The sequence below is a fragment of the Gallinula chloropus genome (genome assembly GCF_964237585.1).
Source record: "Gallinula chloropus genome assembly, chromosome: 5".
NCBI classification, from domain to species: Eukaryota; Metazoa; Chordata; class Aves; order Gruiformes; family Rallidae; genus Gallinula; species Gallinula chloropus.
Genome location: NC_140090.1, coordinates 68,284,278 through 68,338,339, shown reverse-complemented (window position 1 = coordinate 68,338,339; position 54,062 = coordinate 68,284,278). Strand labels below are relative to the sequence as shown.

Sequence of the window (54,062 nt, the reverse complement as noted above, 5' to 3'; positions counted from 1 at the left end):
CGGGCTGGGCAAGCAGAAGAGTGTAGCCCTTCTAAATGGCAGGAAGCTTGGATTTGGACTTACTTCAGCTGGAAGACCTAGACCCAGAACTATCTAAGAGTCATAGGACCAGCCGTGCAACAATTTTTTTAGAGCTATTTAACTTGCCTTTTAGAGTCCTTAAATGTATATGACTTTTGGATCTGAATCTGTAGCTCTAGGTTAGTAGCTTTAAAATAGCTCCACGTAAGATCAAGATGGTGATGATCTCGACCATCTTGAAATATCCATGGGGTAGATGATTTTAAACCATATGGGGACACAAGACCTTCCTGTAGTTGGCAGTGTTGGGGTGATACCAGGTCCCTCACCTTACTGCATGTTTATCTGCTGACCTGGAGCCTGTTACTCTTGTAGGGTCACTGCTTTTGTCCTGAGGCCCTCTCCTTGGTCCTTGCTGCCATTAAAGAGCAGTGCTGCAGGCAGTGTCGTGCCTTTGAAGTGGAACAGGTTGATGCTTACGGGCTCTTTAGTTCTGTGCTGCCTTCCATCTGCCTTTGGGCATGGCTTAAATAGCTGGTAATTATTTATAAGCCGGGTCCTGAGTTATTTTAGAAGCTGCTGCTTCTCCCTGCATGCCCTGTTGTGGAAGTTGCGGCTGGCTGGAATGGCCCGCCACCCTCTCGCTGCGGTGACCTCCTCTCCTGGGTGTGTTGCAGGGAATTCAGGGGTGAGAGCTCTCAGCTCTGGCATGCGGTCCCTTGGGCTGCCTGCCAGGGCCTAAATTTGGTGACCTTTAGGATGTGGCAGAAGATGCATTTGTAAATCTTGGTTATAGTAACTGGGAGACAAGCAGAGCATGCTGGGGGGAGGAAGGAACATATTTTTTACAGCCAAGCTGTTTGCTGTCTGTTTGATTGTTATGACCAGCAAATAGTGGGTAAATAGACTAACAAATGCTGTCACAATCACAACTGCTGCTTCTTAATCAAATTTAAAACTGAAAAAATGGCAGAGATTTCCTCTAGGATAGCGAGCCCGCGTGTGACTGCCCAGAGCACTGTGACTTCTAACGCTGATTGAGACACTTGCTGTACTCCTTAGTCTGCTGAAATCATCTGGTTTCCCTTCTGTAAAATGAGGGCAGTCATTGTTTTAAAGGTGTCTAGAAATGGTTGCTGTATCATTACCCGTGTAGCTTGTGGGTGGTTTTGTTTCATTTAAGGAAGAGCAAACAAGCCAAGCCCTGCGGTCCAGCAGTTGCGTGGGTTGCACAAGAATGTGGCTTCATGTTATACCTAATTTGGTATAACTGTGGGATGTGTCTCCCACCTCGTTCTTCACACCAGCTCTAATGATAGTGTTGTGGCTGGTTGAGCTGGGTTCAGCCTCCTGACCAGTGGAGAACTACCCAGTTTTTTGGATGAGTATTTTTAATGGGTGAGGAATGGGACTGGTGAGTTGAAGTGACTTACCATGGGGCTCCTTCACCTTCCTACCTGGTGCCAGGGACACAGCAGGATGTGCATTTGGCCAGAGGAAGGGGCAATCAGGACTTGCCCCAGTGTGCTAACAACTGGGGATAAGATTATTGGGAAAGAATTGGGAAAGTTACCCCTGTTTCCTCACTGCGGGGCCTTTCTGATGAAAAGGAGTTTCCTGTGGTTTGGTTTTGACAGCCAGTACTTGTGAAGGAGTGCAGATGTTTGTGAAGATCTGCTAGTGAATGACACATTGGTAGTGTTACAGGTTTGCAGTGTGTTCTTGCTCTGCCTGAAGACTGTGGCCGACCTGCAGAGGACAAAAGATCGTCTTTCTACTTTCCTCCCAATTGTTTCTGCTAATTTAGCATCAGCTTGAAGCTTTGTCTTTGCTTAGGGATCAAATGGCCAGAGATAAGGCTCTTTATTTCTACCTTGTGTAAAAGTGGCAAGGTTGGTCCCTCTGGGGGTTGTAGGCTTTACACTGCCTAATTTATCTCACCCATAAAGGGTAGGTTTTCCATTACCTGTGGCTAATGCATATTAGTAACTCTGGTGAAAGATGCCCCTTTTCAGCAATAAAAACAAGGTCTCTGTTTCTAAATCCATTTTTTACCATGATGGACAGGAATGTCTCTGCAGTTCCAGCCACATAAAAAACCCCTCCTAGCTCGTCAGTTCTGACTCCCTATCTCATCAAACATGTCAGAGGAAACCATCTTGCTTGACCTGCAAACTCAGATTATTCCACCGGGTATTTTGCAAGACTTCCTGAGTGGCATTGCATCTCTTTGTACCAGGAAACAGACTGCTCTCTGGTTAAACAAACCTTGAACTTAAGCAAGCTTTTCTCTTCTGCCTCTTTCAGAAATAAGGCAGCATTTGAAGATGACGACCTCGTGGAGCGACCGACTCCAAAATGCAGCAGATCTCCCTGCAAATATGGATGGTCACGCTCTGAAAAAGTACCGCCGGGAAGCCTATCACCGGTAAGTCTGTGGTGGGTTAACCCTGGCCAGAGACCAGATCCCCACCAAAGCCGCTCTGTCACTGCCATCCTCAGCTGGACAGGGGAGACAAGATGTCACAGAAGGCTCACGGGTCAAGATAGGAGCAGGGAGAGATCATTCAGCAATTACTGTCACAGGCAAAACAGACTCAACTGGGAAAAAATTAATCTAATTTATTATTCAGTCAATGCAGAGTAGGATAATATGAAATAAAAACAAATCTTGAAACACCTCCCCCACCTCTCCCTTCTTCCCAGGCTCAATTTTATTCCCAAATTCTCTGCCTCCTCCCTAGGGAGTAACATAGGGAGAGGGAATGGGGGTTGCGGTCAGTTCATCATACATTGTTTCTGCTACTCCTTCCTCCTCTGACAGAGGACTCCTCACACTCTACCCCTGCTCCAGTGTAGGGTCTCTCCAAAGGGAGACAGTCCCTCCATTAACTTCTCCAATGTGTGTCCTGCAGAGGCTGCAGTTCTTCACACACTGCTCCAGTGTCAGTCCCTTCCACGAAATGCAGACCATCTGGACGCTTTAGAAGCTTTCAAGTCAAGAAATAATCAGTGGCTGAAGTGTTAGAGTAATTACAGCAGCACACAGTGTGAGGGCTAAGCCTTAGACACTGGAACGCACAAACACAAATAAAGCAGAAATCAAATGGGATCAGAAATTAGGTGTTTGAGAATTGTATTTAGGATAGCTAATTGTGTGCACGGCAGGATCACACAGAAGCACTAGACAAGATCTCAGCCTCCTTTTCTGTGGTATGTGTGCTTAAAACAGTCTTTGATGTAAAACAATTACAGTCTAAAGAAATTAAAGAGTATAGAATAAAAGAAATGTTACTTCTCCAATTTTGTAGTTTGGAAGTTGAAGTACAGACACTAGATTGTTTTCATGAGATCACATTGGAAGTTTGGTTGATGAAGAACTTAGCCCATAGCTGCCAAAGTTCAAGGTGTAGAGCATAAAAGATGGAGGCAGTCTATTTCCTTATCAGATGTCTGGCCTATTACGGAGTTAAAAACATCAGCATCTAGTAATTATCAGTATTTTGTTGGTGGGAGGTGTATCTTCAGAGTTTGGCTTGTTTAATTGAGAAGCCATGCATTATGCTGATCAGAGTATATTCAGCGGGAGTTGGGGAGATGAATGTCTGATATAGAAACAGAAAAAGAAGTCAAGTTTCCCAACCTCATGCTTTAATGCCATGTTGTGTTTGTGATTCATCCACAGTGGTATTTCTGAGGAAGTGTTTTGGAAGCGTTAGGTATCTTTTCATTCTCCAAATGGAATCTAATTTAGAGAAAAACGCCTTAGCATGGTGTGATAAGCCAGGCGGTACAGGTTGTGGTGATTAAGGCTAAGGAATGAATCCTGGGATGTGTTTCTGAAGCTAACCAACTTCCAGTGAATATGTTTGGGCTCCTGTCTTAAGTGGTGGCATTATTTGAGTCTCCTCTGTCAGCTGGTTTGTCAGATACAGAAACATCTAATGAATGTAGCTATCTATAGCACATAAAAGAGAGGGATTTAATACCATTCCCTGGCAAAAAATCTTCACCTCCTTGAATTCATGAACAGATTTACCATTGTGTCATCATTTTACCTAGAACTTCAGATTTAGACTGATGGAAATGAAGTCAGAGTAAGGCCTATTTTTTTTTTCTTCTAAATATTTCCTCAACATTTGTTATGGTTAGGTGCTGACAGTCTGCTAAGTGTTGTACAGGGCCCAAAGGAAGCAGTACTTGTCCTTAAGAGCTCACACATTCAAGTCCTTATCATGTTTACCCTTACTCATGCAAGAAATCTTTATTGTCAGAATTTCCTTATAGAAGATGAGAGGGCACTCAGACAAAGGAGAGTTTCCCACTTAAAGCTGGGATCTGGTAGTCCAAAATTAGTTTGTGGTACAGTTTCAGTGTCTCTTTTTGGAATCTAGAACTGTCTCACTCAAAACATATTGAACATAAATGTTGCTAGCACTCCAGATTTTCATGGAAAGCACAACATTGGAAATACATTGAAGGGAGGCACATTTTCTGTTTTGAAATTACTATGCTCTTTTTAAAGGAGAGAGAGAGAGAAAGAAGGAGGGAATAAAAGAGTGGATGGAACAGGATAGAGGAAATGTGAGAACCTGATGCCAAGACTATAGTACAAATCTGTGCTATTAATGGCTTTGGTGTACCAGTTTCATGGGAGTTATTTTGATAATCCAGTATTGTGAGAATCTGAAACAACCTCATTCCAGAGGCAGTGTTGTCAGATTTCTATTTCTGGGTTTTTTTGTGATCTTAGTGTTAACAGATGTGATGTTACTCAAAAGATAAGTGCAGACTTAACATGACAGAGTAGGACTGAAGTAATTTCCCTTTGTTGTTTTTATTATATTTTTTAGTATTTTATTAATTGTTCTCATGTAAAATGTGTGTGCTTGTCACAGCCATCACTTTGAGGATATAAATTGGTTTCAATGAGGTCCAAGTATGCTCTGACTCTTGGATATTGCTGAAGCACTGTGATGTTGTGAAAAAGAGAGGTATAAAAGACAAGGCATTCATTGTCAAGATTCTTTTCTTGCTCTTTTTCTTTCTTTTTCTTTCTGTCTTTTTTCTCCTTACCTTGGCAGTTAAATCAAAAAACAAACCAGGAATCTAAAGTGACTTAGAAACATAAACAATAAAAAAGAACATTGTGTTTAAAATCCCCACATGCTTCCCCCAGCCCCCTTAAAGCTGCTCCCCAGTGATTGTATGGGCCCAAGCTGCAAGGCTGGAGAAGCTCAGCAGCTGAGCCACATTGACTGTAACTGGTGCATTCTTTGGTACCCATGTTGGAAGTGCACTTGGGCTCGAAATTACTCATTGGGATTTTCTAAGTGCTGCTTGCAGTGCTTGTTTTTTTCAACAACTGTGAAATGTTACAAACTTGTTTCACTGTTTGTCTCCCTCATGCTCACTTAAATTCAGTGGAGATACAGGGGTGAATTGATTTAACTTTATGGTTGTCATGAACTACACCAGATTTAACAGTCTTGAATTGTAAATGTTGGAGCAGCATAAAATAAGGGGAGAACTTTCCAATCCAAGCAGAATAATTTACTTTAAAAAATAATGTTCTCATGGGCATGGAACTTTAAAAAAAACTTTCTAAAATAATTACCTCTGAAGATGCCACACTTATAGTCATATTTTATTGTGGTGGTTCATAGCAGGAATGTGTTTTCTCAGGTGTTGCACTTCTTACTGTATCATACTTGATGGATGGATGTTCAACATACAACACTGTTGGCAGGAATCCCAACTGAGACTGGTTTAACTGGTGTTATGCATACAGAGAGTATGACGACTATATCACAAAAATCTTTGGATACCATAGGCAGGAATGTTCAAAATGAAGTTTTTATAGTTGTTTTCTGCCCAAAATTTTTGTTTCATGTTTGGATCACTTTGTATAGCTGCCCTAAGAAATTATAGTATTGAGGTTCCTGACAAAGCAAAGCTTGAGGATATGAACATGTATGCTGTGCTCTAGAGTTCAAGGGCCATAAAACCAACATCAAAAATCAGGAAAAAGCTGTAGGGGAAGAGAAGTGATGGGGGTTTATCTTCATGGTATTTCTGATGCTGCAAGTAAGACTTTTGGTTAGCTAGTGTGTTACTATCAGCCACCAGCCTTGTCATGCAACATTGTTGGCGCCTGTTGGAGGTGAGGTCTAAAGAGGAATTAATATGCAAGCTGGCTGTTATTCATTCTCTAGCAGAGGTCACTGGTAAGAGGATACTGCATTACTCTGCTATTGGCAACATACATTTTAATTCGGAAATAAAATGGATGTGTAGCTGTTAGGTGGCTTTTCCTTAGTGTGTGTGGCTGTGAGGCCACCTCCCTCATGCTGCACTTGTTGACTTTTCCGGGTAGAGGATAATCACTAGGTCATTTGTTCTGGAGGAGTACTGTCATTTAATGTGATTGTAATTAGGCAAGAACTAGGTTGACTCTGAGCCACCAAATTGCCCTAGTGTCTATTTTTTAACTTGGAGTGAGCACTTCTAGGCACCCTCTGGATTATCTCACATAGCTCTTTAGGGTTTAAATAGCAACCACATCTAGTTAAAGCAAATAATGGAAAAAGTTGGTGTTCCATCCACTCTTGTTACTGACAGTTACCAAGATCCAGGAAACAGGTATTTACATTTACTTTTTTTCTGTGGTTTTGGCTTAAGAGGGCAGTAAGGCTGAGATGGCCTTTTTGTTAAACATACAGGCTTTGGGATGCTTTTACCATTTTGCATCAGAGTAGTTTGAGACTTTTCATCCTGAATGTGGGGTTTCTGTTGTTGTTTTTATTTTGTTTTCTCAGTCTGTTGTTTACTGGCTAGTGCAAAGGATGTGGCATTGTGATTCCCCATCTTAATTCTTCTGCTGACCGGGCACAGAGTATTGAATAAGTTGCTTCATAGTTTTGTGCTTCAGTTTGCTTTCACAGCATTTTATGGTGGTAATAACGAGTTAAGTGATTTAAGCTGTTAATATATTCTGAGATCCTGGATGGATAAAACAGCACACACTTTAATAATGGCAAAGCAAGATGATTACCAATTGGTTATTTTGATTTCTCAGGTTAAAGATGTATTTTAGATTGTTCAAATTTGTAAACTCTGGGCTATTTACTGCTACTCTTGTTTCTTTGCTTTATTGGTACTGGATCATCAGTGAGTGCAGATGGGAGGAAATATTATATAAACTAGGCTCTGATGCTTGAAACTGTTTATTGGGGTAGCTGTATAGAATATCATTTTAAAATGATCAGCTCACTGAGGTGGCAAACAAGACAAAAATCGTTATCAGTCTGAAAACGTTCTTTTCATCCTACGTGTTTGGATGGGCGATGCGTGGCGTTTCCCTGTGACTGTAGAAGAGGCAGCTCTGTAGGCACTGCTGGCTGTGGGCTGTCCTCATACGTCTGTGCACCCTCGTTGGACTGGCAGTGGCATGCGTGTAGCAGAGAGCAGCATGTGCCTCTCTATTTATTTTGCTTCAGTGCTTCAGCCATTGGAGAGAGGAGGGAGAGGGGAGTGTTAAGGCAGCAGAACGGGCGAGCTTATGAGAAAGCAGAACACTTGCCAAATTAATAATAAAGAAATTACTTTGCAAATGTCCCGTGATCCCATGCTTTAATAGTTTCACAGAGCAGACGGGTGTTATTTTGGGATGGAATCCATATGTGAGCTTCTTGGCACTTTGCTGTTGCCTGGGAAGAAAACCCAAACAATGGAAACAGAAACGGCCAGGGCTATCTCCTTCCATCTGATTCCTGATGAGTTTCAGAGGGAAGCGCTCACAGTCGAGTTTCTGGATACAGCCTCGTCAGACTTTTAAGTTCCAGTTGTAATCTGATTTTGCAGTTTTATGTCACGATAATTGTGCAAGAATGGTTAGTCTTGTGAAACTGTAGGGCGCTGTGTTGGAAATGTTACTGCAAGTAGCCAGGAAATTTTGATGCCCTGCTTCTGCCTCTCCTATCTGATGCTGTATCATCTGCCTGAAGTCATCTCCAGCCCAAACAGTGTCTCCAAATGCAATTACAAACATACTGACCTGTCAGAATATTCCTCTTTAGTTGAAGAAGGAATAAAAGGAAACTCTGAAAATTTAATATTGTAAAACAAACAAACAAAAACCCAAAAAACCCCAACCAAAATAGTATGATAAATAATAACATGTGGAACGGTCATTACCTGCCTAAAGAGGTGTCACTTGTTAAAAGAATTACATTGGTTTTAGTAACTTAAAGCAGTTTATTTCTTCCCCTAAGACAGGTACCAAAGCATCTAGCACCCAAAGACACAAAATTTTGCTATGTGTTAGTATCTTCTTAAGGTTGCTCACCTGATTAATGCCTGATAAGCAAGGTCAGCAAGGGATTCATCTTGGTTCACTGCTGTTGGTGGAAATCGCCTGTAACCAGAACTATAAAGTCTCGTAGTGAGACATGTCTTCCCCAGCACGTAACATCTGGGGCCTTGCTATTAATACTGAGAACATCCAGTTGCTGTAGGAGTAGTGGGGTTATTTTTTTCCCCTTTTTAAAGAGGCTGTGGGGAACTCAGAGATGGGAGGCTGTTAAAAGCTAATCCAGTTAGTTCCTTCTTTTTAACTTTTCTAGCTTATTAAAACGTGGAAGTTGTCCATAAAGTGAAGATTAACCAAAGTACTCAAGCTTTGAGGAAGCAGGAATCTGAGCCTTCTGGGTTGTTAGTCCCCGTTTTATGGCTGGCTCAAGCCCAGCTGTCCACCATAGTCTTCTTTAAACACATACGTAGGTCGTGGTTAGCCAGTTCCCCCTTTCCACTCAGCACCGTTGCAAGTTTTTTTGGTTTTATTTAATTTCCAGTGAAACATACTCTCCTGACAAAGACTGCTCCTTGCTGCAAGGTATTTCTAGACACATTTGGAAAATCATTATAGAAGTGCTGTGTTCCAGAACCTCGCCTCACATTGTTCGTTCTCCGTTGCTCGCCACGAGGAGTTGTGAGCCATGGGCCAAGTTCCTCCCTAGTTGTATAGTTCTGTGCGTTTTGTTTATTTTGCTGGTCACATTACAAGAATACTGTGCTTGCAGATTTCATCCAGGGCACAGAATGCTTTTGAGATCTTGCATAAATAGAAACATTCCTCCCTCTATTCATTCGCTTCTCTCCTGTGTTACTGGAGGAGAGTTGGGATTTATGTTCCTGCCTCGGAAATGATTGACAAGAACAGTAACAAAACCAAGATCAGTTCTCATGTAAAAATATAAAGGACTGTGAATTGCAGTGTTGATATCGGGGCTCTGTGACTCCCTTTGTGTGTGCTCAGCAGCTCCTTCTTCCTTGCAGTGCAACACATTTTTCTCTTATCCGCACAATTTGTAGAGCTCAAGAAGAAAATAAATACTGTCATCGAGAGCCTTCTGCTGTGGCCAAGCCACAGGGTTTCATCTTTGAGGGAGAACTCATTAGGGAGGAAGTGTGCCTCATGGTTTCTCTTAAACAGCTCCTCAGGTCCATTTTTCTGAAGATGTGGAGCTGTGCCAGGCTAAGGCACCCCAAGTCCAGGCTTCAGCCTCCTGCTCCCAGCTGTGCCCTGGGCTGGCTCAAGGTGCTGATGGGGCTGGTGTGGTCCCTCACCTGCTTCCCCACAAACACCAACATACTGGACTCCTCCAGCCACACTGCATAGAGAGTGCAAAGCTGAGGGAGATTCACAGGGATTTACTTCATAGAAGAAATATAAATCTTGGGGTTTCGTCAGGAAGGAAAGATGAAGACAAGAGAAGGGCAATGTGCTATTTAGGGATATGTTCTGGTGCGGACAGGTGTGGAGCTGGGTTTAGGCAGTACCCACCTCTGCCTCAGCACAAGGAACCTTGCTCTGCCTGCAGTTTGATTTGTCTTACTGCCCACAGCTGTTAAGTTTTTTAATCAGCTTAATTTTCAACTCTGGTGTTCCTAGTTAAAATCATTATTTTCTGAATGGAAAAAAAAAAACAAAATCAGGAGAAGGGAAAGCAATTTCTTCTGATTCTGGCAAGTGGGAAACTAATTCTAGATTAAAACTTCCTTGCCTAAGAATGTTAGGTGGTTTTAACTTTCCTGTTATTCTGACATTTACCTCGACCATTTGCAATCTGGAAGCTTCTTTGATTTTTGTTTATCTTAAAAAAAAAACTTACCATCTCATCCTTTCCTTTGGACACTAGAGGATCTTGTCCCTCAGGTGGCTAGGGTTCTTAGGGTCTTAGTCTTAGTTATTTATCATCATTAAAGCCACCTCTTGTCATTTCTCTATACCATGTTTTCTGTGGAGATGTCACTTTTTTGTAGCCAACAGACATGTTTGACCTGTATTCTTGAAATCAGGCTGAGCTGTCCTTTGATGAGGATCTAAGCACAGCTTTGAAACGGGCTATGTCTGCAGTTCTAAGAAGCACCTGGCTCTTCCCAGAAACTGCTGTGGTGATTTAATCTCCACTTTTACCTTTAATTTCTAAGATACAGCAGGTATTTACTACTTTGAGTAAAGCCTCTGAATTAAGATGGTCAGCTTCTGGGCATAAGTATTTGTAAGTACCTACTTAGCTACTTGTGTCTCGGGGGTGGGGGGGTGGGGGCACTGTGCACAAGAGATGTCTTCCTGTGTCAGGATTTAAAGTTGAGGGTCCTGAGTGTCTACAAAATAACCCAAGCTTTGGCTGGGCCTTCACAAGAGAAGTCAAATTGGTTCCCATTTTTATTTAGCCACTGTTTAGTCTGCCATTTAACCTGCCAAGGCATATCCAAGTTTAAATTGAATAAAGTCTGCATATTTCCTGTCCTGAACACATTGTGTAATAGCCTTCTTTAGCTTTTTAAAATATTTCCTCTGTTTCACTCCAGCACTGGTGGGTGAAGTAATTACCACATCAAATCTGTCGGTAGGATGCCGTGAAATCTGCCAGGTCCTGTGCACTGTTGGGGCATGATGAGATCCTGCCACATACGGTTTCTAGGTCATAGGCAATATTTACGAGTTGATGGAGAAAGATCTTCACCAGCTGTTACCAAGAGTGGGCTGCTATAGTAATTTTCATGTTTTAGTCATAAGACTTATTTTGGAACAAAAATATGCTAATAGATCTTGCTCGTTTCATTGCCTTTAGTAAACTCTTCCAGATTTTCAGTATCAAGGCGTGCTGTTTGGGTTATCTTTTCTTAAGTCCCAGGGTTCAGTTTGTAAATACTCCGAAGGCAAGCGATGACAAAAATGTCAGAGGCTTAGAGCTCTCTCCACAGTTTTTGGTCAGTTTGGTGTCGTCATCATCTAAACATAGGCAGGCTGGACTGGAGGAGATCTCTTGGGTCACAGCTCCCTTGTTTTCGCCTTTCACAAGCCCTGTCGTATTACCCTTTCTATAAGCGCATTCAGCTCCGTCCTAGTGCTTGTTTTTTGTCCTCATCTGGGAAACCGTTCCCGAATGCTGCAGTTCTGAAACGCTCTTCTGAGCTCCTTTAAATTTCCCTTCCTGTTCCTTTCCTGTTCAGAAGGACGGAAAACTATGCTCGGGGGGCTAAGCCTAGAGGCAAGGACAAAATTGGACTCTGCAGGTTGGACAAAAACTGTTGCTAATGTCTCCGGGAGGTACGTTACTCCTTCTTACAGCTCTCCACTTTCAGAAACAAACTGCACAACACGAGATCTGAAATCGTGTGCTGAATAGCTAATACATAGTGATTCCTGGCATCAGCAGCCACAGAACATAATTGTCTTCATTACACGAAGTATGAGATCGTGTTCGGTACTGTGTTTAGCATTTTGCGTTGGTCTCTTGTAAATCAGATGTATCTCGATGTTAAAAGACAGTCGAACTGCAGATTCGGCTGATTTGCTCCACCTACTCCAAAGCCAGCTATTTCAGGAGTGAATTTTAGTGATTTACAATCCCATCTCATATTTCCGAAAGGCATTGCTTTACCAGTTTCCAGGGTTTTTTTTTCCCATCACTTTGTCTTGTTTAGGTAAAACATAAATCTATCAGAAAAGAGCGTCATCTATAACCTCCGAGGCCCCTTAGTGACAAGCCCCATTGTCAAAGGCAGGCACTTTGCCAGGAAACTGTGACTCCCAGAGAGAGTGTGCAAGGTTAGGGGGAAAGTATACTATTGCCAGAGAAACTGTATTCCAAGTGGATTTGTGTGGAACAACAACGATATCCAGTGACTGGATAAATTAGCCACAGATGTGTTTTCTGTAACACTGTCCAAGAAGATATACAGTACTTTAAGGCTTGGTTCAGACATAATGATCTTCTGAAGTCAAATCAGATCCAAGCAAAATTGCATCGGTACTAGGGAAGCTTTAAAGGAATTGTGTAATATGATTCAGACAAGTAGATGAATCAGACTGCTGCGAACTAAACAAGGAGCACGTCGGTGAGAGATGAGGTAAGACGACTTGCATAGAAGTGTGATAGTTTGCTCTTAGCAGTTTGCTGCTAAAATCCGAGCTGCGGTGGATTGACACAGGCAGTGGAATGGACACGTTATGCCGGCCACCTGCCCAGAACGTGTGTGTGGAGGAGACTCTCCCAATGGTTTCTTCCAGCTTTTCCGAACGTAGGAGTGCTTGGGGTTGCACTTGCCGTCTCCATTGCTGTAGCGCTGTCCCTGCACAGCCGCTCCTACACGGCAGTGCTGCCCATTGCAGTTTTTAAGAGGATAATTACTCTGCTGAGAGCAATGCACTTATTAAATATTTTGAGAATTTTCACATACTGAAATCAGAGTGCAGGTGACTCCGGGACATTTCTCATACGGGAGCATTTCGTCTTTGCATCACAGCTCGAGCAGTACGTGGGATTTCTGTCCGAGATCAGTGTTGAGAAGCTCAGCTTCCATCCCACAGCCGAGCTCTGACTTTCATTCTTATTGTTCAGATAAGACAACTGGTGGAGAGAAGTCCTGTTGAATTGCAGATCTGCTGTATGGTTTAAAGTTCTGGGGAAATGTAAGCATCTTAGTTACTGTAGTTGTTGGAACAGTTAGCAAGAAAAGCTTTTGTTGTATTCTCTGACCTATTTCTTTACCATCTTACTAACTTGAACTAGATTGATTATGCTGTATTAAAATGTTGTCACCAAAAAGAGCCTGGAACTGTTCAGCTTAGATTCTCCTTGCACTAAGCATTAATAGTAAACGTGGAATTTAGAACAAGCAGTTTTATCAAAGATTTGCAAGGGAGTTATAAATAAAACATTTTAACAAAGGAAATAGCATGTTCTTGTGCATGAAACTTTATGTGAGTTGCTGTTTTTCAGAGTTTATGAAATGTTTTTAATGCTATTGGTATAAATGCAAAACCTGATCTGTTTAGGTTTGCTTTGAATTTCCAGAGAGAGTTCCAAAGAGGGCTCAAATGCTGCGAGTTTATTCACAGAAATGTCCTTTTCTTTTCTTTATTACCTCTTGTAATAATTTGTTTTAATCAAACAAACTGTATTGCTTCCCATCCTCTGCTTCCAGTTTCCTCTCACTTGAGCTCTGAATTCTGCTTCAGGAGATTTTGCACTTCTATTCTTAGGAATTTTTGCAGGTCACATGCAAAGCTCTGTGTGTGTGCATGCATGCGTGTATGTCTTTAGACAGCATACCAATAATTAGAATAACCCTGCAAAGTCATGGCTTTGCTTCAGGAGAACTCATGGCAAAAACTGAATCATGCCTCTGTTTTCAGGTATGTTTTCTGGTTTTGACCTGAGAGATCTGGCTTATCCTGACAGCTGGCAAAATGTGTTTGTTTTAAAATGTGATTACTTTGAAATGCTGGTACATCTGGCTTTATTTCTTCTCTCTTTACAGGGTCTTTGTAAACAGAAGTTTAGCCATGGAAAAGATAAAGTGCTTTGGTTTTGATATGGATTATACCCTTGCTGGTGAGTATCTTCTTAAATTTTTTTTTTTGTGATTGACTTGGTTTGGAGTATTGCCACTCATTGAGCAAAACCCTGTTACTTGTTGGGCTACTCTAGTCAGCAGGTACATCTTCTATTAGGAAATATATTGTTCACTATTCATTGCACTTTCATTTTAGGTATTTCCCTTAAATTTGTTATCTGCAAGCTGTATTTGGTCACAAGCCATATTGCTTATTATGGGCATCACAGGAACCAAAGCATAATGTCTAATAGCTTCCTTAGATTCCACTACATTCTGATGTTGTCCCTGGTGCAAGCGTAGCTTTGACTAACAAGGTGGTTTCTTTCATCCTTGGTGCATATGGTGGGCTACACCTTCAGACAGCAGGTTCTTCAATGTCTCAGGAGGGGCATTTTTTAATCGTTTTTCCTCTTTCCTACTGCTCAGTTGGCCACATCTGTGACTTATTTTGAGATGAGGCAAGGCAGGGAGAGTGTCTTGTGTCAGCTGAATAGGTTAATTTAGAAAGCTGCACCCATTCTTTATAGCAGATAGACTTTGGGCAGTTGCATGAGACCTTTTAGTTTCATAAAATTTTTTTGCATGACTTCTCCATCTGTCAAATACTCATCAGGCAAATTCTCTGTGACTTTTGATGAAGGGGGTGGGGGGAAGTTACCTTTTTCTGCATATTTTATGTAAGGAAGAGATAAAAAGCCCGCTTCTACTTTCCTAGGTTATAGTATCACAGAGGCTGTAACTGAGGATGTCATGTACAATCCTGCCATCTCTTTTATTACTATTTCCAAGGCTGTGGATAAAAAGTTCCTAGTATCCTTGATATTTCAATTTAGAATTGTTGTGAATATAAACAAAATGCGAGGTAGAGTGTCAGGGTCACCTAATAATAGGTTAATGCAGCATGTCAGCTATGGTCATCTAGTTACTGTGTCTACTGAGAAGGAAGGAGAGATGAGTAATGTGGCTAGGGACAGTGTGAGGGTCCTGGGAGCTGGGGTCAGTGGTTAAGCAAAGGGCAGGAAGGTTTCCATGTGCTCATGGTTTAACACAGTGCTGCGAGGAAGCTGTGGCAGGTAATTGCAGTTTATATTTAGATCACTTGCTTTTGTTCTTTTAAGCAGTTATCCGTGAGGTGGTAGTTATAGATAAAAGGTTTTGTTGCTCAACACCTTATTTATGCCTCTGCTTCAAGTTCATGCCACTTTATAACTTAAAAAGTGCATCGTTGTTAAGCTGGATCTGACTGCAGGCGCGTGCTTTTGGTGTTCATGTTTCCCAGCTGTGGCAGCCTTACAGCAGTGCCTTTAAGGAGCACAAAACAGTTGTTGGAAAGCAAATGCCTTAAAAAAAAAAAAAGAAAAAAAAAGTTGTGGCTTTTACTTCTGCAGTGGAAAAACAGCTTCTGTTCCTTTCACAAGCTGGGGACATTTCCCAAGGACTCAGGTGATCCCAGTGGGGCTGGCGTGGAGCGTGAAGCATGTTGCAAACTTTCATCCTAACAGAAGGAGAGCTTCAGCACTATCCTCACTTCTCCAACTGCTCATTTTACTCAAGTGTGGCTTGTTCCTGTAAACACAGAGCAAATGTGTTGTTATGCACAAAACTATCCTTGTTTCAGTGAGGGGGAAAAAAATGTGAATGTTTCAAGTGTCCTAAAACAGTACCCAGGGACATGGAAGCCTGGGACTTCCAAGGCAGGAAGATGACAGTGCTACAGTTAAGCAGACAAAGTCAGTGCATACAAGGGAGTTGAGTGACAGGGTATAGTGCAGAAAAAGTAATGGGATGTGGTCTGAGCAGAAAGCTGGAAATCTGGACCGCTCTGGCATAAGCTGTTGTCCTATGGCTTCCTCCATGGTACAACAGAAACAATAGTAGCAGATCATTTTACAAGAAGTTGTGACATGTAATGAGGTTGGAGAGCCTTTTACAGACAAAAAGCATTACGCCTGGTAAGTATTCCCCTTTTTTCACCCAGCTGGGAAATTAACTTACAAAATCGCCTGTTTGTCTTCTTATGTCTCAGTCATCCTTTCATCTCCATGTAGGCTTTTGTTATCTAACCGTTATTTGCTATATATAACTGTCGCACACAAGAAAATTGTTTATTCGTTTCAGAGGCATTGAAGAGTGTTGTGTTAGAATATGATTATAATTAATTTAAAACAATAATGAAGTAGAGTGAGTGAAGTTTTACACCAGTATGTTATAGTGCATTAATTAGACGTTTTTGTGTTTTCTGTCTGGGCACATTATCCCTTACACACACTTTGACATGGACATGCTACTGTCCAGATTAAAAAATAAAAAACAATGTAAAAAGCTAGTTTATCTGTAATTTAACATCTGGAAATGGTATCTGAATGCCAGATGGTTCATGTTGAGCAGAAGCCTTTTGGAGACCATCCAAAACATGTAAATAGATCAAGGAAGAAGAACACAGCATCTTCTCTGTTATCAGGTCCTCATCTAGTTTTATGCATTTGTACTTTCAGATATTGCTCTATCACTTCTCTTTGAAGGTGTTTAAAGATATCCAAAGCACAGTCTTCATATTCAGAGACTAAAGGCTGTCAGAGCTGTTGACCTTGCCAAAAACTGTATGCCGTGTCCTTTTCCCCACTCTCTGTTGTGAACTTTCACATCAGAAATAAACTGATTGCATCAGTCTCATAGCTGACAGTCATACGCTTTGACATCTCAGAAGAATGGTTACTTTGGAACATTTTGAGTTGCCTGTCTTGTGAAGGGAGTCTGTGGAGTCAGTAAAATAAACTGCATTGCCACTCTCCTCTATCTCTTCTCAAATCAGTAGCCACCGGTAGGACCAAAGTCTTGGTTAGTAGGTGGTTTACTATCAGAGAAATGAGAATCACCTGACCCTGCCTTGTTTGAGACAGTTTTGTTCTTGTTTAAGGACAAAAACCTGCTTACAGTAACGCTGTTTTCTGTCTAGAATAATCTCATTTTGGTAGGAATGTGGCATTTCCATTTTGAAGTATATTGTAACAGCTACTACACGCGTACTGCAGTGATCGTGTTCTACTACTAGCATGACTGAGAATGTCAGCTTGCCAACTGACAGCAGTTTTAGCATCATCATGTTACATTGTACATAAAATACAATTTCATGCATTGCTTTATAGGGTAGCATTTCTTAGACTTATTAAAGGACCACTTAACTCAAAATTGAAAAAAATCAAGGCTGTTTGATACAGCATTGCCACAGTGATTTTGTTTGCTTTCAAGTCACTATTAGGTTAAGCTTTGAATTCTTGTTAATAACTTGTATATTTTGTGATTGTGTTTGTCTCTTTCCTTGCATAGGGTTGAGAAATACTCTGAATGGGTGGGTTGGGCAGACAAAGTCTTTTGTCTTGAAGAAAAGAGCCTTCTCTTCTCTGAAATTATGGACATTAAATTCCTGTATTTGTAGTCACTGTGATTGCAACAAGAATTAATTTGACTGTTGGGAACTCAAAATGAAAGCACACTGAAATAACTCTCACAGGTTTTAGATTCCGTGTTTTCCTGTCAAGGATTGTTGTTGCGTCTTCATGGGGTGAATAAGATCTACTGTGCGTATGGAAACTCCCAAGTCTCCCTGGGTTTATGTGCTGGGTACATTGATACTAGAGGCTCAGAAATCTCTGTTATATGTGAAGCTGACTGTTCCCTTCCTATTCAGTCTGTTTGTTTTTCTTGTGTTAGTGAATCACATTCAGTACATAAAAGAATGGTTTTTTTAAGCTAGGTGTTATTGGGAGGAAAGACAAAGGAGCAGGAAGAAGAGCAGGGTTTGACTGTAGTTTGTGTGCATAGTTAAATATCTGCTGCTGGAAATCTTGGAGGGCTTGACGCAAGCAAGAGTCATCAGCAGTCTGCTGTCAGCAGAGGTTAAGACAAGTTTCTGTGATGTTAACGCAGCCAAGGCCCCAGCTCTGACCTTGCCTGCCAGCCAGGGAGCGAGGCCTGGGCTGATTCCTTGGGGTTCCCTTGCTCCTCAGAAAGTGACAGCGTGACACCAGGATGTGCAAATACCCATGAAGGACTGACTTTGCTGTCAGGGCAGAACCGAGAACTTCTGAAAAATTCCTGTTTAAATCCTCAAGCTAGAGAGATTTGACGGTCCTTTTGTAGTGCATTTTTGTTTGCTAAGTAGTAGTGTCTTTTATTATCTGAGTGATTCATCTCTGGTTATTCATGCTAGAATTCATCATCATCTTCAGCTAGAAGACCAGCAGTCAGTAACAATTTTGTCTGCTTTTCTATTTTACTAGTACTGTCAAAACTGCCTGTGCTTTAGTGAAGGAAAGTCATTCCATTTGCATGGAATCCAAAAGATTCACAGCTTTCTCTGGTTTGTGTTTACTGCAGACAGAAAGAGAAATGTGTATCAGTAGAGGGTCTTCACTGCAACACTCACCTGAGACTTGGAGCTGGTGGGGCTCATTGGAAATGCAGCAGAGAGAGATTGGTTTCACACAGCATTTTATTTGGCTGCTTCCTTCTCAGCGTGAAGTGTAGTTAGTAGGTCTGCATCAAAGTAATGTAGGAGGCCTTGGCATTAGCTAGGTCTTAAATGGAGCAGGTTGTGCAGTGAGGTGATGGATAGATGTCCCTTGACAGGAGCAGGAATAAAGCAGTGGGGTTCTCAAACTGGCTGTAGTTTCACACCAGGCCATTGGCAGATGGAGAGGGAATTAGTAAGAAGTACAAACTCAATTGTGCTTGAAAAGATTCATCTGTGACCACTCTCCTTCTCCAAAAGTTATGGCCTTGTTGAAAGTTTTATCTTCTCTGAGGCAGAGAAGATGTAATACCAGTAGACAGGATGCTTTAATTTCAAATGCTTTTCCTGTACTTAAATCACCGCTGTTCCCATGTTCCAGAAATCAATAATAAAATTATCATTGGCTGCTGAAAACTGTTTCAATAAAAAATAAGAGGAAGTGAGGCTTGAAAAATGCTGTTTTCATTGTGCGCAAATATGATTAATGAGACATAATCTGATTGGAATATGGCTTGTGTCCTGGAAACACTGCCAACTTAATGCCAAGATTTGGTGCAGTGCAAAGATTTTAATGCAAAATTGCTTATGCTTTCAGCAGTAGTATTTCCCTTCTCATCACACAGGAAAAGACATGGGGAAGACAACTTTAGCCTTTCCCAACTTACTCCAAAGTCCAACATGTGTAAACAGGTTTTGCCCCTTCCTCAAGTAGGCATTTCTGTCTAAGCCGTACTTGCAGTTTGGAGGAGAGGGAAATTTTTCACACCCACATCTGATTTTTGAAATTTTTTTCTTTTACCTGGAAAACATGCACTCAACCAGAAGGTAGGATTGGCTTCTTGGTGTGTGTGATCTGGCAGAAAAGGTGGCAGCTGACTTGAGAACTCGTCCTTTGACTGATCTGGTATTTTTACTATAGCTGAGTTGTATTGGTTTTCTGTGTTCCGGCTTCCACAACTGCAAAATGGGACTAATGAATTTGTACCTTGCATTACAAATCCCTGGATTGCACTGAAAAAGAGAGTATAAATGTGGGAGTTTTATACATGAAGGATGAACTGGGTACTTAAAAAAGCTTCTGAGCTTGTAATTTAAGCAACCACAAAGAAGTATTTGTTCTTCTGATCCTGTTTATTGCTACTGGCCTCCAATACAGATGTTCTAAGGAGGCTCCCCTGCTTGGGTGAAAGGTGTCTCTTTAGTTTCATCACAATGTAAGGACCGCAGGCTTTTCAGCAGATACTAGCGAATTTTGCTTCTTTCCCAGTTCTCTGAATAAACAATTTTTTGTGTTATAGAGAAATAGTGTGGTGGCTAGAGAAAGGAATTTGTAGATGTGACAACAGTAACCTTCAAATTGTCCTAGTAAAAAAGATGAGGTGCACATCTGCTGTCTGTGTTTTCACATTTGCACATTTCCAGTTTAACAGGTGCAGATTTTGTGGATTTCGGAGGCTGGTTTAGTCATTAGTGTTTTAAAGCTAAAGGCAGATGGAGAAGTTAAGTTGTTCCTAATATGCTTTGAGCTGGATGTTTTTCAAATACCAGCCCAGTGCTGCAGTGGCTGTTGTTCGGAGTTTGACCATTTAAAGCTGCGTAACGAGCAAACCAAGGTCTAGAGCTGTGGGTTCTCACATGCTGGCACTGGGATTGAGTGGAGAAAGCATGTGGTGTTTGCTCCATCCCAGTAAATCACCGACTGACAAACTGCTAATCTGCTGTCTGCGGATCCGTGAAGAACCAGCGTGTGAGACACAAGCTGCTGAAAGAGCAAGTCTTCACAGTGTAAGGAAAGTTTCAAAAGCTGCTATGTTCTGTTTTCTTGCTGTTAAAAACATGAGCATAACACCAAACTGGGTCAGCAGGCTGTTAGTACAGCACTGGCCAGTTCTTGTCTTTGAGAGACAGATGGAAACATGGAGGTATTCTTCACTCTAATAGACACTCCTCCTCCCCCCCCCCTCCTCCCCCCCTCCCCAATTTAGTAATCTTAATACCCCAACAGAAGTACTATTAAGTTGCAAATACTCCTGTGATGATGAGAACAGCTTACTCTGTAGGAGGAACTGAAGCTGAGAGTACAGAAGGCTTTAACTCTGAGATCACATGTGTGCTATTGCTTTGTGAATGCCTTATTTTAGCACACTACAGGAAAGCTTATTGACAGCATCGGCACTTGTGCTATGTGTGAGCTCAGGTGCACACTGCTCAAGAAACGTGTAGCTATTGAGGCTCAGTCTCTAAAGTGAATGTGGAGAGAAGTAAGAGGCTGGATCTGTTTGGACACTGAATAATCCCTTAGATATGGTGAATAAATGGCTACTTTCAGTAATTTTATTTCTAGATGCTAGCAAATTATGTTTGAACATGAAGCCCGTGCAACTATTTCTTCCCTGTTCAGAAGTCTTCATTGAAGAACTAAGCCCATATTTTGGCACAGTAGTTTGTTTCCATGGAAATGCAGGGATATTTCCAGTATGGGATTATGACTCCCAGTGGGCTGTATCTGAGAGAGGTAAATTGTGAAGGCCACTTTTTAAGCACAAAAAAAGATCCTCTTGTGTCAGAGAAACCGTAAAAAAATCCCATAAAAGAACAGGTGACTGTGTAGTCATCTTTAAAATATTATTCCATTGCAAAGGAATGTTATGTCAACTATTAAAATAGACAAACTGAAGTTTCCTTGAAATGCAGAGACCGTCTGAATTGCTTCTCTCAACATGCAAAATGTGACCTCAATGCTGTTGTTGTTACCTCAAGCCATGCATTTTTATTCAGCAGAAGAAATCTTTCCAACACTAAGCTCTGTTTTGCCAGCCTCTAAGGCATATCCAAACAGCCCAAATCTTTGTTACATCGAAAGTAAATAAAGTGCAGCAGGAGAAAGCTAAAAATATCTGGAATTTACCAATGAGAGCACTAATAAGCCTGCTTTGGGAAGAGTTAAAGCTGATGATACTTGACAACACTTTAAAAAAAAAAAAGCTGAAGTAGAAACACTGCACTGAAACCAACCTGAAGTGTAGACCCAGCAATTCAGAGCCAAGCTGAATGTACAATACTGTGTCAGTCCTTGAAGCAACAACAAATCCTGTCTTTACAGATCCTTTTAGCATGCAAAGGGGGAGAATAGGAGCTGATACAGTTCCAGGTTAGAGGTTTTAGAGCTGAAAGCTGTGCTGTGCACTTGGGGGTGTTTGCAGGAGCATTAGAGGTAAGGAATTTTCCATTGCTCTTAGGCTGCAGGGTGAGCCGTAGCTGCTTTTTGGGCACTGCTGCAGTAGGGGACTGCAGAGCCTGTGTGCTTCTCCACAGAGGTGTGCTGGTTTCCACCCAAAGCCCTGTACTTGGTGGTGTCAGAAAAGGGTGTTGGGGAGCCACTGAAGCACAGATCCAAAAGATTCGACCCTCTGATGATTAGCGACTCTTGCCTTGCTTCCTATTACCAGATTTAGTGTCAAAAACATCTGTGGCCGCAGGAGGCTTAGCACAAGATCTGGCTGTTCATGCACAGCAGAGCAGCTTGTGTGTTAAGCATACGAAATATTCTGGGACGCACCTGGAGGGTTTATCAAGGTCTTGTTTGCTGGTCACTACAAATGCCTAATTTCTAGTCAAATATAAAAAGTACATTAAATCTGACGTGTGCTTAAAGCTCAGCTTTGTCTTACTGCACAGACCTCGTTGGTGTTTGAAAAGGTTTCTTTGGGAAAATGTAAATAGCCATCAATATGGCAGCAGTGTCCCCTCCTTTCTGATTGAAACGTTGAGTGAATTCAAAGAAGCAAAACATACCATTGCTACCCATTCTGTTTGTTTGGTGCTATGAAAGCTCGGTTTGAGGACAGGCTGAAATCCTGCAGTTCTGCTTTGCATAATGCGGTACACTTTTATTTATGATCTAACTGTTACAATCAAAACTCAAGAGTCAAGAGAATTGGGGGCTGTGCCTGGCTGGGTTTCAACGTGTTTTGACCGTAGATAAATCCTTTATGGTCACAGTTCAGCTGAGTCCATAAACAAATGGCAAGTCAGTGAGTGATTCACCACCTTCCTAATTGAAAACATATGAGTTGTCCCATGGGTTTCGTTTGGGAGTTCTTGTGGTTACAATTAGGCACGTTCACCACTTCATCAGTTTGTTTACAGGCGCTGAGCTCCCAGGTCTCTGCACAGCACAAACGTGCACGACTCCATTGCCGTGCGTGCAGGGAGGCACATAGCAGGCACGTGTTTACGTGGGCAGAGATGAACCGAAACCAGGGCTGTACGCAGCCGGGGCCTTCCGCAGGAGTGTCTGTTTTTCCCTCTGTGTCCGGAGAGGTTGCTGTGAGGTGAAATGTCTGTGGCAGCTGTGGCAGAAGTTGAGGTAATACTCAACGGGCCTTCAGAAAAAGAATTGCCAGGCAAGAGGAGCTGGAGGTTTGTGCTTGCCTGCAGTCCTGAGATTGCCAAGCCAACCAAGCGTGGCTGTACGGAGGCTCCCACAGCACAGGGACCTCTGCAGGGTTTCCAGTTCTCATGGAAAAGAATATCCTCTGCTGTGTTTGCGGTGCAAAATGGCAGCACCCTGCCAGGTGGTGCAAGCCGGGAGTAAGTCTAGGCTCCCATCAGGGCTGAGCAGCGTGACTCTGCTGTCAAAACTGAAGGCAAGCTAACACCCAGGTGTGACACTTAAACATGACATTTTAGATTCCTTCCTGTGTAAGCAGTGAATTATTTTAACATAGAGAGTAGCACAGCGTGAGACGTTACCCTTGCTCTTTCGTTATGTTTCTGTGATGATGTCTGGCAACACCTCCCCTGGTTAGAAAAGACCCCACGACACAGAAGCTGAAGTCATTAGTATTCTAGAGTGTAAATCCACTTCTTTTCTAATTATATATGGAAACTGGCTTTGCTCTGTAACAGGTTATGAAGATAATAAATACCATGAAAGGAGGGTCAGCATGTAGAGGTCAGGTAGAATTCTTCACTGCCTAGTTACTTGTGGGGATCCTCAGACCTCTGACCCTACAGTCAAGACAAACCTTCCTTATGCTATGGCAGTGTGTGAAATGCATGCCCAACACTTCCTAGTATGTTAAATGGGTATTGTTGCTTCAGAGGGATTAATTTTTTAATTGCCTGGTGTCTCCACCTCCGGGACTGGTCATTCATGTTTCCCTCTGGGTTCTCAGCTGGAGTTGCAAGTCACATGATCAGAAGTGCCAGGGAATGAGTATTTGGTGCCTGTTTGAAGTAGTCAGGGGGGTGGTTGGGCATGGAGGGTCGACTGTCACAGAACATCCCAGCAGTAGCTGGCACTAAATGCCCAGCTCTGGGGCTACGCGCAGAGGAAATGTTGACAGAATGGGGAGCTCTGTGGATAGATTATCCTATTTTGGCACATGAGTGTAGGGTCTTATTTGATAGATACTGGTGAGACATGATACATAGATACTTGTTCCGAGAGATGGGATTCTGAAAGGCACTCTTGGTCCTCAAGTTTAACTAAGCACTTCTTGTCAGCATAACGTTGATATGAATGTATTTCTAATGTGTACTTGCATTATTTATTTGTGGTACAATTCAGAATATGGATCAACATTTAAAATGAGCAGCACTTTGATCCTGCTCTTTGTCAGGTTTGTGTAATTTGAGAAATGTATTTGCACAAGCTGAATTATGCATGTTGTGCCTGAGACGTGTATCAGTCTGGATAGGAGCTATCCACCTGTCCATATATGTCCCTAACTGCCTGATTTGCATGCCTTACTCACTGCGGAACAAGCAGCAACTGAAATAACCTGTTTCTAATGGTTTACTTTCATTTCTTCAAGACTTAAAGTAAATGGACTGCATTTCCTGTGCTTCAGAGAAAAGACTAAACCCCTTGCTTTATCTGCCCACCTTCTGGCTTATCTGTCTTTGCGTGACCTCTGGAGAACCCAGATAGCTGGTAAAATTTCTGAAGACTGATTGTTTGTTAAAGCTTTTTGCAACCCTGTGGAGGAGGTCATCACCTCTAGTTTGAGAAGTACTGATCTTATCTGAACACCTGGAAGTCAGAAGCCAATTAGTTTCATCTGCCAACCAAAACAGTGTGGGTAGACTAAAGGTATTTCAATTCCCAAGAGGCTCTCAGTGGCCAGGGCCAAGGAAGCCCACAGCATGGACAGTGCTCTCAGTGCCTGCTTGGGGATGGAGTCGAGCCAATGTGTGCCCAGTGGATTGGAGGAGGCGATGCACCAGCTGCAGAAAGCAGCTGCTCCCATGATGGCACCTGACAATGTGGGGGGATTTCTGGGGCCACTATGAGCACCTTCCCCTGGGCTGCACTCACTTTCCAGCTGGGAGGGATGGCAGGCAAGGAGTTGCTGCTGGACGGGGTGAAACTGCTTCAGGGGATGCTGCGGCATCCCAGGAGAGCACACTGGCAAAAGAGGGTGACAGATGGGGAGAAGCTATAGTCAGGGATGAATTAGACTTCACAACATCATTTAGTAGTCTCCCTGCCTCTCTCCCCAGAGGATCTGCTCACAAGAAACCCCCCAAGCTCACCTTTCCCTTCCTAAAGCAGGGGGCTGGTGATGAGGAGCAACTTCCTCAAAACTGCCTCAGTGGAATGGGCTGTCAGTGTATTGCTACCCAACATCGAATCTGTAGTGGTCAGAAATAAAATGGCTAGGCTGGACTGGCTTGCAGGTGTGCAGTTTGAGACAGCAAATACATCTCACAAAAGCCACATGGCTGAAGCAGCACAGACAGGTGTTTGTAATGTATCTTTAGCTCTTGCTTCTCTCCTGTGGCCAGCTTGTAAGAAGTGTTGACAAGCCCTGGAAGAAACCATGTTACATCTTCAATGCGAAGCTGCCCTGCCTGAAATCTTTATGTGTGTGGAGGAGGAACAAAGAAAGAGACAGGCAGCCCTTGAAGGGCTTTCTCATCCCCACAGCTTAAGCAGAGCCATCGCATGCGCTGCGGCCTTCCCCAGTTACTCATTTTGAAACAAACAGGCTTTGAACACCTGTTTCCAGAGAAGCCTGCCTAGGAGGTCTGCATACTGCCCTGGGTCCTTTTTGCAACATCATTCCGACTTGTTCAGCTTCAGTGCAGATCAGATCTCAAAGTTACTCCTGGTTACTCTGTGCATACCTGTATGTTGCAGACTAGGTCTGTCCTTCCTGTGTGTGCTTGCAACCCCATGCACTGCTGTGTGGTGCAGCACTGCCTGTAGGTTTGGTACCAATTTGTCTGGCTACTGAATTCAGACAGCTGACTGAATACATCAAGCTGACCCGGTTGGTGTGCGAGGCTGTCTCAGGGAGCACCTTCAGGTGTAGGGCAAAATTCTCTTCTCAGATTCCTGGAGTAGCTCCTGACAGTCTGCTGAGTCTCCTGTGCTGACACGTGCAGGCATTCTGTGGCATGAAAGAGAGTGAGTGCCCTGAAAGGAGTAATCTGTCGCCAACTGAGGAATGGACAGTGATGGCAAAGTCCCAAAAAGAGCACCAGACCCTCTCTTGAACCAGTTGCTCTGTGTCTGAGAAAAATCGAAGGGTTCGTGTCACTTGGGCAATGTGCTTGTATCTTCCCCTCCATAATTATCATTGAGCTGATGATCTAAGACTGCTTTGTGGATATGAGGACAGAATTTTGCCTGCAGGATGCACGATTACCAACTGTGCCTCCTCTATAAATCAGTTGTAAGTATATTTGGAATAGCTGCCAGGCCGGCTTCTGAGCTTCCCAGAGGACAGAGCTCCAGCAGATACAGTCCCACATGGCACAGAGCTGTTGCAGTTTTAAAATCAGTCTGATTTTTTTCTTTAACAGGGGAACCCAGTGTAACTCCGTCAAGACTGGAGTGACACTCTGAATCTGCATCTGCCTCATGTGAGTTAAAATCCTGGCAGCAGCATTTTGCATAAGCTGGAGCCTCTGTAGAGATTTTTTTTTCTTTTTTTTCTTTATTTTTTCCTTTTTTTTTCTTTTTTTTCTTTTTTTTTTTTTTCCTTTTCAGGAAGGTATAAAGTTGTTACTGTATGTGTCTTGGCAGCAAAGGTAAAAACGACACAAATGCATGAGAATTGCATACCTTACTGCACAACCCCTGCTCATTCCAGACCGGCTTCCCTCCTAGCACGTACTGTGTCAGGGACGCCCGCACTCATCACAGACCTGAAGGCTTGCAACATTCACTCCCGGGGTACTGCTTTTTACCTTTCAATAGTATAATGTTAAGCCAAGTGATAGTGTTAAAGGGAAGCTGAAATGCTGTCATCTGGCTTCTGTTTTTTCAAAGCTTTGGTTGTTTTCTTTCCACCCTGGTTGCATAATCCACAAGCGCTGGGTGCTGACTGCCCTGCGCCGCTGAAGCGGTTGCCTGTGTTGGAGCACAGACTGTTGAGATAACGTGGACCTCTGGAGCCGGGAACTTGGCACAGTGGCAGAGACACAGCCATCAAGTAGTGAGAAAGAGACACGTCAGAATAAGATGTAAATATAAATTGTGCTTCGCTGTTTCTGTCATCCCACGTGCATTGGGCAAGGATGCTCTGAAAATGGGTTCGTGGCTCTGCCTCCTCACAGAATTGGGGGTGCTTGACGACCGGGCCCTTCTCAGCTGGGCGAAAGAGCTGAGCACAGGGACACTGCATGGCAAGTAGCTGAATTCATGGCATCACCATGGCACACAAGTTACCTGCAGTTGTGGTCTCAGCAACCAGGTCTGAGGAAGGGGCATGTTCCAGGAATGTTTTAAACTATTTTTCTTTCATTATGCAGCTGCAGAAAAAAAAAATACTGATCTGTCCTCTCTACTATTTTTCCCCATGGATGTCTGAAGTAAACAAGATGTGAGAGAGCATCCAGCCCCAAGTACAATATTGAAATACAGTTTTTCATCTAGTAACGTATATAACTGGGACATCTTCCCCAAATGTGCTGCCATAAGTGCAGCCGTGTTAGCCTGTCCATACTTGATCTGAAGGAGGTGGATCGGTTGTTTGCCCTGAAGCTCATGTTACTGAAACAGGCGTTCACACAGCTTAGGAGAAATGTCAGCAGGTTGTGGTTCGTACCAATTGATGCAGCATGTGCTGTGGTGTAGGGTGCTGTCAAGGTGGGCTTGGCGAGCGCTCAGTCTCTATGCATCTCACTAAAGGAAAATTTGTCTTCAACAGTAAGTATGATGGTAACTGGAGAATGTTTATTTTCCCTTTCTTGTTTCCAGGAGTCCAGTTTCCCATGTCTCTGTTTAGCAAATGCTCTCATTTTCCAGATACTGTGGAGTGGAAGAAAACTAGGGAAGGGACTTGAGGCACAAATGAGCTAGTAGTTTAGTTTCATTCAGAGAAAACAAGGAAGCAAAATCTAGAGCTTGAGAGGTAAAGGAAATAACTACCCCCCAAAAAGAAACACTCAGATTAATGCTGTCGCCGTGCTGCCTCGATAGACAAAGGCTGAGGTTGATATGCTCTTCAGCCTTTTTCCTACCAGTGCTTCAGTTTGTTTCCTCAGAGAATTAAAAGGAACTCTGTAGTGATGAATCCAACACAGAGAGACAAATACAGAAAAGCAGAAATAGAGTGAGGGCATTTTGTGAGCATCTGGCCCCATGTCCCACCACAGCCTCTCTGGTGGAGCATTAGCAAGATACAGAGGTGGTTTAACAGAAAGCTGTACAGTTTCCCCAGAAAGGTTCTGCTGGAGCTGTTCATGAACCACTTCTGCTTGTCGAGGGGAGATGCCAGTATGCTCCTTGGGATTCTTTGTGTCTTGACAGTATCACCATGGTTGGTGAGTTCAGAAAGAGCAGGGTTTCCTTGGAGAAATGTTTTGTTTGGAAGTGATGTTTTATGGATAAGTTGGTAACATGGTCAAATTCCCAGGAAGCTAACGAGGAAGAGTGCAGCAGCTTTATGGACAGAGCAGGGGGCTGGAGGCTGCTTCACGTAACGGGGAGCTTCGCAGAGCTTTCACCTTCTGAGAGTATGTGCAGGTGCATTTACTACTGTTTTCCCTGGGAAGTTCCTTTTCTGTCCTGCATCAGAAGAATTCCTTTTTCCAGATGGTGCTCTGGTGTCCCTCTCACAGCATTCATCACTTAACTGTGTTTTGCTCCCTCCAGCTCTAGCTCACTCCCCAGAATTGCCTTGTCAGTCACTGCTTTCTTCGTTAGCTGTAGTTTTTGATTGCTTATTCCTGCCTATAGCTCAATCAACCCTTCCTTTCCTAAAGGTCAGAAAAGACTACGTGCATTGAATGTTGTATCATGTTGTTGATGTTTGCTGTCAGTATAATAATGCTTGAGAATTTTGATAACTGCTTTATTGATTTCAGTTGTCTGGTCAAGAAAGTTACAGGTTTGCTTCTTACATTTTTAATGGTGCTAGTTTAATGGGGGAAATGAACTCCTGGGATTCTGGTGCTTTCTAGATTATTAAGAGATACGGGAGCCCTGTCACAGTTACTATGATCTGAGTCTCTTAACAGTCTCATTTCTTCTTTAATCCTTACCTTTTTAGTATTTTTGTAATATTTTATAATTTGCTTTCTCCTCTCGGATTGAGTTTCTGTATTCCATGGTATATATATATGCTGTTGATTACCTGGGCTGTATAGGCAGCGTGTATGAGTATATGTTATGAGTCCCACTGATGTGCAGGGAAAGCAGTCTGTTTTCTAATGATCTTACTGCATAACTTGCACATCTTTATACTTTACTCAGCTAAATTTGAAACATTTAGGTGTTTGAGACACTTGGGCCCCTTGGAGCCCATGGTAACCCTCACTGCAGTCATGGCTTGTACTCGACCTTGTTAATCTTGGGACCAATTAAAGACAGTGACATGCAGCGAATGTAAACACACCACCAGAGGAATGGCATGATTTCTGTGTCTTATAGAAACACAGTGATTTCCTTTCTAATGTTAATTTAATGATCTGATGAAATGGTAACATTTCTGATACGTGGGAAGGTCATCTGCAGGAAGACAGGCCTGATGGTAGGAATGGCTTGGTTAAACAAGCCCATTTCTTTTGCAGCAAGCTAAGGTGCGTGTCACAGATGATCAGCCCCTCCGAACTGTGGGAACAGTCAGCTTGCTTAAAGGCAGCATTTTGATGCACAAGGCTAATAGCTAACAGACTTTTTACAGTACCATATGGTCTTATTAACACACAAATCGTACATTAACTTGACAGCTCTACCTTCAAGCTAACTTAGTCTGCAGCAAACATAAATTCCCCTGAGATGAAATCTGGAGACAATACTAAGCTTTGAGATTGCATCCAGAGCAGTACCAGTAGCACAGCAGCGATGAATTTAAGGCTTCCTAGCCATGAATACATGTGTTCCCAAAATTTATTGGTTTCTTCATCAGCTTTATGAAAACACAGCGAACCAAAACCTGATCGGAGCAGGTGGAACAGGGAGCGTTCGCGCATCTGCCTAACGGCACTGCAGGCAGGGAGCTGCAGTTTGAAATACATTTTTCTTGATGCAGAGAGCTGTGATAGTCAGACGGATGTTTCATCTGGTGCATTCTGCTGCTGAAACCTGAACTGTGGCTCCGCTCGGCTGCAGTCCTGGAGCATGAGCTAATTCCACCACGGCTCTGGGCTGGGGGACCTGAGGCAGCAAAGGGCAGGAGCGATGAAGGGAACGTGTGATGTGGAGGAGGGAGGAGGGCAAATGGGTACATGACTTTTAACTGCCTTTTGTTTAACCCCCAAGCTGTTTTAAAATTTTCTAACTGAAATCTCATCTTGGTACAGTGTATAAATCCCCTGAATACGAATCTCTTGGATTTGACCTGACCGTAGAAAGATTAGTTTCCATTGGATACCCTCATGAGCTGCTCAATTTTGTGTACGATCCTGCATTCCCTACCAGGTAAATGACTAACAGATACCAACCCAGCCTGCTTGAGGCCTGGAATATTTGTTCCTGAAAGTTCATAGGCAACACGCGAGGCCAGGTTTTCAGAGCTGTGCCTGTGAAGCCTGGAGTTGACCACAGATCCTGGGGAAGGGAGCGGACTGACTGCTCCAGGATATGGAGGGCCTTTGCAGGCATGAGTCCATGCCAGCAAAGAGAGAGTGCAAGAAAAGAAGCCTGCTGAAAACATGGTCCAAAAATAACCTTTCAAAGCAAAGACAGCAGTGATGCAATTGGATTGGGACTTAACTCAAAATCAAGGAGAGAGGGAGCCATTACTGTCCATGAGGCTGCTAGAACGCTTCAGAACATTTTTCTTTAATGATTTTAATTCAGAGTGTACTGGTGCATAAGACGTCCTGAAAATTAAGCTGACAGTAAGCAACAATTAGAAGTTGGACCAATCCAGTTCACTCATCTACATGAATCAAATGCCAAAAGCAAAGTTGATGGTGCAAAGTTACTAAAGCCTTCCATTTTGTCTTTTGGTAGCAGAGGTATAAAGGACATTGCTTGTTTTAAACAAGGCTTTTGATCTTACTCTGCACCTTTAAGTTGTTTCCACTTGTGTCTTTGCTGGATTTTGCTTTTTTGACACCTTTGGAGTTACTTTACAAAAGGCTGGACCAGAGGGTCTGTTGGCTTCTTGTTCCAGTTTTCAGTCTGGCAGTCTCCTTCCTTCCCTCCTCTCAGCGTGTGTTACACCAAGACTGTTGCTGGGTGCGCCTGTGCCCCTAACAAGACAGTAGCCCTTCACAAACCTGTGGTGAAAACTCCATTAAATCCACTGCCTCCCAGGGAGGGGACAGAAGGGATGTCTCTATGGGAAGGCTGTGTTCTCCAGATGCAAGACACTAGCTAAGCGAGACAGTTTTGCTGGAGCTGGAACCAGGAATGTCCAATGCATTTTGTGCAATAGTTACATGCCCTGTCTAACTCTGTCTCTGACAGAGCAGTGAAAAAGAGAGCACACCTTGCTCTTTCTTGCAGCCCAGCAGGGCTGTTGGAACCACAAACACAAGTGTCAGATTCGTGATCCTGTGGAAGAGGCACATGTCCTCCCTGGTACATGCATAGCTAAGCCTCTGCCAGGTTAAACGGTTCCATTTTCAAGTTCATGGAGGACAGATCAGCTGCACCTTTCACCTGGCAATGCACGGCTCTTGTTACTCACCTGCAGCCAGGTAAAAGGGACAGTAGGGACTCCATCTGCATAACAACAGCAACTCTCTTCTGATGCCCCATGCCAAGCTGTTCTAGAGTTGCATTGGAAAGAACTGCTGTTAAAATATCCACTGCTCACTGTGCTTGCTTCTTCATATCTTAAATCGCTTCCTTAACAGAGGCCTGGTGTTTGATACCCACTATGGAAACCTGTTGAAAGTTGATGCCTATGGGAACCTCCTGGTGTGTGCACACGGCTTTAATTTCCTCAGAGGGTAAGTGCTGACTCTTGGCTGTTCTTTTTGACTTGGTGTGCGCTTTTGTGTTGGTGATCCTCAGGGCACCCATTGTATAAGGAGTAACGTAGACTCCAGTAACAGCCAGTGCTGTATTGGTGTTCCTGCAGCTCCAGGATTGACTGGGGATGCACTCAGGGTCCCAAACAGAGCAACAGCCCAGGGTTTTCATAGAGGAAAGGTGTGTGCCAGCACAGGTACATCTGTCACATGCTGGGAATAGAAGAAAATGTGCTGTGGGAAGGGGTTGATGGAATCACCTGGGGCTGTTCACTGTTCCTGGCAGAGTTTAACATCAGCAGCTTGTCAGTTAAGATGAAGCTGTTGGACAAGGGCAGCTGGCAGCAGAGAAGACCTGTGCCCCATGAGACCATTACCTCCACAGCCATTGCTAAGAAAGTTCAAGGGCTTGAGCTGGCTTGGGGAAAGAGCAAGCACCCCTTTGGGATGCTCATCTTTGAGGGTGTCATAAGTGAGGCATCGTGTGCCATTCCCTGCAGCCTTCCCTGGCTGCTTGCATTTCTCTTACCCCAGAGAAGGTGCTTAGGAATCAGAGGGGACTGCAGTGTCCCAGAAAATCCCCTTGTATTATCCCTGCTGTGAGGGTGCATGTGGATGGATGGAAGGCAAGCGGAGGCAAGCTCAGGCTCCCAAGGTGACAAGCCTTGTCGTTGTAGGCCTGTGAGTCCTTGCACTGGAAAGCCAAAATTGAGGAAAAGCCCTTATATGTACACCCAAGTTCTTACTTGAGTCAGAGGTGATCTTCAGAAGCTCCAGAAATGAAGGAAAAGAGAAGACTTAAATTACTTTAGTCATCACCTCCCTGCTGATTAACTGCAGAGGGCCCCAGGCAGGCCTCCCACTGCACAGCCCTGCACTCTCCTGCTGAAAGCTGCTGGGGGGAGTGTAAAGCAACATGTGGAAAGTGGGGGAAAGTTTAAGATAAGCAAACAATGAAAGTGCAGATGATTTAAGGCGTCCTCACAGCCAGCAGCATGGGGCATAAGGTCGAGTTGTGGACTCTCGGCCACTCTGTTCCCCTGTGTGGGCTCTGCTCAGTTTGCTGACTCAGCAATGAGGGCTTTGTGCCTGCTCTGCTGGAGCCAGCATGCTGTGGGAACACCGGTGGATGCAGTTTTGCTCCTGTGCCACTGGTGTGTGTGGGAAAGCTGGGTCTGTAGTTAATGGGCGAGATACAACTGTGTTTTCCAGGTCAGCACATTTTATCCTCATTGGTTTTTGTGGTTTCATTTTTCTCCACCTTATCTGTTCTCAGGCCTGAAACACGGGATCAATATCCAAATAAATTTATCCAGAGGGATGACACAGATAGGTTTTACATTCTGAACACATTATTCAATCTACCAGGTAAGTCTAATCTGAACCAACACAGGCCTGTTTCTGTGCCTTTGAGGCCAGCAAAGCTTTGATAATGTGTTACTTTACTTATTTGTTTGGGGTTTTTTTGGCATGAATATTCTTCTTTTGGGCACAGGGCCCACATTTTGCTGTCCATGTGTCATTATCCTTGTTTTAAAATTGAGCTTTATTTCTTTGCAGAGACCTACCTATTGGCTTGCCTAGTGGATTTCTTTACTAACTGTGACCGGTACACTAGGTACGTATTCCCTCCAGTTCAAGGTGCTGATGGCACAGTAAGATTATTATTATTTTTCTTATTGCAGAGAGCAATCCAGCACAGTTGGAGCTGTTCTTAGTATCAGTAGAGGCCCTTCAAGTGATTTTGGTGGGGAAAAGTTCAGGCCTCTTTCTTGCTCTTTTGACATTAAGAGAATTTAGTGGTGACAAGATGATCTGTGCATACAGCAGAGAGTGGTTATGAGGGATCCAGCTTCTAAGGCCACAGGCTTGTACAGGGTGATTACAGGCACCAGACAGCTCATTTTGAACCCAGTTCCATTTGAGCCATGTTTGAACTGGTAACTGAAGGGCTGGATTTCCTCAGCCAGTTACCCCAAATCCCTCAGGCCGTATTTGAGGACTTTGTTCACGTAAAGGTGAAATGCTCAGGCACAGTATGGTATAAAAGGCTGTTCCTGCTGTGTATTTACCTAGCCTTCAGATAAGTGTAAGCATAAAAACAAGCTGCAGTTTGAACTGGCAAATGTGAATGCTGCTGTGTTGCTGACTCACGTGATGATGGGTCATCTGTGCATATTGTGTGAGTGGAAGGCAAAGGTTTAATGGGATCTCACCTAGGAGCAGATGAACTGTTTATGCCAATAATCCATCAGGTGAAGTATCCTTTCTCAGGCCAGGCTTGATGGTTGCTATCACAGTAAATGCAGCTCTGTTTAAACCCGTATTTCTTCTGATGCAAACTCTCGTGGGTGTCTCAAAGATGCCTCCACAGTATCTTGTAGAGGAAATTTCTCATGTTAACTCTCTTTTCAATGCAGTACTTTCAGCAGCAGGTATCACATTTAGTTGATTTCCATTACACCCCCATGTTTAGTGTTGGAAAGAAGGAAAAAGCAGCATTCTTCCTGTCTTTTTCTTTCTTGTAATACTGTGGTAGAGAAACAAGAGTTGCTGTCACAGAAAGCTGTAGCACTGCTATGGAGACACAGGCCCTTAGATAGGAGCTCACATCGTGAAATTGTAAACAAACACTCTTGGGTAACATGCAGATCCTGTTAAATTCTGGTTATATCTGCCTTCTAAGTCTCAGCCATGGTAAAGTATTGCTGTAAGATGAAAACACAGGCTCCAAACAACATTTTGAAGTATCTCTCTCATCGATGTGTTTTATGTGCTTCAGTTGGCCAGTGCGGTCTCTCTTCTTTGTCCTCACAGCTGTGAAACGGGGTTTAAAGATGGAGACCTCTTCATGTCCTTCAGGAGCATGTTCCAGGATGTCCGAGATGCTGTTGACTGGGTTCATTACAAGGTGATTGCAATAACTCCTTGGGACGTCTGTAGTTGTTGCTGAGATAGAGGGGACTGGATTGTAACTCATTATTCCACTTTTGGGCAAGAGCCCTGCTTTGCCGCCTAGTGAGCAAATAACAGATTGCAGTTGTAAGTCAAGATCTCAATTGCCTCCTAGTACTGGAAAATATCTGTCTTGGCTATTCCTTTGTATTGTGCCCAGATTCTATTTCTGTACTGCAGTTCACAGGTTTTAGGACATGATGCCACGAAAGTATTTGCATTTACAGTCCACAACCTGTACATTGACCGTATTATTAAAACAGCATTTGACTGTAAATGGTTTACATTGGCACTGTCCTATGCTGTCTGGAAAATACCTGCATTAAACAGAGAAATGCATCAACTCTTCTCTGTTCAGAGAAGAAAGGCAGTTCATCTTTTTCCAGCACTTGTGTGCAAGTTCAGAATAGGGCTTTGTGAGCATTAATGTCTGGTTAAAGACCTGATTTTCTAGTTCTTGCTCATTCAAGAGGTCTGTTTGGGGTGGGATGGAGAACCATCACAGGAGAACTCTGCTCACAGTTGTACTCATGGCAGCCCTTTTAGCCATGCAGACATCAGGAATCTATTTTTCTTTCCTTATGCAGTGTTGTGTGATACATGTTGGAGTTGGCCTTTGAGTAAAGCATTATGGTCAGTGTTGGAGACAGGTCGTTGACTGTCTTGTTTGGTATGGCAAATCTATTTTTTGTTTGTTTCTATTGTATTCCCTTCTGAAAGGGTTAAAATGCTGTTGAAGTGGATTATTTACCATGGTGAGGGAATCGATGGATCACAGAGTTTGTGATGGTCCCTGCTACTCAAAGCCTCTCATCTCTAGAGTCACTGATTCAGATTCGCCCTGGTTTGTACTTTCACAGCATTTTAAAGTGTGAAAGTTGGCATTACTTTGATGTCTCTTACATCATAAGTTTCCATTACCTCACTGGCTTCTGTTGTTTCTATTTCAGGGATCACTCAAGGAAAAGACCCTTGAAAATCTGGAGAAGTACGTGGTGAAAGATGTAAGTGTGAAGTTTCTTGTGCTCTGTGCAATTCTGTACTGAGTAAGCAGGCAAGAAATAAACATGCTGATTTGCTTTACTAAATCACAAAACAGATAACGCTGTGACTTCTATTGTAATAGCCAAAGACAAAGTGGAAAGCTAGGATGCAGGCTTCATTCTGAGCCAGTGATCCACATGATTTCCTATTCACATGCACGTTTTTACGTAAAATATTAGAACCATGGGGCACAGGTGACTATGCTGGCAAGGCTCCTGTTCTTTCTTTTGGTGGTGGAAGCAACTGTGTTCCCTGCGTGCATTACAGACCCCTTTATAAAAGCAACAGATGAGCATCTTTTTAGACAGAAGTACTCCTTCTGCATTTGACATACAGAAATAGACTCTATAACTGGAAAGCTGTGAAGTAGGTATGTTTGTTCAGTGCTGGGTGCACGGGGCATCGCTCCACCACAGACGCGCACGCCCGAAGTAGCAAAACCATCCCATATTTATACAGTGAAACGATGTCTATTCAATTAATGCCTGTACATATTCATTACCTAAACCCCTCCTACTCCCACATCATGTGCTAATGAGCGTATCAGTCCTTCCTGCTTGTGTAGATCCTTCCAAAGATTGTGGGCAACGGTCTTGGGAATATCAATGGTGGTCCCCTTACCTGGAATGTGATGCTTTCTGCAAGCTTGCGGTATTCTCATCAGTCTGAGCTAATTTATGTCCCTGTTAAGTATCTGTTTTCCTCCAGTAAGGAGATCTATGTCCTTGTTAGTCATCTGTTTTTCTTTAGCAAGGAGATAAATGATGTATCTGTGGTGGATGTCATCCCACCCTTCAATTCTTGCTCTTTATCTTTTCCTCGAGATAGTGTGAGACTTTCGCAAGTAAGCCCTTTGTTATGAAAAGAAAAACAGGCTTCCTCCTCCATAAGTTGTTTTATATGGTTACCTGACTAAGTTCTAAGAGCTACTTTCTGTGACTACATATATAGTTGTAATTCTGTGCCCGCATATCACATTCAACAGAAGTGTTGGACATTTAACCACGAGGGACTGAGGGAAAGGTCCTGAAAGATTCCCAAATGTCCAGTCTCTTGACAGCCCTGCAGTGTGTGTTCTGCACACCCCACTGAGGAAGCTCCAGTGGTTCTCTTGCTTTTGCCCTCTCTGCAGTGTGAATGGCCCCTCTGGACCACTTACAGGATAATTATTCCTTAGTTCAGATGAGCTCTGTGGTAGAGTATCACTTTAAAGCCGTTAACCTTGTTTCTAGCCACATGCCTGCAAAATTCTTAGGAAACTGTTCTGTGAGGTAATCAGCTACTCTGGCAATGGACTGAGATTTATGATTCAATAAAAATAGCCCCAGGAGTAAATTCTGCCTAATTTGAGGTTGGAATTATAATGTGCTCCAACTTGTGGCTCATGTGAGCTCAGATTTCACCTCCCTCTGGGCCCACTTTGGGAGCCGACTTGGAGCTGGAGCAGCTGTGCCAGCAGGACTGGCACAGAGCAGGCCGGTGGGAGCAGCACAGGGTGGCTGGCACTGCACTGGCAAAGGCCCTGCAGCCCAGCCCAGCCCTTCCCGCTCACCTTCCACCCTGGGCTGTGCTCTGGAGGGATGTTTCACAGGTGGACCTGCAGCTTGCCCAGCTCTGGCCAGTGCAAAACACATGAGTTTGCTTGCTCAGTGGTTTAATTTACTCTGTTTTGGCTGGTGGAATCACTTTTGGGAGTGTTTTGCCCGTGATGGTAACCATGGTGTGTGACTGTGTGTCCCTTGGCTTTCAGGGGAAGCTGCCGCTGCTGCTCAGCCGCATGAATGAAGTTGGGAAGGTGTTTCTCGTCACAAACAGTGACTACAAATACACAGATGTAAGTGCTGCTTGACTTGCTGTGTTGGTGTATAGGGGAATAAGCAAAAGCCAGACATTCCTGTGTAGGGGGTTGGGGAGGACATCTTCTGGTGGAGAACTGGGTATTTCCTAAGCTAGGTGTAAGGTGCTTCAGTGCTGACTGCAGGTGAGGTTTTGAGTCATCTTTTGTAGTCCTGGTTCTGCCACTGACCCACTGTAGGCCTGGCTGAAGTCCCTCTGTGCCTCACTTGGTTCCACAGCAATTAAAAGGCCACAAGTGATACTCATTTTTGATTTTGGCATCCTTTAAAATGCAGAACTTCCCCTTCAAGTGAGATAGTCTGAGCACAGACAGGTCACCTCCTGGAGTGGTCTAAGCCAGAACAGGCTGTGTAGTATGCTGTAGGAATAAACACAGTTACTCCAACTCCAGGTAAATGTCAGGATGTTGCAACACTGCAAAATACCTCTGAAGTGGTATGCAGATTTTAAGGGACATGTGTTCTTTGATTAGTTTAATTAGTTTTGACTAGTTTAATTCTGTCACTCTAAATTCCATCCGTTCATTTTGACTCAAATCTTACACTGACGTCTGTGTAAATCCCAAAAATAAAGTTCCATGGCCTGAAAAGATAAAAGCAGAAGAGTGTGCTTTTATAAACTGCACAAATGTGTGGTTAAAAACGCATCTTTGAACACTTTCTTTCTGTCTTTCAGAAAATTATGACTTACTTGTTTGACTTTCCACATGGACCAAAGGTATGTGATTTCTAGACTGCAGTTCCAAGAGAGCCTGATGTGCCTAATTATCTGTGTAGCTGGAAAGCATTTTAATCCTGCTTCATCAGCTGCGTGGGATTAGTTGCTTTAATCTGGTTAAAATGCACTTGCTGTTTGGTGTCCTGTTTGAATGGGATCAAAGCAAGAGCAATATAACAAAGAGAAAAGAGGCATCATCTGTTCTCAAACAATAATCTGTGTTAATGAAAACATTATTTTAGTGGTAGCATTTGTTAACTGTGGCATTTTGCAGCCAGGCTCCTTAGAAATCTTGCACGGTGTTTTGGGTGGTGGTAAAAAAACCCAAACCCTTGATGGAAAGGAAAGAGTTTTATAAACAGCAGAAAGATTTATGTCTGACTGTGCCTTGACTGTGGTAAATGTTTTAGTCATGGTTTTTCTGAGGTCAGAACTCAGCTCTGCAACTTCTGGAGAGAAGCTTGTGAGCTGAATTTATCCTGCTTTCTCAGTCTCCCAGTGGGAGGCTACCTCACGCTCAGATGTGTTTTCACACTCTGCTTGAAAGGGAGAAGGCAGCCAAGGGAGAATCTTCAGAACATGGAAAGTCACCACAACTGTGATAACTCCGTGCTGTGGTGTTGGTCTCTGGTCAGAAAGAGCAGTAGTGTGGAGCTGAGAGGGCTCATGAGCGCCCGGTGTCCCTTGGGCAGGGCTGTGGGTCAGAGCTCTGCCCTGTAGAACACTGTGGGTAGTTTCCCACTCTTGGCAAATGTGCCAGTGTGGCCTTGTGAGGCTGAAGCCCTGAATTTTTGTGTATGGATCTATGCAGGATGCCACCTTCAGAAACAGTGGCATTCTGTTATGCACAGCCTCTCTTTACACAACAGTGGATGTTCAGTGGAGTTCTCCTTTCTTATACCATGTCCTCAGCCCTTGCTGCTCATCTGGCTTGCCACAGAAGGGGGGTGCTGGCAGCCCAGCACTGTACCTCAAGAGGCACAAGTTAGGGGATTTTGATGGCCCTGCAGTATCACAAGGTTACAGCTATGGACACTGCTGCTCTGGTTAAACTCCCTGGGCTTGATTGTGTTGTGCCTGACTCTGGGGTTTGTTTATTCACCTTTGCAGCCTGGGAGTGCCCATCGGCCGTGGCAGTCCTACTTCGACCTGATCCTGGTGGATGCACGAAAACCCCTCTTCTTTGGGGAAGGCACCGTGCTGCGGCAGGTGGACACGGTGGGTGGCACATGGGGGGTACCTCTGTGGCTGGAAGGGGCTCCTGTGCCTCCTGTGTAGCATCTTGCAGGGGCAACGGGTAATGCAGTGTTCAGACAGGATGTGCCTGAGTGAGGGTGGGCTGGCTTCTCCACTTACTGATTGATCCCTAGGCAACCCCATCACCTGGGCATAGCAGAGCTTGAGCTTTGCTGGCTTCCTTAACCTTCCACAGGTGGCAAAGAGGAGAGGGTGTGGAAAGCTGCCTCAAGGCTGCCTGGGAGCTAGAGACAGAGTGAAGTATCAGTAGGATAGAAAAGACCATCACCTGTTCTGTACTGATACAAGGGCTTCTTCCTCAGGTGACTGGGAAGCTGAAGATTGGTACCTACACTGGCCCACTGCAGCACGGCATCGTGTACTCAGGAGGTGAGGCAAGAACCCTTCTTGTCCTGTGGAGCAGCTCTGATGTGCCCTCATGGCTGTCAGCTGCTCGAGCTGTGAGAGAACTTGTGCCAGGCGCTACACAGGGCTGTGTTTCCCAAAGCACATGGTGCTGTGCCCTCTGCACGCTGCACCAGAAGCTCTCCATCATCACTGCTGCCCAAGCCAGGGAAGAAATGGACCCGTTCTTCCTCAGAGGCCCTTTTCTTCCTTGCTTGGCAAGGTCTGGGAAATGCCACTGCAGGGCTTGTGGTGGAGGGGAAGCTGCAGCTGGCCTAGTGCAATGTTCTCAGTGGTGCTTATGGTGCTGCCACCACTGTTACCATGCTTGGAGGGTCCTCTGAGCCATGGAAGGGCAGCAGGTGGGATAGGGCTGTGTGTGATGCCCAGGGCTCCACTGCTCTCACATGGGTGGGAAGCAGCATGGCCCCTCTGCTGCCACCATTCATGGGGGGGATTGGGTGGGCAAAGCTGCCCCTGGGTGAACTCCCAGCTCAGGGGGGCAGTTCCCAATGCTGCTTTGGCCAGGCAGGGGTGCTGCACTTAGCTGTGGAGGTTCCTGGGAGGCAAATGCTCCTGCACTGTCCCTGACCCTGGCCCTCTGAAATGAGCCACATTTCCTTTTGGCTCCCTGATCTGAGCTGTGCTGTTCTTCTCTCAGGCTCTTCAGACACAGTCTGTGACCTGCTGGGCGCCAAAGGGAAGGATATCTTGTACATCGGAGACCATATCTTTGGAGACATCCTGAAATCCAAGAAGCGCCAGGGCTGGAGGACCTTCCTGGTGATCCCTGAGCTGGCACAGGAGCTGCATGTCTGGACAGACAAAAGCGGTCAGCAGCTGGGCAAACCCCAGGCCAGGCCTTGCTCTTGCCAGCCTGGTGCTGCACCCCTGAGATCGCCAGGGCATAGGGGTGCAGGGGAGAGATCTCCCTGGCTTGCCATTTCCCCTTTTTCCCTGGGTCTGGGTGTTGGTGGTAGGAGCTGGGGCAGCTCTCCATGCACTGGCCTCAGGGTCCCAGGCCTTTCCCAGGCTCTTTTCCAGGCCACTTGTGTGAACAGACAAGTGCTGACTTGGCTAGGGAAGAAGCTGCAGCTGGGTGGGATTGAGTTCTTCCTCATCCATAACCCTGCCCCAAAAACTCTTGCTCTGCCTGCACAGAGCTGTGGCTTCTTCAGTAAAAAGTATCTGACATAGACCCTGTTCATGCCTGAGCCATGACTGCTCTCCCATCTGCAGGGAGTCCCTGCTCACCAGCTGCCTCCTCCTCCTTCCTCCCGCTCCCTCTGCTGCTCTGCTGCCAAAGTGCTGTGTGCTTCCCATCCTCCAGCGCTACGGCTTTGCTCCCAGGTTGGCCCTTTGGTGTGTACATAGCTTAGGGTTAGGGTTAGGTCTGGGGGTTCTGCAAGTTGCCCAGGCTGGTTGGAAGGTTCTAGTGAGAACTGTGGAGGTTCAGCCTCAAAAACAAACGGGGTAACCAGAAACCAAGCCCAAAGCTCTGCCAGTGGCCCAGAGTGTGACTGAACCCTCTCCCTGCCCAGTGGGCATGAGGTGCCATGCTCCTTGACAGAATGCCCCTCCACCGCCATGCGAGGGGAGTGGGCAGGGTGGTGGGTTTGCTTTCAGCCCTTTTGATATCAGCAGTTTAAACTTACTCTTTTCTCCCTCTCTTTTTCTGGATTTTCCAGCCCTTTTTGAGGAGCTGCAGAGTCTGGACATTTTCTTGGCCGAACTCTACAAGTGAGTGCTCAAACCTTTCCCGCTGCCTGTCCCAGCCCAGTGACAGCTAATGAGTGGCTCTGAGGAGACCTCTGGCACTGCTGCTGGAGCCTCGACTCAGGCCTGGGCTCTGCCTCCCAGACCAACCTTCCCCTCCAGACCAGCCTCTCTCCCCTGAGCCCCCATCCCACAGTGTCTGGTTCTGAAAGGTTTTTCACACAGTGTGTTTACCTGTAACTAGGCATCTGGACAGTAGCAGCAATGAACGCCCCGACATCAGCTCCATCCAGAGACGCATTAAGGTACCAGTTGTAAAAATCCCTTTTCATCCTTTTGGATCCCAAAGGGCTTGACAACCCAACCCCACTGCTCAGCCCTGAAATGCTTTGCTCTGCCTTTGGGTGGGCACGGCACACTGCCCAAAGCTGTTCCGTCTTTGTGGATGTGAACAGAGGAGCTTGTCAGCTCCCTGGTGTCTCTGGCACTCCTGAAAGGCAGCCTGGTCTGGAATAGGGTCTCCTTCCTCATGCACACAGCAGCAGTGACAGATGGCACTCACTGCTGGCATGTGCAGGCTTGGACGGGCTGTAGCCTCTGGGTCAGCCAGCCCTGGGGTGCCAGCCTGGGACCCTGAGCTGAACCCTCGAAAAGCTGCCTTCCCCTCCGTTAGCTGGGGCTCAGTTGTGCTGTGATGCTGTGGGACACGAGCGCAGCCAGCCTTGCTGGAGGTCCTTGCAGGGTGCTCCACTTCAGCATCGTCGTGGCTCTGCGCTGGGCCCTGCCCAGCTCGGGATCTGACCCACCCTGTGTTGCAGAAAGTGACCCACGACATGGACATGTGCTACGGGATGATGGGGAGCCTCTTCCGCAGCGGCTCTCGGCAGACCCTGTTTGCCAGCCAGGTGATGCGCTACGCTGATCTCTACGCCGCCTCCTTCATCAACCTCCTCTACTACCCCTTCAGCTACCTCTTCAGAGCCGCCCACGTCCTGGTGAGTTGCAGACCCTGGGGAGGTGGGCAGGGGCTCGCTAATGCTTCCACAAGTGCGTCCATTTGATGCACTGAGGGCCAAAGGTGCCACGTTCCGGGGTTTGCTCTCCATCTGTCTTGGGGAGATAACGCTGGACTGGGACACCCCTTGCCATCTCCTCTCTCCCTCTTGCCTCTGTAGATGCCACACGAGTCCACAGTAGAGCACACGCATGTCGACATCAACGAGAAGGAGTCGCCGATGGCCACGCGCAATCGCACCTCAGTGGATTTCAAAGATTCTGACTACAAGCGGCATCAGCTGACCCGCTCCATCAGTGAGATCAAACCGCCCAACCTCTTCCCCCAGGCACCTCAGGAAATCACACATTGCCACGATGAAGATGATGATGAGGAAGAGGAAGAGGAGGAAGAGGAAGAGGAGGAAGAGGAGGAGGAATAAGAAGGAAAAATCAGAGCGTCTCTGAAGACAAACCGTGACTCTAGCAGTGATCAGGAGCAGATTCCTTTGTTGGGGCCCTTGGGGTGATGGGTTGGGGGTGTGTGTTCCTTGCAAAGGCACATTTTGAAAGTGTCCTGAAACTTTTAACCAATTAACACTAATTAGGAGGAGACCCTTGTTTTCAGTTTTGCAGACGGTTCAAAGAGCTGATGGGTTCTGCCTGGGTGGTGCGTTCAGCTTGGACTGCCCACCTGTGCTGTCGTGCTGCTCCCATTACATTTAGGGATGCTGCATGCTTCTCCCTTTCCCATGACAGGTTTCATCTGATTGTCATTTGAACAGTTTCCTGTGAACGGTTTTTGCCATTTCTTATATTTGCTGAGGAGAAGGAAGGGATGTGCTGGGCCCCACAGGAGACAAAATCATCCATATCCTCCTGCCCTTTGGGTTGCTGCCCTTAGCCCTCTGCTTCTGGGTTACAAACCCCCCCCTCCCCGTGTTAGCCAGGGTGTTGCCGTGGCTTCCAGCACTCAGTTTACCCTCTGCTTGGCGCAGGTTTCTCTGTGGCAATGGTTCGGTTCCTTCGACCGTCATGGATGGCGGTGGGATTCCAGCTCTGCATATCTGCAGCTGTCCGTGTTTCAGCTTGTAGATGCTTCTTCTCCTTTCCCAGTGTTTCAGAGCTCTCCTCCATCATCAGCATGCGATGCATGATACCCAGCGCAGCTCTCCAGCAGCTGAGCCGCACACTGTGTTCTCAACTCCTGCAGTTTCAGCCATCAGCATTAACCCAGAAGCTCGAAGCTGCTGCTTTAGCGTCACGTTAACCGGTTTGTTTGCTTCTGCCTACTACTGACCTTCCTGTCTGCTCAGCTTTAAGAAAGTGAAGCATCCCAAAGTCAAACCCAGCCACCTTCTGGAGTAAAAGGGCCTGTAATTCCAGAGTGCTGCGGGCCCCACGTGCCTGCCCCACATGCAGAACAGGCATGTGCCGCAGGGCCAGCCCCGTGCAGGACCAGCAAACTCCAGTCTGGCTGGCAGCTGCCCTTGTCTTTGGCCTGGAGCAAGCGGAGCCTCATCGCAGGTTGCGGTGGGCAAGGCTGTGTCCCTGGCCAAGGAGGGTCTGGGGACCTGGAGTGCCCCAAGGGCAAGTGGTCCTTGTGCCTGAAGGCCAGCCCGGGGGAGTGGTGGGGTTGGTGCACTGCTGGGCAGCAGCTCCTTCTGTTTTCCTCCGTGTCATGGGTGCAGCCTTCCTTACTCCAGCCTGTGCCGTTCGCTGTGAAGGGATTACAAGGGCCCTCTTGTAATGAATTCGACTGTTGTTTCAGTACCATAAACTCATTTAATCTTTCTTCTTTTTTTCCCTCCCATTTTAAAGTACCTTAGGAGAAAATAAAACCAGAAAAACCATACCACCAACATCTGAGCAGGAAACGCTGCTGCTGTAGTGGCAGGTGTTCAATAAATGATGATGTTTCTAAGAAATGCCTGGTGCTTTGTGGTGCATCACTGCGATGGTATGGGCTGTGCTGGAGGGGGCAGGGAGAGCTGGAACTGGTCTGGGGGGGGGGGGGTCCCAGTGAGACAGGGGGCTGAGGAAGAGGGAAGGCAGCTCTGGGAATTGGCTGTGCAAAGCTTTGCCAAGAAGTGGCAGTGGATCTAGCACTAAGGGCTTGGTTGGGGAGTAGGGGGGCAGGAAGTGATGGAGGGACCCAAGGCTGCCTCTGGCCTGGTGAGGGAGGAGAGGCTCCTCCAGAAGGCAGTACCCCTAACCCTGCCACTACCTCCATCATTGTGCCTTTCCAGAGCTGTTTGCCACAGGCGCTGTCAGCAGCTGCTCCCCACCATGCAGGGCCTGTGGCCATGGTGGCACAGCACAGCCCAAACTCACCAGGAGCTGCAAACCTGGTCAAATGGGGACGACTACCCAGGGAAGGGCAGTGCTGCTGCAGTGATGGCACCAGCTGGCCTGGCCAAAGGCTGTGTGTGTGCCCTGTGCCCAGCCAAGGGGGACAGCCCACTGGTGTGCTCAGCCCTTTCTGATCAACAACCCCCTCATATCAACCAGACAGGCCCTGTCATCAGCACCACCACAGGAGGATATTCAGTACCCACGGCCCAAAGCGCCTGGCAGAAAAGCAACACTAAATGGCTGCAGATGGTGGCCAACAATCAGCAGTCCTCACTTCAGGGACTGCTAACAGTCCCAAGCCCAGCACTGGGTCCTTGACCCCTTGATTTTTGGGGTCTGGAGAGCAGCTAACAGGGGTTGGGTGTAGGCGGGGGGTGTGAGGGAGTAGCTGTTCCCCAGCCCTTTCACTAAAGCCCTTGCTGGGCTTTGCTGTGTTTAAGCCTCATGGCACAAAGTCCAGCCACTCGAATGTTTTATGCTTTAGCTCAGCAGCTGGGGAGGGCCTGCAGCTGCGGGAAGGGAGGTCTGGGAGCTCCGTGCATTCCTCCTTCCTAACCCCATCGCCACAAATAGCTCGCTCCCAGCCCAGGGCTATTTCTGACTGCAAAGGGGGGAAAGACTCTTCATGGCTGGAGCAATGGAAAGTATTTGGCCCTCCTCATTTGATGGTGGGAAAGCATCAGGCAGAGCCTGACAGGGACATGGGCACTGCTCATTAGTGCCTTGTGTCACCCTGCCCAGCCTGTGCTGGCTCTGCCATGGTACAGTCAGAAACCTTGGAGCAAGAGCCAGGATGAAGCCTCTGGCCGCCACAGGTGATGGCCACAGCCTGCTTTTGTAGCCCACACCTCTGCACCGGTGGCCATCCCATGAAGCCCATGTCCAGGCAGTACATCTGCCTCCAACCTCCAGAAAAAGCCAGCGTGAGCTGCAGTGGCTGCCAGGCTCCTGCCACTCTCCCTGCAGCCTGTTCCCCTGCCCCAAGGGACAGCTGCTGCCCACCATGGGCAAACTCTAGCAGGGACAGGAGCCCAAGGCACACGCTGCCCTTTGCCACAGCCCTGCAGACACTGTGAGTTGGGGAATGCCGGCACATACCTCCAAACAGGGCAAAGTAACCACAGCTGCTCCCAGCTCCTCTTTACACCAGCTCCTCTCTCAGTGGTGTGAGCCCACTGCTGCTGGAGCACAAAGCCAGTCCCAGGCTGCACCAAACCACAACGGGGGCTGTGAAGCTCCGTGCCCGTCCCCGAGCAGCAGCTACTGTAACCTTGGCTCCTGAGGGCCTGGGCACCTGTAGTGTACATTGCCAAGGCAATTTCGTAGTTGCAGAGCCAGCAGCCCCCCAGCCCTGCACAAGGGTACTGGTCACCTCCAGCAGAAGGGCTGAGGGACACGCAGGGATGCAGGGCTGGCCAGGCACTCCGAGCAACACAGCAGCAGCAGCGTGCGGGGGGGGCTGAAGGTTCTACCAGGACGAAACGACCTGTAGGTACAAAAGGTGACCTTGAGCGTGACTCACACCGTAAGGGCGAGCTGGCCTGGCACATCGGGGGCCCATCGCTGCTGCTGCAGCCACACAGAGCCCTGGGAGCAGCCGACTTCACCTCGGGCGCTGCTCCTGCCCCACTGCAGGGGACAGCAAGAGATGCTGGGCAGGGGATTAAGAACAGGCTCAGTCTCCTGCTCAGAAATAAGTCTCTGTCACTGCCTGCTCCGCAGAGCTCTGTGGCTGAAGTCCCAACACAGGAAGCAGGTACAGACAGACAGACTTAACTCCACCAGCAACTCCCAGTCACGCACTGCCTGGTAGGTGCACATGCTACAGCTGGATGGACAGACTGTATCTACGCTTCCAGACAAACATCATATATGGAGAGCCAGTTGTAAATAAGGGGATTTTATTAGTGGAAGAAAAAATCCCCTCACCCTTGAGGGAACTTCAGAAAGTCAGCTGCTTGCTACTGCCATCAGCTTCCCAGGTCCTGGACAGCAAAACCACCAGCACAGCCCTCCCCAGCTCGAAGACTTAGGAGCCCAGACACACGAAGAGCAAGACCTGGCTCTAAGGGGAACAGGATCCAGCCTCTTGGCAGATTAAGTGGCGATTAAAGATCACTGATGTGCCAAGAGCAGGGACGCAGGTCCGGGACCACCAACATCAGCCCCACCACCCACATGCCAAAATTCATCCCTTGGAAATGAAAGATGGGGAGCATGAAGGAGGGAAAAATGCATAAACTGGAATGTTCAACAGAAAAAAAAGAAATCATCATTTATCTAAAAAGAACAGAAATAAACAAAATGCTTTTAAACAAAATCACAAAATATACAAATAAATCTGGTACAAAATAAATAGGAAAGATTGAAAATCTACAACAAAATTGGAATAATTATAAAATTAATTCGTATGACAATCAGTATATGAAACGTATACACTTCATTCAGGATTTCAGTTGTGCTTATTCAGGTTTATGTACACACATGGACATACTGCAGTCAGAACACTACAACGCTGGAAACTGATGTACAATATGATACACTTCGCACAGGTCACCTGTGATGGCAAGTAAGACACAGGGAAGAGCTGGCTGGAGTGGCTGAGCGGGTTGAGAGAGCCAGGAAAACGCGCTGCAGGGAGCAAGCCTCCATGCTTCTGAGCCTGGGGAGACGAGGCCAAAGCAGCTGGGAAAAGGCTCAGGGTGGCCAGGAAGGACCCGGCTGCAGGGGAGGGTTTGGTGTGAGACGCCCCAGCTGCCAAGTACCAGTTGCTCATGGCTTCCAGGAACACTTCTCAAGGGTTTGGGTGTCTGGGTTCAGTGTGTCTGGTGTCCGTGCCCCTGCCCCATGACTTGAGGTTGGCTCTGTGTGCCGAGCAAGCACACAGCAAGGGCTCTGAGGTCCCTTGCCAGGGCCCGACCCCAAACTGCTCACAAGCCACCCTTGTGCTCAGAACATGGATCAAATGGGACCGGAGCACTCGTGCTGGGGTCCTGCAGAACTCCACTTTCCAAATTTCATATGGTCTGCAAGGAAGGCAGAATCCCTTGAGCAGCAGCTCCTAGCCTCAGTGTGAGAATGAAGCCAGGACGGCCGTAGCACGGCCTGTTCCTGACTGCTGTACCTTCTCCTCTCACCTTCCTGGACACCCCACCAAACCACAGCGAGAAGAGCAGAGGAAGGGCCTCGGCTGATGCGGCAGCAGCAACTCAGAAACCCACACTGCTGGATCCAAGCCAGCACAACAGAGAAGAGCATGTACCCTGGGTACAGACCCATCAGCCAGCCCAGCCTGCCACAACCTGAGACTGGCAAGCAGGGAGCTGATCTAGGTCTGTCACTTCTGTGACCAGAGGAGCAAGCCAGCAGTTCCCCCTTACCCACCCTCCCGGCCAAACTCATGGCAAAGCCCAAAGGCACAAAGACACCACCAGCACTTCCAGCCAAAGGCCTTCAATCCAGGCAACTTATCTGACACCCACAAGGTTCTCGCTTGACTTTGGAAGGATTTGGTACACCAGTGATGCCCAGAGGACAACAAACACATCTCCTTCTATAAAGCTCTATGGTCTCCAAGCAGCTGAAATGGGGTGCTGGCCTTCTCTGTCGAGCATTACATCCCTTCCTTCCCCCCAAACCCAGCCACCATCTCACTGCTTCCAGGAGGAGACATCAGGGACATCAAATCCACCTCTGGAGCACTGGAGCTGACTGCAGCCTCTGAGTGTTTCTGATGCATGGTTGGCTTACGCCAGCTGACAAACTTCAAACCTGGCGCTGAGAGAGCTCAGCTTCTGTTCTGAACAGCCAAACCTCTCCTGCTGGGGGGCAATTAAACACCAAGCACTTCATTAGCCAGAAATCTGTGCTGGAGGGGCAAGATCCTCTGCAAGATCCCAGCGACTGGCCCTGATCAGGGCAAACAGAGCCCAAAGGAGAAACCTCAGGAGAGAGCAGAAAGATGCTTTTCAGCTGGAGACACAACCAGCAGCTTTGCGTACCACATTTCCAAGGTGCAGAACTGCTCTAGAGCCTGACCTCAGGGTGATGAGAACACAATGTCACTCTGGATGAGTTCAGTGCCACTGATGTGTGAAACCGTACCATGCCAATGGCTGGAGGCAGCTTTCAGGCACCCCCTTCCCGTCCCTGCAGCTCAGGGATGGGCGCTGGGATAAACTGGTATCCCAGGCTTTCTCCTTGGGAACACTCTGTGGTCCCCAGGATCACCACACAGCTTCTACCAAGCAGTAAATATGCACAACCAGACTGAAAAGCTCAACCGTACCATCTGGGACCCGCAGCAACAGCTTCCCCTCACCTGGCCGCAGCCCCAGGGACATGGCTGGGTAACCAAGCACAGAGAAGTAGAGCCCAGCATGAAGCCAGGCTCAATGACAAGGGCAAGACACTGAGCAGGATTGTCTGGGGCCTTGTGGGAAGCTGTGGACATCTCTGAGTCCCCTGCACTGCCGATGCACGCGAGAGGCCAGTATCACCACAGAGACGTCACTGACAAGAGACCTGCAAGTGATGGAGCAAGTGTAACAGCAGAGCAGGGGTGAGGGCGGCTTCCCAGCCCAGCCTGTAGTGCAGAGCTTGTCCTCGCTGCTGGCCAAGTCAGAGTGAAGGCTCCGTGCCCTGGAAAGATGTCTGGCTTCGGATCATGTTAGTGAAGCTCATCATTTCCCTGTTGGGCTGCACCAAGCCTCAGCATCCAAGGCCCAGGTGCTTCTTTGGGTCTATTCAGAGCCCTGGTGTAGAGGCAGGCTGCGAGCCCAGGTCCGTACCACACCGAGTCTTTCAGCACAAGCTGGGTTCCTGCTGTGTGCCAGGTCCAGGTACGGACACAGGAAGCCCCCAACGCTGGCCAGACACCTTGGGGATGAAGCCTCAAGTGAGCATCACAACAAGAGGTACTCTCTGCAGCATCCTCCCCCGCCCCCCAGCCCCGGTTTTCTACTGGTAATCCAGACACTGGATAACTTGACAACAGGTACTAGTTTTAAAGCCACAGAGGTGTGTATTAGGTATCTCATAAAATATGGTACATCTTTCATGTGGGAATGATTTCTATAGTGTATTTCAGCGCAAGGAAGGGGGGTCCCAGAGAACATGGCAGTGTTCTCCCTCACGCAGGATACTTACGCAGGATGCTCGTGAGGAGACGGTGCTGCTCTCTGCCATCCACACCCACACACCCCGTGGCTGAGCTCTGCAGAGATCACAGGAAGCACCACTGCTGCCCAAGCAGCCCCTCACACAAAGCTACCTCTTTGGTTTTCCTTGAGCTGATTTGAGCCAGAGCCAGATGCCACCAGTGCCAAAATCTCCTCATCTGAGCTGGGCTGGGCTCCAGAGCAGCGAACAGGTGATGTCCGTGGGCCATCACAGGCAACTTGCCCTGCTCTCTTGAGCTTTCTCCAGTTCTGAGGTGAGTGCAAAGGGCCACATCCTGAGGCTCCTCTCTCGCCAGCTCCACCCACACAAAAAGGCACTTAAAGAAAAGAAGTAAAAACTGAAAAAAAAACCCCTAACCCTGGGGTTAGGAAAAAGGGGGTTAGGTCCAGGAGAAGAGAGGAGGAGCAGAAGAGCGAGCACAATATGAACAAATGGCTGACCCCTCTTCCAATGGGGCCCAAGAACTGCAAGCCTTGAGCAGCCAGCTCCAGCTGCCCCACATGGGTCTCAGCATCATCCCATCCCTGCTCAGTCTGCAGCAGGAGTGTGCATGGGGATAAAGAGACCGTGAGAGGGAACTACACATGACTAGAGGTTTGGAGCAGAAGAGGAGAGAGGTAGAAGGCCCTGCCTATGAAGCTCACTCTGTGAGTGGGAGAAGCACCTTGTCCTGCCGCACCAGCCTCGGGGCCTCAGCTCCCAGTCCAGCCCAGACACCCTGCCAGCACCCCTCGTCCCTCACGGGATACCCCATCCTGAGCAGCTCCAGGGCAGCGGCCTTCAATTGCACAGGGATTTCAGGGAGTGGACAAGCTTGGAATAAAACAACAAGAGCTTTGTAAACTCTGGGAGGTCTGAGCTTGGGGGTTATGGAGAGGCCGAGGCTGGTTGGCGTAGCCCGCCCTGAGCCCCTCTCCACTCCGAACTAGCATGCTTCATATGATCTCCACGTCACCAGAGCCAGTCTCGTTTGGAGAAAGATTCTCATTGGAAAGCAAGAACATTCCTTCACTCTTTACAAAGATTTGGCAATACACAGAATTAAAAAAAAAAAATAATCATAGTTACAACAGATTCAGGTTCGTTTCATTTAAAGGAAATTCAACCAACAGGAGTGTAAAAGTTATAATTCACAGTTGTGCATTTAAGATATTAGTGTTGAAAACCTCACTTCAAAGAACTCTTGTGCAAAATTGTACTGACAGTAGAAACCATGGCTAGATGCCCTCCCAGCCTCCCCGGCCAACGGGCCATCGTCCACCCCTCTGCCTGCACCTGGAGGCAGATGGACGAGGGGAACAAAGGCGGCAGTAGGGGTTGGCATAGGAAGATGCAGTATCCTTTCTAAGAGTCAAAGCCTTGCCGAGGTCTGAGGTCAAATCCAATGCTTCCCAAAGCCACCAGCTCATTCCTTGCGCTGCGGTGAAGACCGGCAGCCCTGCCACGCATCCTTATGGCACTGCAGCACGGCATCCGAGCCCACCTGAATGCAGGTGGGCAGCCAGCAAGGCAGAGAAAGCAGACCTGCTCTGGCAGGACAGCCCCTGCGAGGGCACAGACTAAGATGCCACAGCATCTCCCTTGAGTCGGGAGAGCTGAGCCCCAGCAAACGCTGTCCAGGGGCTCAGAAGCGATCCTGAGCTGGGTGCCGGGCTCCTCTGCTTGTGTTGGTTCCCGCCACGAGGGCTGGGAACCCCTTGCATTTGTTAAACAGTAAAACTAAGTACCCTGAGAACAGGGAGACGGGGCTTTTCCCCTCTGGGGAGAGGACCATGCTTTGCTCTTCAAGCTAATTAGTAGTAGCAGCTCCTAACCCCTCTGGGTCAGGTACATATTTTCCATATGAAACACATCTATAATCAACTATTTTTATGGAAATTATTTCACTTTCCATTATTGGAACTGTACAGATGATGAAAACCAGTCATGCAAAAAATGGCCTGTGAATTTTGGAACAGTGCAGCATGGGCAGAAGCAGGAGGTATTTGCTTTGGGATCACATGGCTTTGGTTGGAAAAAAATTGTCGCTTTCTTTTTTGCCTTTTTTTTTTTTTCTCTTTTTTTTTTTTTTTAAGGGTAAGAGACACTGAAACAAATCCATAACCTGCCACAAGAAGCAGAAGTCAGATCCAGTGAGCAACCTTGACTCGAGCCTCCCCTCCTTCGGCAGGTTTGACAAGACGGATACTGCATCTCACGCTCACCACCGTGGCAAACGCTTCCAACAAACTTTTACATTCAGCAACACTAGACAAACACCAGTGAGGCGAGGCGAGCCCCTCACCCAGGACAAACACTGGAACATCTCAACATTCTGCTTCACAGGGAAGGTGCAATACCGGCAGCTCTCGGAACCGGCAGGGTTCGGGTCAGCCCGTGCCCGCTGGTGCGCATCGGAGCCAGGATGGAGACTAAGGAAACGCTTTTAGATGGGACTCAAAAGTTAATCGAAAGATAAATGTGAGAGTAAGGCTTGGGGCCTGTGTCTCCTCCTCAATAGGTGCACCGGATCAATACTGTGCAGTTCTTATGCCCTCTTGTGGGGACTTCATCCTCACGGGTGGCTGCGAGGAAACACAGCTGCACCTTTCCCATCAGGAGGCCAGCAAAGATTAGGGCTGCTTTCTGAAGCTGAGAGAGGGGGAGACACATGCACAGACCCAGTCGGCTCTGACACCACACACTCGGATTTCCTGCGGGGAGATCCTGCGGCACAGTATTGCACCTTTCCAGAGACAGACCACAGGAACTTGCGAGTGCCTTCCCCAGCCCGCCAGCAGGAGGGACGGGGCAGGCGGGCAGGCACAGAGAGCTCTGGCAGTTGCGTTTGGGGCTGGGGGCTTCTTTGAGGGTCAGATGAGATTACCCGGGTGTAAAGAAAGGAAGGGAAATGCTACATAGCCAGGGGCCACTGAAGGATCTTGAAACAGAGAAACCACAAGGCCTGATTTATTAATCACTCCAGAAAATAAGGGCAATGCTCACATTTTGTTTTGGGACAGCACGGGAAGGGGAGAGGAATGGGGCAGGGGGAACAACTGTTTGTTTTCTTCTGAGGACTCATTCTCCCGTCTGTGGGTAGGCAATGTGTGATGCACAACTGTCACGGGGCACCTCTTGCTCACACCCAGTCTGCATTCAGGCTTTTGGGGTGAAGGAATTGTATCTGCTGCCCGCCACAGGGTGCCGTGCCCTCGCGGCAGCTGGGTGGGAGGCTCTCTGCTCTGCTGCCACGGCAATCCCTAACGCGGCTGTTAGAAGGGGCAAGAGAGAAGGAAACGCACTAAATCCACTCAAAGGAAGGAACGTGGCTGGGAACAGCCTGGAAACGAACCTCTCCGAATCCCTGAAGTGCAATACACTCGCGTCCAGAAAGTTTTGTCAGTTCTCGGAGAGGAGAGGATGGTCCCGACTCCTCAGCAGAGCCCATCCTTGCACTGGCAGAGGTTTACTGTCACCTGGAGGATGTACTTTGGGTGTAATCGTAGCAGCATCTTTTGTGTTAATACTAGAGATTGAAGGGGGGACGGGGCCTGATGTTCTCTGGTATTTAGCAAAGATTGCACATCTGCTCTGGCCGAGGTAACGGTGCGCAGCCTGCTACAGCACGCCAGTGCTTCAAAGCTTGTCATTTTGGGGTGCACACATTACTTCACCATGCAATTGTGAGGAACATCAATAAAAAAAAATCACCCAGTTACTTCACTCTGGAAAAGTATGCCTGGCTTTCACTCCACCAGACTGCAGTTTGCTAAGTAATGCCTTCGCCCCC

At 46.4% G+C, this 54,062-nt stretch overlaps 1 protein-coding gene across 3 annotated transcripts; it reads left to right on the top strand.

The window, feature by feature from the left end:
• Positions 1-2,348: 2,348 nt before the first annotated feature.
• NT5C2 (5'-nucleotidase, cytosolic II) lies at positions 2,349-44,682 on the top strand (the record flags this gene model as incomplete). 3 transcript variants are annotated; one of them, XM_084265314.1, is made up of 17 exons in its annotated part: positions 2,349-2,449; positions 13,855-13,928; positions 30,209-30,326; positions 31,715-31,810; positions 33,108-33,199; positions 33,392-33,449; positions 34,649-34,742; positions 35,737-35,790; positions 37,581-37,664; positions 38,363-38,404; positions 39,515-39,622; positions 39,964-40,030; positions 40,707-40,877; positions 41,734-41,785; positions 42,006-42,066; positions 42,580-42,756; positions 43,105-44,682. In XM_084265314.1, the coding sequence occupies 17 exons, from the start codon at positions 2,349-2,351 to the stop codon at positions 43,195-43,197; spliced, it is 1,542 nt and encodes a 513-aa protein (XP_084121440.1). In that variant the 3' UTR covers positions 43,198-44,682. The 3 variants fall into 3 exon arrangements, with proteins under 3 accessions (XP_084121440.1, XP_084121438.1, XP_084121439.1); XM_084265312.1 differs by having other exon boundaries at positions 42,937-44,682; XM_084265313.1 differs by lacking the exon at positions 2,349-2,449 and adding an exon at positions 12,394-12,441 and having other exon boundaries at positions 42,937-44,682.
• Between the last annotated feature and the right edge of the window lie 9,380 nt (positions 44,683-54,062).